The sequence below is a fragment of the Gossypium raimondii genome, chromosome 6 (genome assembly GCF_025698545.1).
Source record: "Gossypium raimondii isolate GPD5lz chromosome 6, ASM2569854v1, whole genome shotgun sequence".
In the NCBI taxonomy this organism is placed as follows: domain Eukaryota; kingdom Viridiplantae; phylum Streptophyta; class Magnoliopsida; order Malvales; family Malvaceae; genus Gossypium; species Gossypium raimondii.
This window is the reverse complement of record NC_068570.1, coordinates 11630004-11699749: the sequence shown is the minus strand read 5'-3', so window position 1 is coordinate 11699749 and position 69746 is coordinate 11630004. Positions and strand designations below refer to the sequence as shown.

At 33.8% G+C, this 69746-nt stretch overlaps 9 protein-coding genes and 2 non-coding genes across 12 annotated transcripts; 8 read left to right on the top strand and 3 right to left on the bottom strand.

The window, feature by feature from the left end:
* Positions 1-13460: 13460 nt before the first annotated feature.
* On the top strand, positions 13461-15839 carry LOC105773966 (uncharacterized). Its single transcript, XM_012596216.2, has 3 exons — positions 13461-13629; positions 13938-14125; positions 15404-15839. Exons 2-3 carry the CDS (start codon positions 13944-13946, stop codon positions 15588-15590), a joined length of 369 nt encoding a protein of 122 aa, XP_012451670.1. The 5' UTR covers positions 13461-13629; positions 13938-13943; the 3' UTR covers positions 15591-15839.
* Positions 15840-17314: 1475 nt separating this feature from the next.
* LOC105771521 (uncharacterized) lies at positions 17315-22426 on the top strand. The gene is made up of 7 exons (XM_052631974.1): positions 17315-17349; positions 17452-17584; positions 17683-17786; positions 18296-18467; positions 18563-18703; positions 18877-19132; positions 19422-22426. Exons 1-7 carry the CDS (start codon positions 17318-17320, stop codon positions 22346-22348), a joined length of 3765 nt encoding a protein of 1254 aa, XP_052487934.1. The 5' UTR covers positions 17315-17317; the 3' UTR covers positions 22349-22426.
* Positions 22427-25874: 3448 nt separating this feature from the next.
* On the top strand, positions 25875-28364 carry LOC105774576 (probable caffeoyl-CoA O-methyltransferase At4g26220). The gene is made up of 6 exons (XM_052632732.1): positions 25875-26031; positions 26991-27075; positions 27153-27232; positions 27314-27458; positions 27596-27754; positions 27807-28364. The coding sequence occupies exons 1-6, from the start codon at positions 25916-25918 to the stop codon at positions 28248-28250; spliced, it is 1029 nt and encodes a 342-aa protein (XP_052488692.1). The 5' UTR covers positions 25875-25915; the 3' UTR covers positions 28251-28364.
* A 145-nt stretch (positions 28365-28509) lies between these two features.
* Positions 28510-31121, top strand: LOC105772967 (F-box/LRR-repeat protein At4g29420). Its single transcript, XM_012594505.2, has 2 exons — positions 28510-29242; positions 29723-31121. The coding sequence occupies exons 1-2, from the start codon at positions 28702-28704 to the stop codon at positions 30601-30603; spliced, it is 1422 nt and encodes a 473-aa protein (XP_012449959.2). The 5' UTR covers positions 28510-28701; the 3' UTR covers positions 30604-31121.
* A 226-nt stretch (positions 31122-31347) lies between these two features.
* Positions 31348-31419, bottom strand: TRNAP-UGG (transfer RNA proline (anticodon UGG)). The gene has a single exon. It is a non-coding gene; the product is annotated as a tRNA-Pro (tRNA).
* A 13-nt stretch (positions 31420-31432) lies between these two features.
* Positions 31433-33445, top strand: LOC105772970 (60S ribosomal protein L28-2). Of its 2 annotated transcripts, none has more exons than XM_012594507.2 (4): positions 31433-31578; positions 31729-31884; positions 31979-32142; positions 33039-33445. In XM_012594507.2, the coding sequence occupies exons 2-4, from the start codon at positions 31737-31739 to the stop codon at positions 33177-33179; spliced, it is 453 nt and encodes a 150-aa protein (XP_012449961.1). In that variant the 5' UTR covers positions 31433-31578; positions 31729-31736; the 3' UTR covers positions 33180-33445. The 2 variants fall into 2 exon arrangements, with proteins under 2 accessions (XP_012449961.1, XP_012449962.1); XM_012594508.2 differs by having other exon boundaries at positions 31477-31578; positions 31703-31884.
* LOC128042195 (small nucleolar RNA R24) lies at positions 32526-32618 on the top strand. Its single transcript, XR_008197400.1, has one exon. It is a non-coding gene; the product is annotated as a small nucleolar RNA R24 (small nucleolar RNA).
* Positions 33446-33977: 532 nt separating the features above from the next.
* Positions 33978-37702, top strand: LOC105772968 (histone acetyltransferase type B catalytic subunit). The gene is made up of 10 exons (XM_012594506.2): positions 33978-34141; positions 34327-34368; positions 34904-35013; positions 35108-35176; positions 35308-35346; positions 35426-35502; positions 35625-35724; positions 36348-36429; positions 36514-36674; positions 36833-37702. Exons 1-10 carry the CDS (start codon positions 34060-34062, stop codon positions 37475-37477), a joined length of 1407 nt encoding a protein of 468 aa, XP_012449960.1. The 5' UTR covers positions 33978-34059; the 3' UTR covers positions 37478-37702.
* A 7281-nt stretch (positions 37703-44983) lies between these two features.
* On the bottom strand, positions 44984-45450 carry LOC105772280 (basic blue protein). The gene is made up of 2 exons (XM_012593581.2): positions 45306-45450; positions 44984-45234 (listed from the first exon to the last, which is right to left on the bottom strand). Exons 1-2 carry the CDS (start codon positions 45448-45450, stop codon positions 45017-45019), a joined length of 363 nt encoding a protein of 120 aa, XP_012449035.2. The 3' UTR covers positions 44984-45016.
* Positions 45451-59246: 13796 nt separating this feature from the next.
* Positions 59247-60774, top strand: LOC105772908 (60S ribosomal protein L31). Its single transcript, XM_012594397.2, has 3 exons — positions 59247-59414; positions 59527-59637; positions 60308-60774. Exons 2-3 carry the CDS (start codon positions 59555-59557, stop codon positions 60588-60590), a joined length of 366 nt encoding a protein of 121 aa, XP_012449851.1. The 5' UTR covers positions 59247-59414; positions 59527-59554; the 3' UTR covers positions 60591-60774.
* Positions 60775-63170: 2396 nt separating this feature from the next.
* LOC105772907 (asparagine--tRNA ligase, cytoplasmic 1) lies at positions 63171-65879 on the bottom strand. The gene is made up of 6 exons (XM_012594395.2): positions 65332-65879; positions 64473-65063; positions 64140-64396; positions 63877-64006; positions 63720-63778; positions 63171-63586 (listed from the first exon to the last, which is right to left on the bottom strand). Exons 1-6 carry the CDS (start codon positions 65818-65820, stop codon positions 63403-63405), a joined length of 1710 nt encoding a protein of 569 aa, XP_012449849.1. The 5' UTR covers positions 65821-65879; the 3' UTR covers positions 63171-63402.
* Positions 65880-69746: the final 3867 nt, after the last annotated feature.

The window sequence follows — 69746 nt, the reverse complement described above, 5'->3', positions numbered from 1 at the left end:
GTGGCCAGAGAAGGGAACAAGTAGGCGTACTTATTCACATAGAAGATGAAGTACTTTGAACAGAATAGGTAAACATAATGAATATAGAATAAGCATCTTTTAGCAAGTAGCATCTATAACAATGCTTAACAATTGATAAACCATGAATTCTTAACAATGCTTAGGAAATCAGGATGCTGACCAAAAGTTGAAGAATCGAATAGGCTTAGTCGAAAAAGTGCAATCTTTCATCGTTGAAATTGGGATTCATGATTCAATTCAACTAGTTTAAGTCCTGGTTTTCAGAAACCTTAGATGCCACTTTTTAATGATAGTTACATGATTCAACTAATTTGATGAATCAAGTCTTAAACTTTCTAAAACCTCATGTTAAAGGTGAATGCATGATTCAATTTCTAGAAATGTTGAATCTTTCGTCATAAAAAAAACATAAAAGGGAAAACATGTTGAAAGAATGTTAGGGCAGACAGTGTTTACCTTGATTGAATTGGAAAGGTTTTCTTGAGGGTTTATTTGGAGATACTTGGGATTGATCTCTAATAATGTCAAGAGACTTCCCTACTCACTGCATTTGAAGAACACAAGTCTGGTTTTGGTCGACAAAACAGTGCTCTGAGAGTTCTAAAAATGTGCAAGAAATGAAACAGGAAGAGGCTGAAAGTGAAACAGGAATAGAAATCGGGTCTGTTTGATGTTGGGAGGGAGAGGCTGGAGATGGCTCTTGTATTGAGAGGGTAAAACAGGGCAAATCACAATCGGGAGGGTTAAACGGAGCTAAACTGACCTTTTGGAAGGGAATAGAAATGGGTCATTAAGCAGGAATACACACGTAATGTAATAACCCCGTAATAGGGCATTACACCCAACCAAATAGATGCATAGGTGGGGCTCACAGAATAGGGGTGTAATGGCTATGCCATTACACCTAACCAAACATGTTGTAAGTCTTAAAACCTTTTTTACCAACACTAAAAATATTTTATTCGCCACTTAAAATTTTAAATTATAAATATTAGTTCAACTAGTTCTCAAAAATAAATATTTGTTTATTACAAACCATATATGAAAATATTACAAAAGAGGCTCTTGAATGCATATTACGTATTGGATTTGATAAAAGAATATAACAATAGATCTATCAAATATTTATGTGTTTGTGACAATAGAATGTATAATTATTATCCATGTCTATACCAATAAATAGAAGTTGTCTTATTGCTCGATTTTGAGTTCACAAGGCTTGATTTTAAGATTACCATACAAAAAATAATTTTAATGTCACGAAGCTAAATTAAAAGAGGTTGTTGTCTAATTATTTGAAATGAAGTAAAATTAATTAAATAAAGTTACACATGTATTTTAATATGTAGAAATCGTCATGATTTTAACAAAATTAAAATAAGACTTGTGTAAATATTTAATTGGACAATTAATTTTGGTTCAAAATTAGTTAAGAGTCCAAAATACATATGTGAACCTTAAAGTGGCCCAACAAGGGTTAATAGGTGGTTGGCCATACATGGAAAGAAAAATTGTTGTCCAAGCAAGTAAGAATGTGACATTAGAAGTCCTCTTGGGACTCAGTTTGCGACCCAGTGTTGTTATACTCAACCTAGGACTCTTTATTCTATTAGTAATTCTAAATAATTAGAACTTTAATCAGCTCTCTATAAATGTCTCAAATTGACTGAAGAGAGAAGATTGATGAGAATCCTCGAGTTTATGAGAACTAAAATTCCTTAGTTGTTAATTCACTCATTAGGCTAAAAGAGAGAGTTTGCTTGGGAATCATTTTTCTTTAAAGAGTTACAATTCAATAGTTATGTTTATGTTTAGAACGATTCCCACACATCGTGTGATATGTGAGTTAGAGAATAGTAGAGAAGATCCGATTGGTTGAAAGCAAAGATTGAAGTTACGTGAGAATTTGAAAACGATCTCGTAAGATTTTCTAAGGTCAATTTTGACTAAACTTTTTTAGATCCTTTGACTAGCTTTTCTGGTGATTATTGTCTTGAATTGTAGATATTTGAGCCCTCTTTGAAACAATTTTTAAATCACCTAATTTCGAGGTTTGTAGCTCGATATATGGTCATTTTCATAAAGCAGTATAATTCATAATGGAAAGGTCAAAATTAATCATTGGGTTTTACAAAGATAGCTTATACTTGACTTTTTAAGACCTTCTAACCATCTTTTAGGGCAATTATTGTTCTCAAATCATATATCTTCGAGTTCTCCTCAAAACAATTTTTAAATCACTTGATTTTGAGCTTTGTAGCTTGAAATATAATCATTTCCGTAAAAGAGTGCAATTCCTTACAAGTAGTTTGAGTTAAATTGCAAATGAAACTTCTCTAACTTGTTAAAGCGGATCATAACACAACTAAGTATTAAGTTATTGATGTTCTATTATTCTTAACTATCTGAGTTGATACTCACAGGACAAGCCTCACTATAGATACTCACAAGACAAGCCTATATCAATCTTACAAAGGGGATAATTTTATAAGTCAGGCCTATATCAAGCTCAATGCAAGGCTCATCCATGAAAAGACCCAATGGGCCACTGAGCTTCCCTTAATTACCTAAATCCAAAAATAATTCCAAAATTGTGGCATATGAAAAAGGAAGAACTATTTTACCTGTTACATAAAATTTTTACATCGAACAAGTGACCAATGAAAACCAATGACTTTTCAGCTCTCAACAACCCTATCAAATTGTTGAAAATTTTTTATTAAGAAAATGATTTTATGTTACAACAGAAGCCCAAAAATTTTGAAAACCGAACTGATTTATGATATTTATATTAATAAGTCTATTCTCAAAAAGTACTTGTGTTTTGTGTTAGATGGATCTATATTGTTCTTGGCTTTCAACCGAACAACTTTCTCCGCTATCCTCGTATCCCGAATCGAGTCAAGTGTGGGCTCGAGCAACATGAACCAAACATAGAACAAAAAATGACTTAATCACTTTTAGTAGGAAAGTAATTCTCTCAATAGAAAGTGATAGAAATTGGAATTCCCATAAAATAAAGTTTATTCTTAGAAAATAAGTTCTCACCAGTGTTAATAGATTTACCAGTGCCATCTATTTAGAGTGAAAGATAAGAGAATCCTAGTTGAATAAGTATAACACAAATAATATTTATTTAATAGAAAAGCACTCTTCCGGTCTAACTAGAAGAGGGGGAGGAGGGCGACACACCATAGATAAAAACACTAGTGTTGCCGCCCCTCACATGTAAAATGAAGGGAAATAAGTCTCTCATGTATTAGGCGCAATGATATGTGTTTCTTTGGACATTTAACCTAACATTTTATAATTTAATCTAACCCAAATTGATTTATATTCTCAAAATAAATATTATTTATTTAATTTAATTAACTAAATTAATTTCTCAATTAAATAATTTTCTTAACTCAATTTTAATTTCATTAAAGTTTTGACGACTTTACTGTAAAAAAATCTATAATAAAATATGTTTAATTTACATATTCAATTGATTTATAATGATTAATTAAATTAATTCCATTTTGAACTATAGTTAATTAAATAATAATTTGAAAGTTTTAAATTAATTCTTAAGTCATTTCTATACTCGATGAGAAAACGCATTCATTTGTGAATGCGACCCATTTATCTAACTTCATCATTTCTATTTATTTAAGCTCATTTGGTGGGCAAAATACCAATAAAAGCCTATTTTTTTTAAGAAATTACTGAAATGGACTGGTAAAAAATTAATTACCGGAATGGTCCAATTTCCCGAAAATACGTTCACATCAACGCATTGTCAGGTGATGAGGCAGGAAAACGCTTCCTCAAGGAAGCGTTTTGTCCACGAGGACAGAAAACGTTTCCTTGACGGCGCGCTTTCTGTCCACATGGACAAAGCGCTTCCTTGAGGAAGCGATTTGCCCGCCCGTGAACAGTAGCAACGGCTACTTTTTTGACCGTTGGTGACCCCCCAACAGTAAAAAAAATTATAAAAACCCCCTTTTCATTTTTTCACACCTAAATCCTTTCTCTCAATTTCTCTCCAATATTCTCTCAAATTTCTCTCAATTTCCTCTCAAATTCTTCTTAAAAAAAACTTTAATTTTTTTAATTATTTTTAAAAAATCTTTAATTTTATTTTTTTGATTTTTTTAAATCATAAAAAATTTTGATCGTGTTAACAATGGCCGGAGAATTAATTCGTCTCGATAACAAGCACATATCCGTTGAATAAATGAAAATGGTAAGTGTTAAATTTAATTTTTAAATATTATTTAAGATTTTCTTATTTATACAATTTTAAATAATTTTTATTTTATTATTTCTTATAAATGTCTGTAGATCGAATATTGCAATGCTATATCCGTAATATGCATGGTCCTCCATCACCGTTGGTAGAGAATTACCTGCGGGAAGCGGGTTTTTGGTACGTGGCGACAGTAGGCCGGGGATGCAAGTTGGACCCAAAGCTCATCAATGCGTTGATTGAGAGGTGGAGACCCAAGATACACACATTCCATCTTCCATGTGGAGAGTGTACTATCACTTTGGAAGACGTAAATTTGCAATTGGGATTGCCGTGGACGGGTACGCAGTCACCGGGTTTGTTCAATCTAGTGATTGGGGAGCGGTATGCTACGAGCTTTTGGGCGTTATTCCGGATAATATTAACGGAGGTCGGATCAAGATGGGCTAGTTACGAGACACATTCCCAGAGTCGAATGATGATTCTATCGAACTAGAAAAAATCTGATATGCTCGGACATATATTCTTCAGATAATTGGAGGTTATCTGATGCCGGACTTGTCACGGAACCTTGTACATCTGAGATGGCTGTTGAAACTCGGTGATATTAGAGCAGCTGGTGAATTTAGTTGGGGTCTGTCGTGTTGGCAACATTGTATCGAGAGATGTGCGGGGTGACGCGACCGAAGAAAGCAAAAATTGGAGGTTTTCTATCACTACTGCAGTCATGGGCACAGTTTTGCTTTCCATTTTTACGTTCTCGAGTGGACCACCCATATACATTCCCATTCATAACGAGGTAAATTTTATATTAGATTTTACAATTATTACGTAGATTTAAAGTATAATCGTATGCTAAAAATTTATTTAATTCGGTGGAAGCATTCGGCAAGTTATGCTCGATTACCTACCTCTCTTGAAGATATACGGCTTCTATTAGACCAACTGTCGGAAGCACAAGTAAGTATTAAATAAAATAGATATTTCCATCATGAGATAGTCGATTAGTATTTAGTATTTAGTATTTAGTATTTAGTATTTAGTATTTAGTATTTAGTATTATGTATTATGTATTATGTATATAACTAATATTTCCATTATGTTCATATAGTTTTAATAGACACCATACGAGGATCTGGCAATTCGGGCAGTAATTCTGGATGAGTACTTCTAAAATCCAAACGCTTGGCATGTGAAAGTCTCATTTGTCAACTTTGCAACCGTAGAGATGCACCAGTCAGACAGAGTATTACGATAATTTGGATTCGACAACCGATTCCCATGGCACCTGAAGTGTTGGATGATCATCACAAAATCGACCTACGATAATTGCATACGGATTGGCCAAGGTTCTGTCACACTATATCCAAATGTGGGAAGATCGGTATGATTATATACCTACTCGGGAACCGATCATCGTTCCAGAGTTAGCGTACGTGCCGAAATACATGCCATGGTTTAGGATCCATGGTAAGCCGTATTTACTGTCGGCAGAGGAGAGGCAACGGCAATTACGTGTTCAAAGGGAATGGCGTGGCCCTTTAAATCCAATAAGAAGAGACGACGATGTAGGCCCATCACAATCACCCGGCCTATCCCCAGGCCCAACAACAACACCCACACAGTCACCGGGCCCAACACTTCAACCGACGACACCTATAGCATAGCCTTTTCAGATGATGCCAGGTGCGTATCCTAGCCATTTTATGTATCCTAACCCTTTATATGTTTCCTTTTTCTAGTCCTATGGTAGGTTAGAGTCCATGACCCGGTTTATTTCCATTTTCAATTACGCCGAGTGGATCGTCGATGTATAGGCCACCTCGCATGAGGGATCGCATGAGGGGCCGTCGGGGAGCTCTTCTTTTTACCAATCCCCATCATCGTATGGGTTTCAGACAGCTTCACCGTTGGTGATGAAAACACCTCCACAGTCACTATTCTATCAAGGTGGCTCATTGTCCCAACACCGACAACCAGATTCCCTACCGGAGGAACTAGAATCCCTGCCGGAGCAACCACAACCCCCGCCAGAAGCTGGACAAAAGAGGAATCCAGTGCGTAACCGTCGACGACCACCATGTGGCACTGAATCCGGCGAGCACGAAGATTGATTTTTCTTTTAATATATTTGTACTAACATTTTGAATATTTTGATATTATTTGATGTAATAAAATAGAAATTCTTCTATATTATTTCATGTAATAAATAGAAATTTACTTTTACATTTTTATTATAATAGAAATTCTTTTAAATAACACAATATTTTGAATATTTTTATATTATTTCATTTAATAAAATAAAACATTGTTTTGAATAAAGTAATTGTAATTTACTTTAATATTTTTAATAAAGTAGATTTTCTTTTAAATAAGTCAATATTCTGAATATTTCTATATTATTTGATTTAAAAAATATAAATAATACAAAGTTTTTTACAATAACGTTCAACTATTGCGATTTAGGCATGATCGGCTTGTATGGCCTAGCTTCCTACACCATCCGCACAACTTCTGTTGACTGGCTATTTCTCGGATATCCATATTGTTACGTATTCTAGTCGAGCAAGGTCAACCTTTTGGTTTGCGACACAAAGGGAGCAAGCGATACAGACGGTCACTTACGTTTATCTGGACGTGTCTCCAGACGTTGTACATGTTTTCTAATTTGTACACTTCGTTGACATAGCTCATCAGATCCAGACGGAGATTCTGACAAGCTATAATTACATGAACACATGGATAATGAAGTGCGTCAAACATCCCACAGTTGCAAGTCCTATTTCGCAAGTGTACACGATATTACCTGCCAATAACACCTTGGTGCGGTCTGTCAAACTTTATCACGCAAAACCTTAAGTTGTCTCGATCGTGACACACTGTGTGCATGGTTTTCGTCCGCACCTTGGGCCTTGTTAATTTATTGCACTACCTTACTACACCATACATGGCCTCCCTCCATACATGGCATTGTTAATTTATTGCACTACCTTACTGCACCATACTCGCTACTCTCTTTGGAAATGACCCATCTAAATGAAAATATGTCTCTTGCACAACCGATGTTATCGGTAGATGATGAGTTCCTTTTAGAACAGAATTTATGCATTCAGCCAGGTTTGAGGTCATATGACCATATCGTAAGCCACCGTCGTATGCTTGTTCCCACTGTTCGAAAGGTATGTTACAAAGGTAGTCCACGCCTTCGCCGTTAATTGAACGCAAAACTGCCAAATATCATGAAAACGATATTTATTTATTTCATACCCTGGTAATATAAGTTCGTAGCGAATATTACATACCACTCTTTCATTTAGAATAAATTCAAAATGACAAACGAAATTATATTAATAGAGAGTAAATACCCATGTTGGTCACTTGTCGTCGTTCACTCTTAGATAGATATTGCCTGTAATAGTTGGAAGCAACGTGTCTTAGGCAATACCAATGGTGTGTACGCTGCCATAAGCTTCCCTGTCGATCAATTGCAACTAGTATTTCGATGCCCCGATCCGAAATAAAACAGATATCAAGTTGGGGGCATACATGCCTCCTTAGCCTAGATAGAAAAAAATCTCAGTCATCAGTTGACTCCCCCGGTGTTATTGCAAACGCAATTAGAAAAATTCTCCCACTACTATCTTGTGCCACTGCTAGCAATAGCCGATGGGTGTGTCTACCAAACATAAAGGTACCGTCAATTTGTACAAATGGCTTGCAGTATGAAAATGCATCTCGGCATTGCTTAAAGGTCCAAAATAGGCGTTTGAACACTTGGCATCCATGTAGCAATCGACCGTTGTAGTACGCATGTTCCGTTTCAAGGTCTGTTATGCAACCTAGGACGTATCTCTTTACCACTTGACACCACTGTCATATTTCATTATATGAAGCATCCCACCTGCTATGCAACTTCTCCAACGCCTTTTGCTTAGCTATCCAAGCCTTGCGGTAAGAGGGCGTGTACCCCATTTGGCTACGAATATTGGCAATTAAGACCGGCACTGAAGTCTTAGGATCTGCCTTCACCGTGGGCAGTATCAAGCTAGCTAACATAGCTGAATCAATCTTGGGATGATCTTGTGAAATACCTATCAACGGAGTACATTAAATAGTGCAACATTACATAATAACAGTATTATTCAGAAACCCTAAATACTGTACCTGCAGCACATGTATGTGGACCTTTATATTTTTTATCTCCCACAACCCTGTCCTTTTCCTCAACGAGGCCTAGATTTTCATGAACATGTACCGTCTTGTACTACACACTTCGCCTCAAACTTATCAGCTTTGAATTTAACCACGTGGTAGTTAACACCGTTATTAATGCTATTTTGTTTCAATGCACCAATAAAACTATCATTGTTGGAAAACTCATTACCAACTTCAAATTCACTTGAATCCAGTAGCGAACTTGTACGATCACGCAACCTGTGTGGTAGAACTGAAAACTCTAACGCATCATCTGCAGACAGATCGACATTATGCATGTGGGCTGGAGGTGAGTATGCCCTGAATCGTGGATCTTCTTATTTATCTGAACCCCCTTCAACATCTTCAGGTTCGGTTAGAATAGGCTCCGATTTAGAAAATAATGCAACTTCTGCACCATCGGGCCTAGGCTCTCGAGGTGGATCCATATCGGAGTCATCTTCTAACCCACCATCATCTGCAACGTACGAGGTCCCCTCACCGGTGGACGTCGTAGGGAGTATATCATCCCTTCTTCTGGGCATTTCATAACGTCTCCAATTGAATGTAGATTGTCAACCACTAGAAGTTGATACTGTTCCCCAGTACGTATTTCCAGCATCAAACATCGACCCACTGATGTGCATGTCTCATCCACTGACAGAGTGTTGTGCAGGGGTTGTGTATTCCATACTTCTACCAAACATGGGGTGTTACGTGTTTTGTAACCCACTAACCGAGTGTCGGGTAGGGTTCGTGTATACCTCTCGAACAGCAGTCGCAAGTGCATCATTTGGTGATTTAAATTGTACATATAACTCAATATAGGGTGCTCTACTAGCGAGATGAGTCTACACCGTTGCCTCCAAGCTACGAGCACATTTTATGTCGAACGAGTCATATGTCACTGGATCAACAGAAGAACAAAATCGATACGTCATAGACAGAACTTTCATTGGCGTCGTTCTGAATATTTTACGCCTAATTCTTTTACGAAGTTCTGTCAAATATATGTTCTGGTTAAAAACCAGTCGCACTACATTCTTCGATAAAAAAACAACACCATTCTTGGTGTGACGAACCTCACCATCATAGTAAATAATAGAACTAATACGTTCACTCATCTTCAATTTCTATCCTTCTGAGCCTCTCTAATTTTTTTTTTTGCTGTAACTTATGCAATCTGAGAAAAAAATTTGCCTCATTTATAGCCTTAGGCCAAATAGGAGCTACTGTAGCAAAAGCGCGTCCACGTGGGAGCTTCTTTCAATACTTTTGCTGACAAAGCATCCTGCTTAAAGCGTTTTTGGCACTATTTGCTCAGAAACGTCTACTTGAAATTATTTTTTCAAGAGCTACTGTAACAAAAGCGCGTTCATGTGGGAGCTTCTTTTAGTACTATTGTTGACAATGCATCCTGCTTAAAGCGTTTTTGACACTATTTGCTCAGAAACGTCTTCTCGAAATTATTTTTCAGGAGCTACAATAGCAAAAGAGCGTCCACGTGGGAGCTTTTTTAAATTAACAAATAATTTAATTAAGTAACCCTAAACCTCAAACCCTAATTTATTTGAGTTTTCCTTAAAAATTCTAAACACTAAACCCTAATCTAATTTTTTTTAAAAATTTATAATTAATTTACTCAAGTAACCCTAGACCCTAATTTATTTGATTTTTCTTTAAAACCATTAACACTAAACCCTAATCGATTTTTTAAAATTTTTAATTAATTTACTCAAGTAACTCTAAACCCTAATTTAATTATTTTTCTTTAAAAACTATAAACATGAAACCCTAATCTAATTTTGAAAAATTTATAATTAATTTAATTAAGAAATCCTAAACCCTAATCTCTTATTTATTTAATTTTTTCTTTAAAAACCTAAACCTAAAAACCCCAAAACCCCAAAACCCTAACCCTGACCCTTAAACCAAAAACCCTAACCCTAGCAGGAGACACGGGCAAAACGCTTTCTCAAGGAAGCGTTTTCCTGCTTCGTCACTTGACAATGCATTGACGTGGACGCGTTTTCGGGGAAATAGGGTCATTCCGGTAATTAATTTTTTACCTGGCCCATTTCAGTAAATTTTTTAAAAATGGGCTTTTATTTGTATTTTGCCCTCATTTGGTTCTACATGCAATTTATTTCTGGTTTTAACAAGCTAGCGGATGGGCCAATTGGATATATGTAATTAAGGCGTAAATAATTTATATTTAAGTTTCAACTTTTTCCCTATTAATTATAAACTTATTTAGTCACGAAGTCATTCCACTATAGTATCATGATTGAGCTCTCCCTAATTACATACCATTACGAAAACTACTTAATCAATATGCATCCAATGACCTTACCATCAATGTGTTACCCTCATAGGATATCTTTAATCTCTTAGGGATAAATTCTTTCTAATATAATTTTATTTTATCTCATGGTAACTAGTATATCTTCCTTTATGAAAAGTCAATTACTGTAAAATAGTAATTAAGTCATTACCCCAAAGATAAATGACCCGTGACCACGTTTATTTTTCATCTATCATGTAATGCTGACGAGAGGATGTCATTTACTCATTAGTTGGGTTATGAATTCTACTATTGTGAATGATGCTACATACTGCAAAAGTCGTACATCCAACGCATCAGCTTTCGTTTCCTTATCTATTTGAACTTGGGCTTTTACTTACATTAAAGTATACGAGTCACACATACATTGTTCATCATCCACTCAAGATTAATGTATGTCACACTATAAATGTCACAAGTGAATAAATCTATAAACGGATATAGAATCTATTATACTTGAGTCATGTCCGATGTTTTATCACTCCAGTTAGTTACATTTATGTCTCTATCTTTTAGGTGTCGTCCGCTCTGATGCTCAAGATAAAACATCTCCCCAATTGGACTTTATAGATGACATATCAGTCTTTCAACCAGTTTGCTCATTTCCGATTAGATTAATGATATGCTTAAGTTCATTTGCTAATACAAGATGTCATTTTGTATTACAATCCAACCACGTAATACCGCTTAGTATTAGTTAAACATTATATAACTAGTGAGCCAATATGTGCTTCTATTCCCATTTTGCTTTACATGCAAGAATATTAAGGACAATATACAAAGAGTATTAATATAATTAATAAATGTTATTATTAAATCAATTTGTTCGAAAAATATAAGTATACAAAATGAATATACTACACTTCAAACATCAGATTCAACACAAATCTATTATCAATTACCATTAAATAGAAAAATAAGATTAGAGGAAAAGTAGAGGGATCAAACAACTTACTCAAGATCAAGCATACCGTCCGTTTCAACGCAAGGAATGGAGGCAAAAGGGTTGATCATATCAGAAGGCTTATTAGAAAGAAAGACAACTTTATTGACCTCTTAAACGAAGTGGCCTTCCTAACCTTTAACGTGTAACTTTATCAGGATCCTCCATTAGTGTTAGAACCCACAATAGGATCTTGTGATGGCTTGAAAGACTCTTTAGTAAGCTCTAACTAAAGGATTGCATATTTTCAAATTGCATGTATCTTTGTTTTTCTCATTTTCCTACCATACACTCACCATACTTCTTTTGAATGATTAACTTGCAATGCAAAGAAGATTTTGATTTGCACCATTGCATGATGCCCTGGCTCATGGCTTAAACCATTAGGTAGCAGTGGCTCAACTCCATATCATCCATAGCAATGTCTTTTGTTTTTTTGGTCCTTCTAGAGGTTCTTCGAGCATGCCATGGAAATGTCTTCATCAGAGGATGCACTTTCTACTTTAATGATGGATTGGGATATTTCATGTTCTTACACGCAACACATATGATATTAAACACATATGCCATGGAAATGTTTTCATAGAGGATGCACTTTCTACTTCAACAATTGATTGGGACATTTCATGTTCTTGCACATAACACATATGACATTAAAAACTAAAATATATAAGTACGAGTTGGAAGAAACTTTTGAATTATCAATACAATCTTTATTGTTCATTATATTATTGAATTTTTCATTTCAAATATTTTTTATTTATAAGAGTTATTACGTTTATAAATAAAAAATCAATTTTACTAAAATAATTTATTAAAACCTATTACTTATAAATTAAAATTTTATTAAATTAATTTATATTTAAATTATTATGTTTCCATTAGCCAAAAGGTAAAAAGAAAAGTAATATATATTACATTTTCGATAGCAAATTTTAATTATTTATACACCAAGTAATTTTATATTTCATATTTAAGATTTTATAAATACTATATTTTTATAAATAATATATTATATTTACATTATTTATATATTATCTACAATTCATTATTGTCAGTTTATTGAACATTAAAAAATTGAATAGTAAACAATTTATCAAAATCTTTTATAATTTTTACAAATGTTTTAATAGTGATTAGAAATTTGTTATTAGCATTATATTTAATTAGTATATATTAATTATGTTTTTAGTTATTATTTTAGATAATATTTCTTTTCATTAATTAGATAAAGTGAAATTATATTGTATATTGAATTAATTTTCTTGGTGAGTATATAAATTATTTAGAATTATGTACGATTTGTAATATTCTAAATACATTACTTGCATAAATATGTACAATAGACTAAATAATTAAAATATGCGCATTTAAAATAATGATAAATAATCTTAAATTTAGAGTGACATATTCATAAATCATAAAGAAAGTTTGAAATTAATTGATATTATTATTATTTTATTAATTAGATGAAGTGAAACGATATTTGAATATTGAATTGATAAAAATGTTTATTATAATAATATTAAATATTGTTTTACACTAATATGATAGTAATTAAAACAATATTTGAAAATGTACAATTTATTTAAACTTTTTGTCTAAAATTATAATATAACTATAGTATTTAATCTCACATAGCTGTTTTTATATTAAACAAAAATTAAAACTAATTCAGTGGAATTGCAAAATGATCCCTATAAATTACATGAAAGAAAAATAGACCCTAAATTAAAACCCTAAAAGGGGTCATTAGCAAACGAGTCCACCGATCCCAGAAGCGTGGGTCTTCTTTCTAAGGTAAAGCGGCGTTAGAAGCCAAGAGCAGTCCTCCACTCACCTATCTATCGTCTTTGCCTTCAATCGATAACGCGCTCTCTTTTTCTCTCATCGAAGGTAAAATTCACTTCCTTCTCTTAGATCTGCAATTTATTTTATTTCAAACTTTCTCCTAGAGTCCAGTATTCTCTCTTTATTATTGTTATTATTATTATCAGATCTATTGATTTTAAAGTTCAATCACAGTCCACAGTTATTTTATTTTTCCATTTTGATTGCTTTTTTTTATGTTATTTTAATTAGCTAATTTCATGTTCTTTTCAATTTCACCATTTATGTTGTTAACTTAGGCTTTGCCTGCTATTTCAGAAAAAAAGAAAAGGAATGTGTATGTTTTTAATTATTTTATTTTTTATACGGTGCAGGTTTTGATGGCGTCAAAATTGCAGCAGTTGCAATCTAAGGCGTGTCAAGCGTCGAAGTTTGTGGCAAAGAACGGAACTGCTTACTACAAGCAATTGTTGGAGCAGAATAAGCAATATATTCAGGAGCCACCAACAGTGGAGAAGTGCAATGAGCTGTCTAAGCAGCTGTTTTATACTCGACTTGCCAGGTAATTGTTACTTGCCTTTGGTTATGAAGACTTTCAATTTTTGAGAAACTGATAGCAATTTGTTGTTTTAGTATCTTTTCCTCTGATGTTGCTATGTGTCCATATATTTTGCTTTCCGAGTTACTGGATCTGCCTGCATAGGAATTACTACTAAATGCTAGTATTTTATTTATGTATTGCACCTACATTATCATATAAACTAGAATTAATGTGTGTCAGCGCTTGACTGTTTATGTTAACCGGACTTGAGGATGAGTATTAGATACAGGTATGCATAAACTTGTGTAATTTTTTTGGGAGGATCATACCCTCGATCTATATGCAAATACTGGTCTCTCACAAATAGAGAGTGCGGAGAGTAAGTTTATGACTTTATGTTTTTCAATTCCAGTGCCAAAAGTTTTGAGCAATGAAGAAAGTGAAAGTGAGACATGACTTATGTTGTGTTGACATGTCAAAGTTCTGTTGTAGAGCTCTAAGATTTGAGGTCTGAAATAACAAAATGATTTTAATTCAGTTATTAAAAACTGCAGTGAAGGAAATATGTTATAACTAGTCCAAATATTGATCAAGTTGAATCTAGCAGTACTTCTTAGGCATAAATCAAGTGTAGAAGTTGTCTTTGATAGAGGTGACAATGTCTCGGGTTATTTTATATGGAATTTCAGCTGTAAAGTGAAATCATGCAGTGGTAGCAACTTTGTCATGTAGTTGTATCTGTCCACGGCTCCACACTATTGCTAAGCTAATGATTATGGTGCTTTTTATCAGCATCTGCTAAAACTATATGTGATTGTTAAAGGAGAATTGAATTTATTGGCTTGTTAGACTAAAATGAAAGACCTTGGATTTTCTTCTACTAGTAGCAGAATTCATTTCTGTGGGGAAGAATGGGGAAACCATTGTTTACAGAATTCCCTGAAAAAATGTCATTTTGTTACTCCTCTCTCCGTTTGTGGCTTGTGGTTTGCAGTTGAAAGCTGCCTTGCAGCTTATTAATAAATATGTCAACTATTGAGTTGACGAGAACCTACTAATGCGATTGTGCATTCTCTTCAACATCATGGGAATTTCTGGGACTTTGCTAGTGACATCCTATGAACTTCTGAACAGAAAAGAATTAAGGAACAAAACAACTTGGCTGGTTTGTTTATGATTGGGCATGTTACAAAGAGTTAATCATACGGCTCCTTGTACCTTTTTGCTGTGTTTATACCATCTAAACATCAGAAACCTGAGGACGTATCAGAATAACTCTTATTGGTGTAAATTTTGCAGTATCCCTGGCCGTAACGAGGCATTCTGGAAGGAGCTTGATTATGTCAAGAATCTGTGGAAGAATAGGCAAGAACTGAAGGTTGAAGATGCTGGTATTGCTGCATTGTTTGGACTGGAATGCTTTGCATGGTTTTGTGCTGGTGAGATAGTGGGAAGGGGTTTTACTTTTACTGGTTACTATCCCTAAGGAAAATCAGCTAGTAGAAGGCAGGGAGTCTGATGGATGTGTATGCCTTTTATCATCGTTTGCATGATTGAATTGCGGCCACTTTAGATGCACATTTTTCTTGTTTCGGTGAAATTTTTGAAGCTGAGAAATCAGTGGTTAACTTGCTAGCCTGAATAATTTTTATAGTCGAAATGGCTTAAGCTTGGTAAGCCTTACTGTTGTGTTTCTGGATATGTCAGCATAATGTACTGCACCCCATTCTTCTTCTTTCTTTGATTATTCCAATTATTTCATGCCACTGATTGGTGGTATAGTAGGGTGTTAGCTGAACTGCCAATTGGTCTATCCGCAGCCATGAAATTTGGATTATGGGTCAAATTTTAAGAAATTAAAATATCTGAAAAATTCATATAAATTAATGCATTAATATTCAATAAATCAATGTATAATATAATTAAATGTAGGATTATTACAAAATTATTAAAAAACTAAAAGAAAAGGTTTCAATAATTGGTATCTTTTTTACAATTGTTAGAAGGTAAAATTGGTGCGGATAGTGACGCGTTTCCCACTCAATAATGCACAACTAAAAGTGAATTCCAAGTCTTCAAGCAGGATGAACAAAGCCAAAGTATTTTTCATCACAGCTTATGGTTTTACTCATCGGTGTTCTTTCAACAGTTTCAGTTAGCTTTGTTGTTTGTATTATCTAAGGAGGAGTTTGCGACTGTTGAACATGCTAGGAGAAGTGGGGGTGTATAAAGTTGTCGTTAATAGAATTTTTGGAGTCTATTTTCTAGTGTACTTTTGATGAAGAAGAAGTGTATATCTTGGAAGCAATGGGTAGGAAGACAGGTGGTTGGAAAATAAGATAAGATGGAGGGATTGGAAAAAGATATATTTTTAGTTAATAATAAATTTATTATTTTATTTTAATTAAAATGTCACGTGCCATAATATAATCGGCAATAGACATTTTTTAATGGAGTTAATGGTTGGACCAAAAGTGTTACCTGAATCAGAGTTTGAGTGTCATTTTTATCAAAAAATTAGTAATTTATAGTTAATTTTTTATTTAAGTCTTTTGAATTTTATTGCTTGAAGAGAAATTAATTTTTTTTGATATAAATTAATTTGTTTTAAAATAATTATGGGTATTATTATTCAAAATTTTCTTGATTCTTCAATTAAATTTTTTTGTAACTCAAAAAATTTTGTGGGTGAATTGGCTCCACCTCTGCCTAAAGTTGACCTATCTATCATTAAGCAATGTACATGGTGGAACCTTTGATGTTACACTCGTGCTGGTCTTGCATGGCGCTGAACCCTGATCTTCCTTTAACGTAATACTAAAATGGCATTTGGAAGAAAAAAGAAGACACACACCGCAATGGGTAAGCAAATGTATGGAAATAATTTCCAACCCCTAAATCGTTTATTTGACGCCACAACTCTACGTCTTCCTTATATTGCGCCATTCCCTAATTTGAGTGAGTGTTGTAATGGAATTCGTTTACAGACTTAACACTCAGGATAAAATTTAAAAATAGAAAAAAATGTTGGGAAAAAAGAATGAAGAAAGAAAAACCTACATTTTCAATTTCCTATTAACATTTTTTTTATTCAGCTCTAACATCTTAATTTCCTTAAATCAAAATCAAAACTCAGTTTGTTTTCATGGTGTCTTCGAAAAAGATTTGAAGACAAAACCATTCTCTCCTTATCACGCTCCCTAAATAATCAAAATGCTTCGCAGGCGCTTCAAGCCAGAAAAATGGTAAATTATTTTCTTAATTCTATTTTAGTAATTGTTTCCTTAAAGTGGTTTTTGGATTGAAGAGGATGTGATCATATGGTTTTTCCCCTTGAATTTATGCAGCAAGATAGCTTTAAAGCTAGCCATACCGCGAATAAAGGTAATGAGGAACAAGAAGGAAGCACAGTTTAAGCAGTTCAAGAGGGAATTGTCTCAATTACTGGAGTCAGGGCAGGATCAAACTGCCCGAATTCGGGTACTGATTTAAAAAAAAAAGTTGATAAACATGATTTTATTATTATTATTTTCTTTTTGTAATCTGGTGGTGGTGGTGGTGTTTATTTTGTTTTTCAGGTGGAGCATGTCGTTAGGGAAGAAAAAACCATGGTAGCATATGATCTTCTTGAGATATATTGTGAACTCATTGTGGCACGTATGCCGAGCATTGAGTCTCAAAAGTGTGTAAAAGTACTTCCTTTAGTATTTCATATTTCGATTTTATTCACTTTTAACTTGAGATTTATATTGAATTATGCCTCTTATTTAAGGGTTGGGAGGGGTACGGGTAGTTCTAGTCATTGTATAAAAAAAACAGATATGATACGAACTTATAAAGAGATTAATGTTAAAAAAAAAACTTTAGCATACTTTTGTCTAGTATTTACTTCAAGCTTGGGTAATATGAAATTAGGAATTTAAATGCGGAGAATAAACCTTTCCCCTTGGTCTTTAAAACTCTTTACCTGACATTTGATTGAGCTGCCAAAAACTAGTTTGATTTCTATCCTCCTGCAAGAGTTTTGAATGCCTGTTTATTTAACTGGCTGGATATGTGTGCTTAAATGTATAGAAAGCTAATCATGGATAAATGCATTATGGCTAGTTAATAAAGAGGATGATCTTATAAGAGTTTTAGTTTTTCGACCAGATTAAATTATGTCAATCGCTAACAAACTTGATCATTCAGAAACTGCCCAATTGACTTGAAAGAAGCAATTTCAAGTGTCATTTTCGCATCTGCAAGGTGTGAGGAGATACCAGAACTCAAGGATGTCACCAAACATCTTACAACAAAATACGGAAAAGATTTTACTACTTCAGCTCTTGAGCTGCATCCTGATTCTGGTGTTGGTCGAATGGTGGGTTTTCATGAACATAAACGGGTTAACAAACATTGATTGAAATGTAACTTAAGGTTCTATAATACTACTATTGATTGATCCTTTCCTTTTAGTTGGTTGACAAGTTATCTGTCAAAGCACCAGATGGCCCAACCAAACTCAAAATTTTGACTGCAATTGCTGAGGAACACAACATTAAGTGGGACCCTGAATCATTTGGAGCAAAAGATTCAAAGGTTTATGACAACTTGATGGTAAGAGTAGAATAGTGCAAATTAGGTTTTTTCTTTTTTTTGTTTGACGTGCCAACATACAATCAATGCTTAGGATCATTCTTGGAGAAATATGGTCGAATGTTATTTGTTTGTTAGAGATGTAATGGTTTGCTTGAAAACTTATTTCTTTCCATATGAATTTGCTTGTGCAGAATGGACCGAGTACTTTACCAGAGGCCACCAAAATGTCGGCAGGTCCTCATAATACCCAAGCTTCAACAAGTTATTATGTACAGAGACCTCCTAGTGTTCAAGATCCAAAACACATTGCTAAAAGTGATGTGCCCTCAAGCTTCTATAAGCACAAACCAAGATTATCTCCTCATCCTAAAAACTTTGATTATTCAAATACTAGTGCCAATAATTCAATCTCCTCTGGAGCTTATCATCCAAGATCAAAACCTCAACGTATGTTAATTAGATTAGAACTTGCATATGATTCAATTCTTTTGGTATTTTTTTGTTATCATCATCATCACCATTATTTGGGTGCTTTCCTTAGCAGAAACTGAAAAACAAGGGATGGAATTTGAATTCTCAAATACTAGTGCCAATAATTCAATCTCCTCTAGAGCTTATCCTCCAATATCAAAACCTCAACCAATGTTGATTAAATTAAAACTTGCATATCATTCAATTCTTTCAATCTTTTTTTTGTTTGTTTGTTTTGTTTTTGACTTATAATTACACATTTGAGTACTTTTCTTTGCAGAAACTGAAAATCAAGGGATGGAATTCAGGAATTCATCTTATAGGAATGAGAGTGCTTCACCTAGGGAACATGAGAATATGGAACTCAAGGATGCTACTGCTGCTGCTCAGGTAGCTGCAGAATCTGCAGAGCGAGCAAGTATGGCTGCTCGAGCTACTGCTGAACTTTCAAGTCATGGAAATATCGCCCCTCAGTACTCAATGGAATCTAACATATCAGGTCACGGTATGAGAGACGAGGAACCAAGAAAATATATTGGCTCGGCCTCTCAGTATGAATATTTTGCCAGACATCCAGTTGATACTTCCTTTCATGAAAGGAATTCTACGAAGTATGAACAAACTGACAGCAACAAACAACATAATCGAACAGGAGAGACTGAAAATGGTTTTACTAACTTTGTGAAGAATGATGGTAAATCTACTCACTGTTCTTCTAAGTCGACTGCGGATTCCTTCAATGAAAAACCATCAGTGAATAATCAAATTCCAGATGCATATTCTCAAATAAACTCATCTGTAGGCAGGGAAATGGAGCATTTTTCTGAAGTGACTATGAAGAGAAACTCAGGCAATGAGATGCAGTTTGAGAACGAATTGCATGGTATTAAGAATCCGCAGAATGTTGACGATCATGAAGTGAGGGACTGCGAACAGTCAAGCTATTCTTCTCGTTCTCGATCAAACACTTCCATCAATGATTGTGATGTCGCCTCTAATTTAGATTGGCAGAAGTCAGAAAATGATAATAGAAACTCAGGTGAAAAGAATCAATTTGTGAATGAACTGCATGATAGGAAGAATTATGATGTTACTGATTATCAGGAAGAAAGGATTGGGAAGCAATCAAGCTTTTCTTCATCTTCTAGTTCAAGTACTTTTAATGATGATGTTGATGTTGTATCAAATTTCAATCATCAAAAGTTGGGAAATTTTTCTGTTGAGAATTCTGTTCTTCTCAATGATAAAGGAAGCCTTCAAAGAAACACAATTGAAACAACATATACTTATGATAATGCCTCAGCAGTTTTTGATGATTATGGATCATATAATGATGAAGGTACTTTTGATTTTGAGGAGGAGCACAAGGTACATGAAGACAATATTAACCTTTCATATCCATTTCAAAGATCACCGGCTCATCCATGTCCATGTACAAATTCTTTGGGCTTTAAGCAGAAGGTTGAATCACAAAAAGAGCCCTATTCACAATCGCATATTTTCTCAGAGCAGCGGTCTACTCCTGTCTTCTTTGAAAGTTCAACAAGCTCGGCAGTTCCTTCACATGGAAATGACTTGCCTCCAACTTTTGATAAGTATGGCCCTAGCTCAGAAAGTGAAGATGAAGTAGACAAGTCTGATAGGAACAACAATCCTAGTATAGGGAGTCAGAAAAGGAATATGGATTCCCACCAAGCTGAAAACAGTGTTTTCAATCAACGGTTGGCTGGGGGCATGGAAGATACTGAACTTTCTAATGATTCTAGTACGGAAAGTAAGGAATTGAACTTTGGGAAGTTGATAGGTGGCCTTCGAAATAAGGGCTATAGGCATCCACCATATTTAAAAATTCCTCAAGGGAGTGCTTTATCCTCTGGAGAGGCAAAGAATGATACATTTGCTAGAATTAAACAAACATCCCCACCACTAGCTGTGGAGGATTCAATTAGTACTAGATTTTACAATCAAGAATGGTGCAGTAGGAAAGGGAGTGGTGAAGCGAGTCAAAAACTCAACAAGAGAATATCAGTTACTCGTGTTGATTCTAGTGATGATGACTTTGAGGAGGAAAGACCAAAACAGACTTTTAGTAGCACTCGAGACCTATACAACATACTGCCAAGCTCTGAAGAAAATAAAAGATCAACCTCAAGGGTCCCCATGGCATATTTTGATTCAGGAAATAGTGATTCCGATGAAGATCTTCCTAAAACAGGTTCAAAGGTTCATACAAGCATTGGTTTTTCTCACAAGACAACTGCCTCCCCGAATTCAGGAAAAGGTTCCACTGTTAAAGCTGCAGTTTCCTCCGAATCGACGCTAGTTTCTAACCCCATACCATATTTTGGTCCAGGAAATAGTGATTCTGATGAAGATCTTCCTAAAACAAGTTCAAAGGCTCGTTCAAGCACAATTTTTTCTCATAGGACAACTGCCTCTCCAAATGCACGAAGAGGTTCCACTCTTAAAACTACAGTTTCCTCTGAATCGAAGCTAGTTTTTGACCCCATGCCGCATTTTGGTCCAGGAAATAGTGATTCTGATGAAGATCTTCCTAAAACAAGTTCAAAGGCTCGTTCACGCATGATTTTTTCTCATAGGACAACTGCCTCTCCAAATGCAAGAAGAGGTTCCACTCTTAAAACTACAGTTTCCTCTGAATCAAAGGTAGTTTCTGACCCCATGCCATATTTAGGTCCAGGAAACAGTGGTTCTGATGAAGATCTTCCGGAAACAAGTTCAAAGACTCATTCAAGCACTGGTTTTTCTCATAAGACAATGGACTCTCCTTCAAATTCACGAAGAGGTTCCACTCTTAAAACTACAGTGTCCTTTGAGCCAGCGGTAGTTTCCGATTATGGTGGGGAGAAGAATTCCTCCTCAAGGAGTTGTAGTGCTGATGAAGCACTACTGGAGCTTCAGTCTCATAAAAGGAACTCAGATAACAGGGAAAGCTTTCAAAACTCCCAATTGGCACCAGAGACCAAAATGAATTCGTCTGATGGATCTTCGAAGTCATCAGAAAATGAACAGCCGTCTACTTCTGTCCCAGTGATTGTATCATCAGGTAGCGCAGAAAGTTCGAAGGCTCAAAATTCAACCGAAGGGAGGCCAAGTTATGTTCACCCCAAGCTTCCTGATTATGATACTTTGGCCGCACACTTAAATTCTCTCAGGCAGAACCACCAATGAATATGTATTGTATTTGCATTCTGATATGCAGTTTACCAATATTACTACTGATTTCGATGTGCATGTTTATACATGTTCTTTTCGAGGTTTATAGGAATCCAACTTTATTTGTTTACTGATTTGATTTCATAAACTTGTTTGATTTGTGACTTGTAGTACTGCAATAAAATGTTCAAGTCTTTTGTGATTCGTCTCGTGCTTTCGGTTTATATTAGCATGCAATATCATCCTTTCTTGTAAATGTAAATATGTTATGAGTCAGTTGATAAGCTACTAATGTAGACAATCCAAAGCTGCCATCAAATCAAATCGGGTTTATTTATGTAATGGCGGAGCGACTAAGAGATTCACGGGCATGGTCCCCTAAGGCCCAAGATTTTTCAATTTTCTCTTTTATATACATACTATGAGCCGACCAAATATAAAAGTAGATTCCCTCAATATTAGAAGTAATATTAAAAACAATTATTTTTGAGAAAAAATAGAGGAAAAATCTCTTGAAGAAGCCAAATTTGGAGAGTTTCTTATAAATAATCTTGTTGTTTATATTAAGAGAGAGATTGCTGAAACTTTTGATTCAGAGTCTATATTTAGTGATTTTATTTCTTTAAAAGAATGCCGTGCACAATTTTAAGTAATGATATGCTATTTCTTCCTAATTGTTCTTTTTAAATATGTTTTCATACTATTTTTTAACTTATATATATATTTGAAAATATAATGTGGAACAAAATTTTTATTTAATTTTTGTAGTATAATTTACATATATAATATATGTTATAGGAATTCCTTTTATGTAGCACGTTTAATTTTAAGTTAGCACTCGTAAAGTTAATATTGTGGTTCACCACTGTATTTATGTTTTTTGGTTCGGATGATATGTTTAATACCGTTAGAATTTATGTTTTGAATACAATGATAAATTTTAAATTGGATATTATTTCATATTCACATTCGGTGTCATTTACATATTTGTCCAAATATATAAGAAATAATAATAATAAATAGGGTTAAATAAGGAAATCAGGCAATTCAAACTGTAGTATTTAGTTCAATTTTGGTTTGTTTACTCTTTTTTTAATTTAATTCGGTTTTGGTTCAATTATTATTTAAATACATTTGGTTTAGTTTGTTTTTCTTCACAAAATTTTAAAAATCTACAATTATTTGAATTGAATTAAATTTTATTTAAATTATAATTATTTTATAATATAAAATAAATATTTTATATATTAAATTAGTGAAAATGAATGTAAATGCTATAGAATTTTTTTTGAAAAAATTAAAATTGATAAACCAAACCAAACCAATCCAATTCAATTTAATTTGGTTCGATTATGTTTGGTATTCAATTTGGTTTAATTTGAATTTAAAAAATTTAAAATTTCTCCAAAACACATTTCAACCTATACTTTTGAAAGTAATTAGTCTATTTGTGAAAGTTGTGAATTTAGTTCTTATATTTTAATTTGATTATTTTTAGTTTCGTACTTTTTAATTTTTAAAATTTCAGTCCTTACTAAATGATAACGGTTAAATTCATTAATTAAGTTTTAATATTTTCAAATTTTGACGTGAAAACATATTATCACACGTGTAATGTCATATCAAGTATCAACTTGCCATTTCCACATATTACTCACTAAAATTTAATTAATGGATTAATGACTAACTTCACGTCAAGATTGAAATTCCAAAGTTTGAAAAACATAAGGATTTAGAATGATCCAATTAGATAATATGGAACAAATCTACAATTATATGTGTAGTATAGGACTAGGAATTGAATTTAACCAAATGGATTTAATTGCTATTGTTTGGGACAGATTAAAATTTCAAAATTCGAAAAGTATAAGGACTAAAATCAGCAATTCAAAAATAAAAAGACTAAAAGTGATCAAATTAAAGTTTATAGACTAAATCCACACCTTTCATGAAATATAGAGACTAATAATATAATTTAACCTTAGAAAGTTGGGGGATAGAGAGTTAGAGGTAGGGGCAAGTGAGTGTTCGACCGAATTGAGTAAAAAAATTTTGAGTTAATCAAGTTGGCGAGTCTTATTTTATCATCCTAACTCAATTCGAAATTTTTTCAAATCGAGTTGAGTGAAATGAAATTCAAGTTGAGTTGAAATGAATGAAATTGTTCGAGTTAAATTAAAAAAATTAAACATATCAAATTAAAATCTTGTTGCAAGATAACTAATTTCATGTTAGAGCACAAAATTTTGAAACCATAAATATTTGAAAAAATTTCAAAGCAAAATAAGAAAAAAAAGATACTTTGGTACGATAAACTTGAACCATTAATTAACTTATTTAAATCTCCAAAATTATTATTTTAACTTTTTTATATACTCTTTAGAATTTTGTTTTAAATTTTTAAAATATATATCAAAATTTTAAATATTTTGAAGTTTTGTTGTGAGAGACCAATTTACTCATTTTCAAAATTAACAGGATCAAAGCAAGAATTACACTAATTTATTATTTGAATTATTCGAGTTGTTCCAATTATTTGAATCATAAAATTCAACTCAACTTGAACTCGAAATTCGAATTATTTATTCGAGTTGACTAAAAAACTGAATAACTCAAATAATTGAATTTAATTAATTTGAAATTCAAAAAGAATTATTATTTTTAAATCCAACCAAGTTTTGCGGAAGCAGTGAGTTATCAATCCCTTTTCTTTAACAGGAATTAGGGTAAAAGGTACTAATTCAAACTTCGGCATATTAGTAATCCTTGTCCTAATTTTCGGTACAAAAACTAGTATTGTTTCAGTAATATACATGATAAATAGATTGAGTGCATTAAAATAAACTAATTTAGAATTTAGTGGACTAAAAGTGAAAATAAACCGTTAAAAGAAAATGTGGAGTCACAAATAAATAAAAATTTTAAAATATATATTGATGCCCGGAATTGGAAGTAAATTATATAAAGTAGAAAAGTTTAAGTGTAACATCCTTGACAGCTCGAAGATGAAAAGTGTTAGAATTTTCGAATTAGATAAAATATAATTTTTTAATATTAGTGAAAATGCTAGTTGGAGATTATAAGAAATCAAAAAGGCTTTTGGATTTAGAGATCAAACTGTAAAAGTGTGAGAGTTGTAACGGTCTGAAAGATAATAGTGTTAGAAATGGTGGTTTCAGAATCCCGTTCTCCAGTGATCGAGTTCGTAAATTTTATTAATTAATACTTACGAGTCAATTATAATATTATATTGAACTTTGGTCTGACGAATTTGTTAATTTAATAGTTGGTTAAGGTACAAGTGGATTGACTCTAAAGTCAGTGATATTAGAAAATGAGGTATCGGGACATCGTTTTCATAAATCGAACTCATAAATACTTTTATAAAATATTTATAGAGTTGAATTAAATTTTAGATATTTGATAAATTAGTAATTAATTAAGGTATAGAGAAACAATTGCTTGTGAATTTTTAATTAGAATGTAGGATCAATGTTTTAATATGCGTAGTGGGCGGTTAGGCTGAAGGAATATTAGATTTATTAAGAAAAAGATTATTGATTTTATAACTTAAATATTTTAATGTATATTATATGTTGGCGGAGGAAAAAGACATTATTCGTCATCTTTTTCCTCCCAAGGCCGAAACAAAGAAAAAGAAAAACCCAAGGGTGCGCTGGAAGCTTAAACCTTAATTGGTATGTTCAACTATAGTCTATTTTCTTGTAATTTTTATGTTTTAGAAATTTTGAGGGTTTGTTTTAGTTGACCCATGTGTTAATTTTGAAGTTTATAAATAGTGCCATTGTTGAATCTTGAATCTTGTGATATTAAATGGTTGTAAAATGAGAGTGGTTAGTTTTGAACGTAGGGACTAAAGTGTAAATATCTCAAAATTTGTATAAAATATTTCAATTAAGGCTCGAATTTAATATCTAGGTATGATTGAATATTTGAATGGTCAGAAATTTTAAAAATGTTACAAAAAAAAATCCCTATTTGATTCGTTTGAGTAAGACCTGGAAATGAATGTTGGTGATATTGAATAAGACCTGGAATTTTAAAAATATAAACGAATATTTGAAGATATTTGTGTAGAGCATCATCATTTCATTCTCTCTCCCACTTTTCTCATAGGCAATTTTAGCTAAACTTTCCTTTTCTTTCATTTAGGTTATTCTCTACCATTTTTCAACCCTTTCAAGCTCAAGTTTCTAAATTCTTCCATAGATTTTTAGTGAAAACAGGAGAATAACTCCATGGCAAGATAAGTTTCTTATGAAACAAGGTAAGGGGTGTTACACTAACAGGACCACCGGATTTAATCATCCTTTGAATTATCAACTTTCCGTTATTTTATTCAGACTGTTCATTGGTTAAATGCTTAGGATCGATCTTCCATCCATGACTCAACTTTTCAATTTCTCTTTTTTTGGGTTGCCATTCTGCCAATTAAGCTCTTCACTGTCGGTTTTAGTTGCTCTATTGATCTTTTGGATCATGAAATGTTAATGGTGGACATGGCTCCAGATTTTGAAACCATCCCTTTTTTTTTCCATGTCTATATTTTCAAGTCACAATTAGTTTCCATTATGAACTACAGAACCAGTTTTTGTAGTAATTGTTTTTACTTTATATAATGTGAAGTTATTGTTAGGAACAATTTGAGAGGTATGGATAATGAAAAGAAAAGATCAGCAAGTTTCAGCAAGGGGTTATTGCAAAGTGGAGAACTGTATCAGGTATTGCTCTCTCTTAAATCATTTCATTTCTTTTTATCTTGTTTAGTTTCTTAAGACATTTTTCAATAATGTGACAGTATGTACTAGAGACTAATGTGTATCCACGTGAACCGGAGCTGTTGAAAGAGCTAAGGGATATGACTGCTACCCACCCAAGGTAGTAGATTACCTTGCAAAATTACTGTGTTAGCTTATGAAATGAAATGAATTGATTTGTACTTAAGTTGTTATTTTACAGGGCTATAATGGCTACTGCACCTGATGCAGGGCAGCTAATTGCCATGCTCTTGAAGCTTACAAATGCGAAAAGGACAATTGAAGTCGGAGTTTTCACTGGATACTCCCTTCTCCTTACTGCTTTTACAATCCCAGAGGATGGCAAGGTATATAATACATCTCTTCCACCAAGACTAATACCTTAGCCCGCAAGTAAGCAATCTGTAGAATTGACCGTGGAGGTTTGAAGGCCATTTACTCGATCTCGTCTATATACTCTTTTTTACCATTTGTTTTTGTGTAGATTGTAGCCATAGATATGAATCGAGAGGCATATGAGATAGGGTTACCAGTTATCAGAAAAGCCGGTGTCGAGAACAAAATCGAATTCATAGAGTCGGAAGCTTTGCCGGTCCTTGACCAGCTCCTTGAAGATATAAGGATGAAGTATTTTAAAATCCTTGTTCTTGGTTTTCATTCATTGTCCTTGCATTTATCATTATTTCCTGTTTCAGCCTGGAAATGAAAATGGCTTCGACTTTGCTTTTATCGATGCCGACAAGATCAATTACTGGAAGTACCACGAGAGGTTGATGAAATTGGTGAAGGTTGGTGGGATTGTTGTGTATGATAACACACTGTGGGCGGGATCAGTTGCAATGCCGGAAGAGTGCACTCCAGAGATACTGAGGGAGGGCAGAGAAAGAACACTGGAATTTAACAAGTTGCTGGCAGCGGATCCTCTTGTCGAAATTTCGCTTGCTCCATTAGGTGATGGGATCACAATCGTATGCACTGAACTTTTTATCCAAAGCTTAAACCATTTTAAACATGTTTGTGGTGGTTCCCTGTTCAATTACTGTATCAGTCAAGGAATAATGAAGTTAAACAAAGAGTCACAAAGGCCACCATTTTCATTCAAATGTTTGGTCTTGGGCTTTCGGCTGCTTCTAGTTTAGGATGGTAATGGTTTGGTTAGATTTGTCCTCCAATTTTCTTCTATTTAAATTTCCTAACACTTAAATTTAAAATTGTTTGTTAAATTACTCAAAAACAAAATTAATGCCTATTAATTTTGCAGGTATGATATTTAGGTGGATGTCGTATCAATAAATAAATAATTTTTTAATATTTAAAATTTCAAAAAATTATTAAAAAATATAAAAGGTATAAAAAGTATTTTTAATTTTTAAAAATTAATTAATTGTGGAGTGACAAGTAAAACATGCCTAAAAACAAATAACTAGCATAGCAATAGCATTCAGTTGTCGTTTTAATCGCTTGTATGGCTTTTTAGACATTTCCAACAATCATTGGAGGTGTTATCGTAATTTTGGATACAAAATGAAAATGGCATTTTAGATATTAAAATGAAAAACATGACCATTATGTAAGTTGGTCAGATTCTGAATGGTAGTAATACCGTTTGAAACAATTCCAACACCTTCCATTCAGCTGTCTTGTCTTATTTTCCCTTTTCCTCTTCAATTTTTCTCAATGGATGATCTTCCCCCATCTCTTGTCGTTGATATCCTCAGTCGACTCACTGATTCTGCCGACGTTGCTCGGTGCCGAGTCGCCTCCAAAACACTGAACTCTCTCACTCGCGAGGTCCGTTCCCTTAACCTCCTCTGCACCTTGTCTCGCTACCTCAAATCCCGCTCGCCGGAGACCAAGGACCACGTCACTCCTTTCAAGGCAATCTTTAATAACCTTGTCGGCCAGGCTCCCTGTCTAAACTCAATCTCAATTGGAGTCGATAAATCGCTCAGGAATATCTCGTATGACGACGTGGATGACGAGTCGGATGATTTGTATTTGACTGATGTGGGGTTCGTCAAGGAGTGGTTGCCCAAGGTTTGCGGCGACCTAGGGAAGCTGTCGATTTCGGATTTTTGGATACAATCTTGCTGGAGGAAATCTCAGATTTTGAGCTTGATTTCTTCTTGTTGTGAGTTTCTTGGCACTTGCAATTTCATTTTATTTCTTATTTGGTATTTGGATACACTATAATTAGTTTGAAATTGACCTTAATGGAGTCGTTTTAAGGTAAATTGTACTTGTGAAGCTTAAATTGTGTTAAAATTTTGAGAGATAGGATAGTGAATGATGGTTAAGCATACCTTTAGAAATGAACTCTGTTACTACTATCTCCCGGTCATTTTGAATCGCTTGTGTTCCAATTCAGTAAGAGCAATTATCCCGTTAACATATATACATAAACACAAAAATTATATATACAAAAATGGTAAACAATCTAATGTAGTGAGTTGGGTTACTCGTACTGACCCGGTCCGGTCTGCATTCTTGGTAACATGAATTCAGTGTCAGTTTTGTTTTGGTTGCATAAAAGATTAAAGCTTTCTCTTATTCTTTAAGTTATATTGTTGCTTATGCAAAAGCCATTGCCTTTGTTTTTTTGTGTATGTAGGCAATGGTCTTATGGAGCTAGAGGTGAAGAATGCTTGGCTCTCGGTTGATGGATTAAATCCAATGACAAGGCTAACAAGTTTGACACTTGAATTTATTAGACTTGAAGATGAGGACCTAAACAAAGTTAATGAATGTTTTCCTTCTCTTCAAGTTCTAAATTTGGTTGGCGTTGGAGGACTTAAAGATCCCAAGATTCATCTCTTGCATCTTAAATCATGCTTGTGGACGGTGTCAAATGCTCCTCTGTCTCTGACTATCTTTGCTCCCAACCTCGTGAAGCTCAGGCTAAAATGTATCAAGCCGAAATCTCTTGTTCTCGACACCCCATTGTTGTCAGATTTCCATCTTTCGGTCGAGGAAGCATCTGATTTTAGAGTGAAAGAGTTCCATAATTTGGGAAACCTTCACCTTGAATCTTCGAGTCTTTGCTGCCTCCTTGGCATGTTTCCATCTGGTAAATCAGTTAGGAAGCTGACAGTGAATTCTCTCAAATGGACTGCAACAATTAAATTTCGCTTGGAAGCAGTGTTTGATGTGTTTCCGAATGCAACATATCTTAATATAGGCCCTGGGGCTTGGTGTGAAGCTGAGAATTGCTTTCGGAAAGGAGGTTTGGAAGATAGGAATGCATTGAAGGAGTTGAGAGAGATAGTGGCAAATTTAGTTGTGTATGATATTGAAGTTACCCTTTCGTTTATATTCTCTATCTTGGATAAATGCACCAAGTTATCAGACATGGCATTACTCTTCCACCCTAAAGGAGATTATAAACTTGCTAGAAGTCTCATCCCTAGGTGTACAGCTTATTGTCCAAGAGTAAAATGGAGATGGGGAATGCGGGAAGGGCCAAAAGACACCTGGGTCTCTGTTGGAATGTAATTTGGTTCTCTTTCCTCAAAATGAAATAGGAATGCTTAATCTTTTATGTTCTGTGTGTTGTTTCTCTGGTTTAAATTAACCTTCCTGCGTGAAGATGGTGAAGGTTTTTTAGTAAATCTCAAAAGCTTAGAATAAAGATTTTTCTTCTTTTTCTTGTAAATACATATAGGATTATAGGTGACTGGTATGGTATAAAGGCATCAGTAACTACATGACCTGTACAAATGAATATTGTTGCTTGGAAGGTGAAAGCATAACAAATTATAGATGAAGAACAAGGGAGTTCACCCACCAAGCACCACAACATCCCGCCTTCCAGTAGAAGGAAAGGAGAAGAGAATACAAAGCATTAGCAAGAAGTTGATGTCTGGTTGTTTATGGTGTATTTTTATGTTTTCTTTCAGGAGTATTTCTTAGGTGTATTTTTTTTCCTGATAAGCACAAAAAAGTACAGAATATAGTGCTCATGTTAACATTGGCAAAGCTTGTGTTTTAGTTGTTCCAATGAGGTTAATTCCTAGCCTGATGTATGTGGTCTGGCATTGAATGGTTAAATTTGTACGGATCTAGATGGAAAACAGAACTGCCGAAATCAAGACCACTTTTCACATAGAAAATGTGTAAAGCATTCATAAATTCGGGGCATTCCGAGAATCGAACTCGGGACCTCTCGCACATGGAAAACAGAACTGCCGAAATCAAGACCATTATCACATAGAAAATGTGTAAAGCATTCATAAATTCGGGGCGTTCCGAGAATCGAACTCGGGACCTCTCGCACCCAAAGCGAGAATCATACCACTAGACCAAACGCCCTCCTGATTGTTTGGCAACTTAAAATATCTATTCCAATCTTTCAAATTAATTAGGGTTTTTGGCTATAAGGGCACACAACTTAAGTTACATATAGTGTATCCATAATCAATTAGGCGACACTAAACCCTCTCTGCCGCCCTCCTCCCGTACTCCATTGTGGTAACTTCTTCTCCTTGTCATTCAAATAATTCCATTGCTTGTTTCCCAAACTTTGATATCGGCTGAAATTTACTTTTCTACGATCTTGAATTCGTTTCCCCAATTCCCCATTTTTGTTTCGCAGCGATCTGATATATCCATTGTTCTCAGGTAAGTAAATGGCGACGGTTCCAGGACAGTTGATTTGGGAGATCGTGAAGAGAAACAACTGTTTCTTGGTGAAGGAGTTCGGTCGAGGCACCGCCGGCATTCAGTTCAGTAAGGAGAGCAACAATCTCTACAATCTTAACTCTTACAAGCACTCTGGTAATCTCATCCTCCATTTTTGGTTTGCATTTGTTTCCCTAGTCCTAAAATGAAAAAAAAAACCCCAAAGATGTTAATTTTTATGTTGTTATAGGTCTTGCTAACAAGAAGACTGTAACTATTCAGCCTGGTGGGAAGGATCGATCAGTGTTGCTTGCCACCTCAAAGACTAAGAAGCAGAACAAACCTGCAAGTGTGCTTCATAAATCTGTTATGAGAAAAGAGTTTCCTAGGATGGCTAAGGCTGTTGTCAATCAGGTATTCCACGAATTTGTTTTACTATTAAATGCTCTAATGTGTAGTTTTAGCTTCTATTCAATCTATGTGCTTGACAAGGATTAGTCGGAAGTCTTTAAGTTCTTATGTTTAGCTGTAATGATAATATTCAGTAATGTCTATCTAGAAGAACCCATGCCAACCTAAGCCAGCGTTTAAATATCTGTTGAATCTTCTGTTTTGATGATCGTTGTTGGTAAAGCTACTTTTATCTTGGAACTACTCCTGTGGGCTCCATGATAACAAAAGCTGGCATTCAAATATCTGTGTAATCTTCTGTTTGGTGATCATTGTTTGGGTTTTTAAGTTACTTTTAGGTTTGAATAATTGCCTGCAACCATCCTTTTAAATTTGGTTTTATCATAGTTGCAGTGATGAGAAGCTAACATGTAAGAAGATCCCATCTTATTGAGGGGTTTTCAATGAAATATACCTGTTACGCTTGGCTTCTGAGCTTGCACCCTCAACCATTGATTGGCTTTTTTCGTAATTCTCTGTAGTCTGTTCTATCTTTGTTGTTTTGCTTGACATTCTATACTTTGTTTGTCAGATATTGGCCACTTGCTAACAATAATTACTGCTATTAACTATCAAGCGCTGTATTCCTTGTTGAATGTCTTGAATTAATCTTTTTCTTTCTTTATTGTGTTGGTTGCAAATGCTACTCGTTTCACAATTAGGGAAATTTTCTATTAGCATTCTAGTCCTAATGTCATCAATAGACTTTGAGGTTGAATCAACTCCCCCCCCCCCCCCCCCCCCCAAAAAAAAAAAAAACACGCGCACAAATTTTATGGCTAATATACCCATATCCATGGATGAAGAGTTGAGGAATATGAGCCTTTTACTGACTGCTGCTTGTTTGATGATGGTTTCAGGTTGTATATAATCACTACCGACCGGACTTGAAGAAGGCAGCCCTTGCAAGACTTAGTGCTGTCAACAGGAGCCTTAAGGTAGCCAAATCTGGGGTCAAGAAGAGGAACAGACAGGCAGTTAGGATCCGTGGCAGGAAGTGAAACATAGATAGTTGGGGAAACTGTCATGCCTGAATTGGTGATGGTTTTCTTTGGTTACAAAAGTTGCAGACAGTAGATTAATTTGTCATTTCGTGTTAATGTATTGGAAAATTTGTCACCTCTGCTAGAGATGGTTTAGCCTTGGATTTGATAATTGCATTTTTAGTTTTAAGTTATGCGCTAATGGGAATTTCAATTACATTTGTACGAGACTATTGTATGTTTATTTTGTTTTGGATTGTTGGTTGAAAAAATTATTTCAGTAACTGGATTAGCAACTTCCTTAAAGTAGCCTATTTTCATGTACAAAAGAATAAGGTTGTGATTGGCATCTTGCTATCTTTGCTAATTGCCGGATTATGGGTGGATATCTTCTGGCTAGATAAATTAGGAAAAAAAAATCCTGTCATTTTTATTAGAGGACTTGGTCTAATAAAAATAATTAAATCCTTCTAAAAAAATTATAAATAAAATTATTAAAAAATAACAATAGTGGCTTTTTGAAGTCTTAGATTGGGTCGGTATTGCTATTAATTTTTATATCACAGCTATTTTTTAAAAATACGAATATAAATAGATATATATTTTATATTTCAAAAAAAGAAAAAGAAAAAGAATGGAAGAATGAGGTCATGGTGGCCTTTAGTTTTCTACTAAGCCCATCATTTATGGGCTAAGAATAGGGTAGTAGAAGGCTCAAATAAAAATTTAAATAACCTTCGTTTCTGTCTACGTCACGTGGTGAGTACCCTTCTCTCTCTTTTCGACTTCACTTTGATTTATTATAAATAACCTAAATAATCCCCCCAATTTGTACAACATAATTTCCCGCCTCACCGTTCTTCATTTCCCGCTCTGCAAAACCCTAACTCTCCGCCAAATGGGGCAGAAGCAACAACATCCCAACGCCGATCCACTCCCCGAACCCAAGAAAAAGCGACGTGTCGGTTTTTCCAACATTGGTCAGTCCCCTCTTCTCCGATTTCATCATTTTACGTTTTTAGCTTTTCCATCCAAATTACATTTTCCTTTTTTTCCCAACTTCACTTCCCCTCACTTCGCTGTAAATTCCATTTTATTTACTTTTCAAAGAGTTGGTTTCTGATTTCGCTCATGGTTGTTTCTTATTTGTTTGGCCTTGGAGCAGATGCTGGAGTTGAGCCCAATGACTGCATTAAGATTTACTTGGGTGAGTTTCTTTTTTTTTTTTTAAATATTTTTATAACTTGTTTTAGTTTTTGTTAATTCTACTGTTATAATCTAAACTCTTTTTGGTTTTGCTATATGCTGATGGAGAAAAAAGGTTTAAAACAGAGTTGAATTTCCTGACTTCGTCAATTGAAAGCTCTAATTAACTGTGTTAATTGACGACAAAGACAATATTTTGATTTAGTCTCGACATCAATGGTATTTATGAGACTTAACTTTTCTCTTGCGTGAGTAGAGGCAGGCATAATATACAATAATTCGCTTATAACATTTTGAAAGTAGCTTTGCTGCATGACCTGTCAATATTCAAGTTGGCTTCTCAATTGATTTAAAAGAATTTGTTATATATGGCATGGGAGTAGAGGTGCTTCTTGATTGCTGTCAAATGGTTGGTTCCTGATAATATAACAAGAAGCTGTATTTGGTGAATTTTTAGTTTTGCATTTAAATTCTGCTACTTTTTGTGTGAGAACATTCTTCTGCATTACTTATTTGCTTAATTGATATTGATTTAGTTTCTAAGAAAGAGGAAGTCGGAACTTCAGATGGTTACCGTATCAGCCCTGTTGATTTGAACAGCTTTTTTGAAGAAGATGAGAAGATATACGGTTACCAAGGGTTAAAGGTAATATGCCTTCATAATTTCAACATAATGGCCTTCAAATAGTATTTTGATCTTGTGGATGATTTATGTTGATGTATTATTTCATTTTTGCCAGATAACCATCTGGATAAGCAGCATTTCTTTTCATGCGTATGCTGATATTACCTTCCAAAGTACATCTGATGTAAGTTGAAATCGGCAGCCCTGAACTACTATAAATGGTTTTAGTCTTCTTTTTATCATATATTGAGTCAGTGAAGCATTTTTTTTTGTCTTTTCATGGTATTTTAATGATTTTCACTGTTGTTTATTCAGGGGGGAAAAGGGATCACAGACCTGAAATCTGCTCTTGAGGTATACATTAGTTACCATGTTTATCCTTAACTTAAATCTCTTATATCTTGAGGCTTTTCTGATTGTCCTTTTTGTACAGAAAATTTTTGGTGAGACTCTTTTGGAGAACAAAGATGACTTCCTGCAAACCTTTTCAACTGAGAATAATTTCATTAGGTATTATGCCATGAAAATCTTGTACGCATGTAAAGATGTATTGCTCTTTTACCTTTGCAATGTTCGCATTCTATTTTCTTTTTCTTATGGTTTTGCAAATTCAATATGTATACCTTTTTCAGTTCTGTTGTTTCCAATGAAGAGAAGTTGCAAACCAAAGCCTCCAATGGCCATACAACTCATTTTAATGGCAGTTCAGAAGCAGCGTTTTCTGATCTGGAGGTAATTTTACTATCTATGCATGAAAGTAAGTGTTTGTTTTGTTGCTTAAATGTCACTGTTATAACTATCTATTCTAAGTTCCATCTCCCAACCTGAAACCTCTGGCCAAACACTTTCATTTGGTTTCTAAATTTTGCACTGGGCCTGGCAGCATTCTCTGACTCCCTGGTCTTTTGCTAGTATCTTGTTGTTAGATTCTTCTTTGTTGTTTCCCGTCTTCTTACAAGTTTCAGTCGTTTTGGCCTCATCTTTGTGAGATGCCACCTTTTGTGGGATTTTTTTACATTTCATGAAATTTTCAAGTATCCACAATAGAAAGGATTTTTTACCATTCCTTTCCAACAATCATTTCCATTTTTTATGTAGGCCCCTTTGGACAGTAAAGGGATTGTCTGTTTATGATAATTTACATGCTTAGGAGGTTAGTTGTGATGACACTGCTCCTTAACAGTTCAAACCACCATGGAAAGTCCAATGGAGTATATTGTAGGGAAAATATTTTAATAGATTTAAGGTACCTTGATGTTAGCTTGCTGGTAGTTTACATTATTTTGTAAGCAATGGTGTTGAGTTGTATATATTCAAATGTTAGCTATGATTGATTTGTTTTCTTTCTGTATTAGGTTGTTCGCCTGATGATGAGCAATTTGGCTGCTGGTCATCTTTATAGTCGCTTGGTACCTCTTGTTCTTCTTCTTGTTGATGGTAGCTGTCACTCTTCACCAAATATTAATGACAATTTGTATCTCATTTTTAATGTAGTCTAAATAATTATGTTTTCTTGATTAGGTAGCAATCCTATTGATGTAACTGATCCAAGCTGGGAGTTATATCTCTTGACTCGGAAGAAAACTGATCAGCCCGAGAACACTCAGCATATATTGCTTGGTTTTGCAGCGCTCTATCGTTTTTATCGTTACCCTGATGGTTCACGCTTGCGTCTCAGCCAGGTTAATCTCTTTCATTGTCATTATTCATGTTAGTATCTAAGGTAGACTGAATGGAACCCAAAGTATTGCCAGCGCCACTCTTCAACAACTGTTACACGTTGCTAATATTTTGTTAATTACAAATAGCATTTTAATGAAATTATTCTCCCTGTTGGCAGATTTTGGTATTGCCTCCTTACCAGCACAAGGGTTATGGCAGCTACCTTGTGGAGGTGCTGAGCAATGTTGCAATATCTGAAAATGTCTATGACTTGACAGTTGAAGAGCCTCAAGAGTACTTCCAACATGTGCGCACCAGTTTTGATGTAAAACGACTGCTAGCTTTTGAACCAGCCCAGAGTGCTGTTAAATCAGCTGTCTTGCATCTTAAGCAAGGGAAATTGTCAAAAAAAACCCAGGTTCCTAGATTCTTGCCATCCACTGATGTCGTTGACGAAGTCAGGAAAACTTTGAAAATTAACAAGAAACAGTTTCTTCAGTGCTGGGAGATTTTGATATATCTTGGCCTTGATCCTATAGAGAAGCATATGGAAGACTATGTAACAATAATTTGCAATAGGGTGAAGGCTGATATACTAGGTAAAGATTCTGAGACAGCAGGAAAGGAAGTAATTGAGGTCCCAAGTGTTCATGACGAGGAGACGTCATTTGCCATGTTCAGGTTGCAGAACAGCAAGGCTGGGGGTATTCAAATGGATGAAGATCAGACAAAAACCCAAGAACAGCAGCTGCAGCAGTTGGTCGATGAGAGAATCAAGGAGGTGAAGTTAATTGCACAAAAGGTGTCTCACAAACATGTATGAAGGGTACCACTTTCTTGGCATGATGCATTGACCTGGTTATAAGCATATTACTGATAATTTCTAGTGAAGCTAGCACTGTTGTAGGATTAGTAAATTTGAGGCTTGTTCTGTAAAATTTTTGAGCACTACTTTAATTGGAGCTTATCTTAGAATATTAGCAGACGATATAGCCAATGTGATAACTTTTTAACACATGTTAATTCCAGTATTCCCTTGAATGTTGAATGCTTGCTAGCTGATTTTTTTTTCCCCATTTTGCATTATGAATATTGACGGCTTGTCTGGTTGTTGATATATTATAGCAGCTGATAAACCCCCACCCCCAAAAAAAAAAAAACAAGAGTTTACCCTAACCATTTATTCTTATTGAATAAGAGAAAATAAAAAGCTATATTCTGTGCGGTGCTATTAGTATGCACTTGGCTATAGTTTTAAACACAATGGTGGAGAAGGAAACTCCAGCAGGATTCAAAATGTGCAATGATTGATAGCCAGTGGTGCGAGAAAAGGGTGGCCCTTGGTATGGAAATGGCACATTTAACAAATTTTACGTTCTTTGGTACGTAATTTGTGACCTTTTTGCATCACTACTGACCTGTGGTAAGGAAGGTGAATATATTTTATTATTATATTTTAAATAACCACTTTCTTAATTTTTATTTAAATCTATATTTGCAAACATCAAAATAATATTGAATATAAAATTTATTTTAATAATTTCTTTTAAGAGAAAAATGAACTAAAACACATACTAAGGGTGTGTTTAGTTTACAAAAAAAGTTTTAATTTAATTTTTAAATTGTGTTTGATAACTCTAATCAATTTACTTAATTCAAAATTTTTAACAAAATAATTTGAATAGAATAAGTAGATAAATAGCTACTTATTATTTAAATTTTAAAAAAAATTAATTTTATTTTTAAAACATATATTCACAATAAATTATCTCTTTACATTTGTTAAAAACATGAAATGTTCAAATTATTCCATTTAATTTTATTCAAAATTATGTAAAATAATATAAAATATTATATTAATAAGATTAAAATCATGAAATAATTAGTTTTCAATAATTAATATTTATTATTATCTCTTTTAAAATATATTATTATCAAACGATATAATTATATTTAACACTAATTTTACAAACAAATCAACTAACTTTATAATATGAATTTAGCACTTATAAAATTATATGCTATACTTCAATTTTCAATACTTAATTTTTTAATTTACTAAACGACACTTAACTTATATTTCTTGATTGAATTTGGGTTCTTAGCTTATCTTACACCAACTCAATTACAAGAAAGCATAATAATTTATTTAACCCTTCAACTTTACAAAAAAAAAGAAGTTATTTTAGCTCTTCATTAAAATTTCATATTTTTAGCTCTTAAACTTGTGTTTTTTTGTCAAATCACTCTAAAATGGATGAAAAATTAACATTTTTAATTTTGTAGACATGGGTGACACGTCAACATTTAATTAATTTTAAAATTTAAAATTTAAAATATATAAAAATTATTTTTAAAATCATTAAAATTATTTAAAAGTACAAAAATATTTTTAAAATTATAAAATTAATTAAATGTTGACATGTCATCCATGTGACAATCCAAGTGTATGTAATGTCGGTAAAAATTAATTAAAAAATTAAATAATTATTAAAAACAAAGAATCATTCCATTTTTTCTCATATATATACCTATATATAATGTAACTAGTTTTTCTACCATGATGCACAAATTTATTATGTATATAAATTATTTAAAATATAATATATTTGTAATATTTTGAATATATTTAATACATAAATATTGTGGAAAATTTTACTAAGATATAAATAGTATTAAAATATATTTTTAAAAATATTATATTTATGTATTAAAATATATTAAACTATTTCTTTAAAAAATATTATAAAAATTATACCGTTTGAAAAATAGCATGTTTAGAAATTAAATCATAAAATTAAATAATAATCATTGTAGAATTAATTTATGTTAATGTTGTTCCACTTTTTTATAATTTAATATAAATGAATCATTATATCATAGTCTTTAGGATATATATTGTCACACCCGGTTTTTCACTACGTCCGGTAATTAAGAAATAATTGAGGGGTTGAATTGAAATAAACTATAAGTTGACGGTCTCTACTGGAAAGCCAAGATGAGATAGTAATTGAAATTGGACAAGGTTGAAATCTGGTTCTGGTTCGGTTGGATTAGAACTAGCAGTTTCTTTAGTAAGAGACAAAATGATTATGGATGAATGGTTATCATAAGGTGAAAGACCAAGCTTGAAGGGCTATAAATAGTTGTTAAATGACTTCTCGGGGAGGATTCAACTCCATTCTGTTTCATTTTCCTCTCTTCTTCATCTTCTTCCTTGGTTGTTTCGAAGAATAGATGGTTATAGGAAGCTCTGCATCGAGTGGTGATCATGAGGTTTGAATCGAAAAAGTAGAAAATCCAGTAAGTTGGTAAGATTTTTAGTCCCTCTGTAACAATTAAATTGAGAAAACCAAGATAAGGATTTCTAGAAAACCTTTCAAGGGGTTTTGCATGATTCTAGAAAATCAAGTTTTAAGTTGTGAATACTGAGTTTAATTTGTGATTTTTGGTTATCATGCTTAGCTGCTAGGAGAATGAAAGTTCTGGCGTTTGGAAAAGCTAAGTCGATATGGCAAAAAAGAATTAGGTGAGTTTTATACCCCATTTTTGGGATATTGTTTGAATAGCATGAATTTGAGTAGAATGGTTGAGGTGATGCATGTATAAGTTGGCATGTTCCATGTTACTATGCTTATGTGATCTCATACCTGTGTGTGTCTATTCCAAATTGTGAAACATTGTGGGAAACATTGACAGGTTAGACGAAGTTAGGATTGAGAAATGGGTGGTTCTGTTAGATATCGCCATATGGTGTTGCTGGGTGTACCCGTTATGTGCGAAGCTCCGGCCTTGTCTTTATCATGATTTGTTAAGGCTCCACTAATGTTTTCAACTTTGCACAAAAATATACATATTACTAAGTATTCAAAAATAATATAGCTTACTCCTTTTATGTTCATACAACGGCTCTCAACTCACACATACTTATTCGACTTATTTTGTACAATTTATTTCGCTTAATTTCTTTTTTTAACTTAATTAAATCCTTAATTTCTACCTCCTAACCCCCTAACTTGTGCCTAATTATAGATCTAGATCTCTAACTTTGCTCAATTTCTTTAATTAATATTTTTTTCGAAAAAACATTGTCCATCCTCATTCTCAAAAGACAACCATTTAATTCATGCAATTACTTAAAGATTTTGATAAATTGAATTTGTAAACCTCTTAATCTCGTCAAATATGCTACAAATCATTTTAAAAACATCTTTTAGCTCTTTATTATGAGATTCACCATTTTTATGCAAAAGATAGCTTTATAACCATAGATCTTTAACTTTCTTGCTTTAAAAGACTTGTACATGCTAGTGACAAGACCTGTATAGAAAAATTTAGGATGAATAAAGTTACATTTTTAAACTATGTGAGATGTTACAAACTTTAGGAGGATTGAAGTCGTCAAGGAACATGCTTGTTGATGAGCAAGTGACAATGTTATTACATATTATTGCTTATCATCTAAAAAATTGAGTTATCAAACATCACTTTAATACTGAGTTTAATTTGTGATTTTTGGTTATCATGCTTAGTTCCCAGGAGAATGAAAGTTCAAGCGTTTGGAAAAGCTAAGTCGATATGGTGAAAAAGAATTAGGTGAGTTTTATACCCCATTTTTGGGATATTGTTTGAATAGGATGCATTTGAGTAGAATGGTTGAGGTGATGCACGTATAAGTTGGCGTGTTCCATGTTACTATGCTTATGTGATCTCATACTTGTGTATGTCTATTCCAAATTATGAAACATGGTGGGAAATATCGACAGGTTAGACGAAGTTAGGATTTCGAAATGGGTGATTCTATTAGATATCGCCATATGGTGTTGTTGAGTGCACTTGTTATGTGCGAAGCTTTGGCCTTGTGGAAGGGACACTACGGTGTTCGAGCATCAAGGTATCGGACGAAAAATGGAGGAATGGGCAGAGGAATAGGGAAAAAGGAAAATTGGAATTCCATTTTGATTTCTCCATCCAGGATTGTTGGGAGTAAACTGAGATGTGCGAAGCTTCGGGCCTTGCAGAGGGGACACTTTGGTGTTTGAACATCTAGGTGGATACCTGATAAGACGATATTGATAGCTATTAGGTTATTTAGAGCAACACCGTGATGGCGGTCGATAGGCTCTATGGGGCAGCATCGCGACGACGATAAGGTGTAAGACCATGACTCGGTTATAACAACCAATATAGTTCGTCAGGACACTAAACACGAGTAGTCCACCAAGACACTAAATACAGGGTAGTCCACTGGGACAATCAACACGGGTGGTCAACTAGAATGGAAATCGTGGGAGAAACTTTACGAATAAGAAAAAAATAGATTTAAAAGGAAAGTGGAAGTATGAGGCAAAATAGTTGGGCAGCGGGTAGAAGGAATCAGCCAATGAATGGGTAACAAACTGAAAAAGCCTGTTAGATTAGTAGTTGTGAAAGCTAGTAGGGCATATGTGTGGTAACCCAACAAGAAATAGTCACGGGAGTTGAAGCACTAGTGGTGCCTGGTAACAGGCTAATGAAAGAAGGTTTGAATGAGGATTGTAGTTAAGGATCTGCCGTTTAGAACCGCTAGAGTGTGCCCAAGGAAACCCTATAAGCTAGATGTGACACAAAATACTCGAGTTGGTCTACAAAAAAAAAAGGGGTTGGTTAAAACCCATTGACAAAGAATGATACACCGGGTGAAAAATATGTCTGTCAAGAATATTCCTCTTCAAAGGGAAAACCATTAAGAAAGTACCAGCCAGAAGGATAGTTTCATAGGGAACCAACATACAAGAAAAATCGTGAACACAGATGATCACTCCGACGATAGTCTGTTGGGTACTGAATGACAAACTGGTCCACAGCAAACGGACATAACACACTCATGAGCATGGTATCTTTAGTTTTCCAGAGTGAAACTTAGTGGAACTTAGTTTGTCAGAGTGACGGGAACCTCATTAGTTATCCCAACGGAGGGAATGTCAACAAGGCCTTCAAAATTATGGTAAGGAGGGGGAAATCCACCATTGACTAAACAAATTGGGAAATTTCGTCAATGGGCATGGTCCTTTCTCATAGGCCTTATGAATAGGTAGGCCTTATGAGTAGGATAACTGTGTATCCGCTAGGACTATGGCACTTACGATCCAGAACAAAACATAAAGGAGTATTCCTAACAAGGTGTGCAGGGTAAAGTGAAAACCGGCCAAAATAACAAGGCATTTAAAAACTACCAGAACTCTGTCGTCGGGACATAGGTTCGACCAGGAACTTAAGGTATTAGTGGTCAAATCGCCATTAAAGTGGAGGAAAGTGTATGAGAGTTTGCCAGTCTAGATTGGGCGCTAAAGTCTGGGTAAAAATAGGGAGTTAAAGTATTTTATTTTCCTTTAAAATTTTACCCCATTAAAGAAGGGGTGAGATATGAAATTTGGTAGCGAAGAATCTCACTAAGTTCATTGAACTTACCAAGATGTTGGCCTGTGTTTTGCAGGATTTGCGAAATAAAGGATTTGGGGAGGAACCAAGCCAGACCGTATTGGATCGTGGAAGTCCATAGTAAGGTGTAACGCACATAGGAAATGGGGATACCTTTAGAAACTTCGCCATGGGGGCGATTATATTGTATCTTTGTAGTTCTCTTAGAGTCTGAAATTTGGACAATGAACTTTTATTTAAAACATTTATCTCTGTTGTAAGTTAATTTTTATAAATAGGTAATACAATCTAACTTTAAAATAATGAATTCCAATCATGTACAAGAATCCAGTTCGGTTGCGACGCTCCATGCCCGGATTCAGCCAACAGGTTGGGTAAGGGTGTTACATATGTTGTACGTGAATAGTTTTTTAAAAAATAAACATGTAAAATATTAATAAATAACAATTATATTACAAACAAATTTGTGTGTTAAAAAATAAATTAAAGTAAAGAAGTTATAGAAATTAAAACCAAAATGGTAAGGATTAAAAAATAGAATTGAACTTTATTAAATAAAATAAATTAAGAGCTTAAATTAAAATTAAAAGAAAAGAATAATTGATATGAGTTAAAATTTAAATAAATCAAGTAGTATTTTAAAATAAATTTAAAAAATACTTAAATATAAGTCTAAAAGTGGTAATAATAGAAATTATATGGTTAATGTTTTTTCATGAAAAACACCCAAATTATTAATCAACAGATTATAAATTTATAATATGATAGGAAAAACTAAAGTCTCGGTGTTAAAAAGTTTCCTAAAATGTATTTGTAGTTTTCTTATTCATGTATGTATGTTGTTTTTCTGTAATACTATTTTTAAAATTTTCTCCTAATTTTTATAAATAATTTTATTTATATATATAAAAAGAATTTGAAATATAACAATCATAATTTTAAAATATATAACAAAATGATCAGATTTTAATTTTAGTCCCTAGGTTATACTCAAATTTAAAATATATAATAATAGTCAAATTTCAAATTTGATCCTTGTGCTAACATTTTGATATAATTTGGTACCTCAATTTTTAAAGTACCATCGATTAGTCCAAATACTTTATTTTGATTAAAATATTGATACAACTTTCAAGAGTTGTTAACATTAATAAAATTATTTGTTAAATTCAAGTCCACTGTAATGACATCTTTTGTGACCTCAATATTTTTGACTCAAAAATAATTAATAATTAATCTAATGCAAAACCTGAAAACATCCATACTAGTGCAGCTTTTCTTATAGGAAACAATTTTCTTTTTGTTGGATGGTCCACAATGTTTTAGGAAAAATCACATACTTATTTGCTAAATTAATCTAAAATAAATAAACAATTATATCCTTGTTATTAACTTATTTTATTTTAACTACAAAATAAAAAAATATAATTATTTTAAAATCATACTCAAGTATTATAAAAATAAAGGTTATTAATTTGGTACATTAGCAAAGAAAAATTTTAACTTCACAAGACATGAGTCTTTAAGTTAAATTCACAACCCCGCTGGTAGAGTTAAAATTTTTCAGTGTATATGTACAAAATAATAATCCTAAAAATAATTATAACTAAATTATATTTAATTTAATTATATATTAGATTATTATTTTAAATTAACAACCATTATTTAGAATATTTTAATGAAAATTAAAATAAAATATAAAAGCATATAAATAAAGAAAAAAACATCTGAATGTTAATCTTTAATTAAATTTAAAATATTTAACATGTATGCATATAAAAATATATATTAAAAAGAAAAAAAATATTATCATTCATAGCATTTTAGATTTTGGATATCATTATATTAAAAACTGTAGATAAGCAAATGATTTAGTATAAAAAATAGGATTTTATTACGTATCCAACGACCTAAACTCTACATATTCATAGTCATAAACAGATTAAACAGATGGGGGAGGTGCGGTGGCGTTGATGGCCATTTTCATTCCGGCGGCACAAAGATCGGCAACGGTGTCGATGAAATAATTAGCTCCGAAGGCAAGTTGAATTTTATCGTTCCCGGAGTGAAACACTTTGGCTCCGTCATTAAGGCTGCATGAATCATGCCCGGTTTGATTTACCACCGCTACATCGAACTGCTGACCATCATATGTGAAAACTGTTTCAAAAAAACAATGTAAATCAAATAATATGAAGAAACATAACTCATAGAGAAAACTGTATGCGTACCCAGAAAATCACCGGCATGGAAGGTTTTTCCTTTAGTCCAACCTTCCATGTCAAGGCCCGAGTCCCAGCCATCTTCGTCTCCAACCATATAAGTAGTTGGCTTTGAATGAATGGCCCCAAATTGTAACACCATCAAAATTACCATTATTATTGCTCTTCTCCTCATTTTCCTTTTGCTCTCTTTTCTTGAAAGGACCGATGATTTTCTACAGCACCCTGTGGTATATGTTATATATATTCATAATGTGCAGCACAATATGGAAATAAATAAATTAACTTTAAAATTGTACCAAAATTATGCCACACATTTTTACCACTTAAAATTAAGAATTTATTGTCGATTGAGTCTTAGCTGGATAGGCCAATGCAAGAGGAGGTTGATTCGAGTGTACTAAAATGCATTATCCTTCTGTTTAAAGGTTGGAGGGAAACTATGAATAATTTTAGGCTAAAAAAAATTAAAAATTTATTCATGCATATTTAGAGTTAATTATCCTATATATGATATCTCAAGTTAATTTGTTTATTTATGGTGTGGATTTCCTTTGATTTTATATGCAATAAATAGATAATTTGTCTTTAATAATTAAATGTTAATAAAATTTGTTGTATAATTTTTATTTTTTTAAGATTTTACAAATAACGTTTACTAATTTATGTTTTATTTGATGCTGAGGTTTTTTTTAATGCTACGTCGTTTAGTCCATGTTTTTAGTTTAATTTATTTTTGCTATTGTATTTAGATTATTTTTTACTAAAAATTCTATTACAATCACGTAATTACAATATAAACTTGTATTAAAAATTCTATTAGATTATGTTCGAACTTTGAAGACGACATTGTTGGGAGGGGCAGCCACGAACCCCGAATATGGATCGTAAAATAGACATGAAGAATACAATAAATAATGAAATGTAAAGTTTGAAACTAATTAATAATAATACATTGTCAAAACCATTTTTAAACAAAATGAAAATTTTTAATTTTAAAATACCGGGTTTTTAGTTAAGAACATAGAAATCGCCACCGATCTTTCTGGCTAGGTGTGATCGGTCACCTATAACTTCCCTTTTAAAAAGATAATTTTTGGTCTATATTGAAATCGGGAGTCAATGCCCGAAGATTGATATGAAATTAAATTTAGACCCTGAAAAAAGGAGGATATCATTTATTATTTGAGCGAATTTAAAGCAAAAATTACATTGTGTCACATATATTTCAAACATTCCAAGTTTAATAAAGAAAATTGCATCAACAGCACTAATAAACACCTCACTAACTATCCACAATATAAGGGCAATTTACTTTAGGACAATAAATATATCATTATTACTAATATATTGCTTGATAGCACAACAATCACCCCATGTCATAGTCTATAATAATAATTTTATTCCCATCACAAAATAGCAAGTAGGGACTAAAGTGAAAGTAAATCAAACATATAGCAACTCCCATCACAAATATACAGTCCACGTGTAGGTTTTCAACTAAATGCACCAATAAATTCTTATACATACACATATATACATATAGATATAATATTATCATATAAGTATAAAGTTTTAGTCCAATATATAAGTATAAAGTTGTTGATTTTTTTCTTTTAATTGTATTGTTAAATACTAACTATAATTATAATAAAACAATAAACTAAATAATAATATTTAGAAAATATATAATTTGATCTCAATCCGAGCTTGACCCGATTGTGACCCAGACGAATATAGTTACTGCAAATATGAAATATGTATAATATTAAAATAAAAATTGATTAAATAATGAGTAAAATTAAAATGTCTAAAAATCAAAATAAAACTTTGGTTGCAATAAATTTAAGATTTATTAATGTAATTAGTATGGGTTCAAATTTTGCTAGATCCGTTTTATTATTTTTTCTAATTAAAAAGACTAAACACTCGAATAATATAACTTATTTTAAATATGAAAAATATTTTAATAATTTTATTGATGCTCGATTGACTCATGATACTAACTCAATCGAGTTTAAATAATAGTATATATATTATTTTGATTATTTATTAATGTCATTGCATGAAGACCTGATTTATTGTATAATTGAGTTAATTTGATCATATTTTGCATGATAAATTTTAATTTTGTTTTGGGTAAAATTCTAAATGGTTTGTTTTTAGTCCAATATTAGTTTATTTGATTAAAATATTTTACAATTTCTTTATTTGAAACAATTTTAAATTTTAGAAATATTTTTGAGTTTTGAACAAATAGTATATAAATTTAAAATATATTATTTTATTATTGTATCTGAATTTAGGTTTTAAATAAATTATTTAAGATACTACTTTAAAAAGGTAAATGTTGAAGATTTAAATAAAAATAAAATAAAATATATATTTTTTAAAAATATTTATTTTATATTATAAATATAATATTTAATAGAACATCAAATAGTTTTTATTACCAAGCCGTGCTCACCTGTTCCATGGTTTTTTTTTTTTAAATTAAACATTGTTTAATTAAAAAGATATTTTATTTTTTTGACCTCAATATTTTTATCACCAAGTGTTGGGTGTAATGGTAAAGCACATTACATTTTTAAAGGGAGACAAAACTTTGAACCTTCGAAATGACATTGTTGGAAGAGGAAGCCTCGAATATGGACCGTAAAAATGGACATGAAGAATACAATAAAAAAAAAGATAATGATAATTTTACACATTACTAGTTTCTAATGTCACATGCATTGCATTTAATTTTACACATTTAATTTTTAACGTATTTTTAATTATTGTTACCTATCATAATAATGATAATTTCTCTTAATTTTCAAATTATATACAAATTTTGAACTATACAAGAAAGTAAAGTATAATGTTACTTTCAAAAAATTTAAAAAAAATATGTGGATAAAAAATCACGAGTAAAGATAATTTCACTATAATGGCAAAAACGAATAGCACAAAGATGGAGATAAAACTAAACCCCAAAACCCGAAAATAAGAACCCTCAAAACGTAAAAATAGAATTCTTTGAAAACTTGAAAAAACTAATACCTAAATGTGTAATAGGAAGAGCTTGATGAGAAAGTCCTATCTGTAATTCAGTTGTGCCTCACGAAAAATGTATTGAAGGAGTTGTTGATGGAGAAAACGACATACACCTTGTGGAAAATGTTAGAAACCCTTTACGCGACAAATTTTATGGTTAACCAATTGGTGTTGAAACAACGGTTGTACACGTTCTACATGAACGAATGTGAGCACCTTAAAGGTCACATCAGTCAATTTATTATTCTTTTGAATGATTTAAAGAATGTTGAGGTTTAGATAGACGATGAAGATCAGACAATGCTATTATTTTTCTCTTTACCCCATTCATACAAGTCTTTCAAGGAGACCTTGATTTATGGTAGAGATAATATCTTGTTTGAGGATGTGAAAGGTCATCTGTTGAGAACAAAAAAACTCGACAATGAGTTTGGTTCGGATAACAAGTCAGATAGACAAGCCACGATTTTGGTAGCATCAAGGAAGCAAGATAAGAGATGTTGCCATTGTAAGAAGTTAGGTTATGTCAAGGTAGATTGTTACAAACTATGAAATAAAAGGGCTGCTGAGAGTAACGAGGAAGATTTAGTTGGTGCTAATTTGGTCGATGACATGGGTGATGATTTCTTGTTGTTGTCAACAAGTGAAAGCTCTGAGCTTACGTCCGAGTGGATCTTGGATTTGAGGTGTTCTTTCCACATGTGTCCCAACAGGGACTGGTTCTCCACATACAGTTTAGTTGAAGGTAGACTTGTGTATGGGCAATGATTCACCCAGTAAGGTAATCAGTATTGGTACTGTTCAGATCAGGATGCACGACGAGACAATCGAGACACTATCAAACGTCAAGTATGTACTTGATTCAAAGAGAAGTCTCATCTCCTTGGGAAATTTAGACTCGAAGGGTTGTAGAATTAACATCGAGTCAAACGATATTAAGGTATCCTGTGGGGCTCTCATTTTGATGAAAGGTAAAAAGATTGACAATCTTTATGTTATGGAAGGATCAATGGTGACCGGTGAAATAGAACGTCCTTCGTCTATTAAGGAGTCGAAGTCGAGTCGTTTGAAGTGGAGACAACTTAGCCATATGAGGGAAAAATGTATGACCATTTTGTATAAGAGATGTTCTCTTTTGGATGCATGTTTTGAAAAGATAGGGCACTGCATTCGTGAAAACCAGACTCGGGTCAGTTTTGATTTAGCAGTGCACGAGTCGAAGGCTAGAAGAATTCCAGCTTCAAAGCACAGTTTCGACTCAATTAATATCCTACAAAATTCGAGATAGGCCTGTGGCGGGCTTTAGTAAAGAAGGCACTATGAAAATATGAGTGAAGGTGGAGATTTGTGGAGTATGCCTCGCATTTCGGTCTAATTAGGACACAATGACTTCGCAATGAGGAGGAGCTCTTCATCCTGGCGAGTTGCCGACGTCACAACGAGGAGAAGACCGTCGTCCTGATGACATGACGTCACTTCGTCCTAGTGACGTGAATTCCATGTCATAACGTGGAGACGTGCCATGCAATTTTCTCAGTTTTCTTCTCCTAGTTAAACTTTGATTATTTGTTTCAATTGAACTTTGATTAGTGTATATTTTAATATTATTTGACTTATGAATTTAACCTATAAATAGGCCTTTTACAAACTTAGAAAGATCAACCCATTGCACATTTAGGTATTAGTTTTTTCAAGCTTTCAGAGAATTTTGTGTTTACGTTTTAAGGGTTCTTATTTTTGGGTTTCGGGGTTTAATTTTATCTCTATCTTTGTACTCTTATTTTTTACTATTATAATGAAATTATCTTTGCCCATGATTTTTTATCCTTTTCGGAGGGATTTTTCCACCTAAAATATTTGTGTTCGATCTTTTCAATTCCTTTTTTATTTTACTTGTTCGTTACTTAATCAGGTTTATCCTTTACAAATTGGTATCAAAGTTACGGTTCAGCTTTCGCAGATTGACTCGTTCGGTGACACAACAATGATTTTGGATATCGAGAAGTTTGACGGATCACAAATTTTAGTTTCTGGCCATTTCGAATAATTTCGGAGGTAGCTGATGTGGCTGAGGACAAGGGTGATGATTCATTGCTCTCTACATAGTCCAGTTGAAGGTGGAGTCGTGTCAAATGTCAGGCTCGTGGAAGCCAATGTTATGTAAAAAGGGTTGAGTTTTAGAACTTTAAGTGGACTGTTTAGTAAATAGGGGTTAGTTAGAACCCAATGACTGAAAGAGGTATTAAAAAGGATAGACCGAGTGACAAATTTATCTTTCAAGACTATTCCTCTTTAAAAGGGAAATCTATAGTAAAGTAACCGTCAAAAGGCCAGTTCTGCATATAATCCTTGCATGAGAGAATTAGTGAACTCGAGTAGTTTCTCGGATGACAGACTGGTGAATACTATAGACCCAAGGGGGTCCATAATAGACGAACATGCACCTTAAGGGCATAGTATTATTGTTAGGGCGGTTCCCAAGGGAATAACCCAAACAAATTGCAACACAAACGTAGGGTGGAATGAGATTTGAATTGCTAGGGTGGCATAGATCCTTATTAGCTAAACCTACATGTGGAGGGTCAGTAAGTTCTGTAGGACTGAAGCAAGAATATAGAGTCCTCCATGGACGATTCGAATTTGCTATGCCTGCCAAGCAAGACAAGCGAAAGGGGAGAAAAAGATCTTATACTAGCAGCTGACCTCCCAACCATATGGTTAAGGATTAAAAACTATGGGTACAAGTGTGTCCGTTAAGGAAGACAATCAAAGGAAAGAGGGATGAAAGGAATAAATAGAGTTCACCATTGGGGCAGGATACCTGAGAAGCTGTCGAGACTTGACGAATGGCTATAGGTTCAACTAGGGAAAGATCGATTAGCGGTCTATTCACCTATAGATAAGCTTGGGGAATGAACCAAATACCGCCAACCCAGATTGAATGAAAATTTTCCAAGACGATTAGGGGTTTAAATATGTCTTTTTACTCTTTTTAAATGCCTCAGCAAGGTTGGAGATAATTTGCATAATATAGTAACGAAACTCACAAAGTTCTTTTGAACTTACAGAATTTCAACTTATGTATGTAGGACTCGTCGGACGAGAAAAGACCTTGAGGAGGGACCAAGCTAGACAGTTGAAAATCGAGGAACGATCATTAATCGGTGTGATGAACATAGGATGGGAAACCATTAGAGGCTCCGCTTCGTGGTCGAATGAGTTGTAACTAAATAATTCCCTTAGAATTCAGAGTTGAGACAATAAACACTTATCCTAAATTATTGTCTCTGTTGTAAAGGTTTTTAAATAAATAGGTAATACAGTCTGTTTTCAAAATAATGTGTTCAAATTTGTACATGAACTGTGATGCCCCAAACCCGAGTGGGACGGTCTGACCTGAATTTCAAACATCATATTATCCACTGAAGTGACTCTTCATTTAAAACTTTACGAACCACACTAACCAACCTTACACACCACACATTTGTAGAATATTTCATACAGGAAATTAAACCTAAGTGCATGCTTTTCTAAATTAATGATTTCATTTACACAATCAGAAGGTATAAGGTGTACCTTATTACTCGGCGGTCTCCCTTAGTTGCAAAATTTTTTTAGTTCATTTAATTATCATCACATGGAAGAAGTAATAAAACCATCTAAATAAGCAATCAATCAAGGAATTATAACGTTCAAAACTCCAAAAAAAAAGTCCGTAATGTTAGTTTACAACCCGTTGAAAATTTTATTTAAAAATTCTAAGTCTAATTTTAGTACTAAACCCTTGGAACAACCCACATTGCCTTCACATCAGAGTTTAAAATCTCAACACACATACTCTAGAAAAATGCCTTGCGATGGATCACCGATTTACCACCTTCCCTGCTAACCTGCGAACTATTTATTTGCAAGGTAAACTAAGGAGTGTGAGCTTGGAGAAATTCAGTGAGTACACATGCATACAACACAAGTAAACACACTAACACATGTTACGATTTAAACATACCTTAACAATACACATATAACACAATTTTCATACTCAACACAGTGATATATATTGGCAATTCATGAATATGAAACATAGTCAAATTAATGCTCATTGGATAAACGGATCTCCAAAATGCGCCACATGACTCATAAAGTCGTACGCTATCTCTATGTAATTTAGCATGTATGCTCACACTCTCCAAACACACCACACTATCTACAATGACTGGAGCTATGCTCGACATTCCCCTATCTCTCCAATGTTATCTCTGGGTCACAATGCCCAACACATAATAAAATGGGGTGGGCACTCACAATCCTATGGCATGCCAATGATATCCAACTGTTTCAAGTGTTTACATTGCCAACATATCTATTTAATCACATTTTATTACACAATATAACTGGCTCGCATTACTGTTGAGCTCACACTTAGCATTTCAAAATAATATAATTTTGTACTAATCAAAACTCACAATATCATAAATCTCATCATTCACTTATTGGTTCGTGCATAGGGGTGAGCAAAACTCGATTTGACTCGAAAAAATCGAAAAAAATTTGAATTTCGAGTTAAACGAATCGAGTTATTTGAATTAATCGAGTTATTCAAATCAACTCAAATTTTTTTTCAAATTTCAAGTTTGAATCGAGTTGAGTTTTCGAATTCGAATAACTCGAATAATTCGAATAATTCGAATATCAAACTATAATATTTTACATTTTTACCCCCAATTTCCAAATTTTTTTACTTTTACCACAAAACTTTTACTCCTTCCCACTTTTCCCCCAAAACTTTTACTTCCCTCCCCTCCCAACCCCCCAATCTACCCAAAATCCATTTCCCACCAAAATTTTACTCCCAAAAACCCTCAAAACCTTTTATTTTCCCCCAAAATTTTTACTCCCTCCTACTTTTCCCCTAAAACTTTTATTCCCTTCCCATCTCACCTCCCATCTACCCCAAGCCCTCCCCCCTCCAAATTTTTTTTTAATATTTTCCCTCCAAAATTTTACTCCCCCTATTTACTTTCCCTCAAACTTTTATTCCTCAAAACTTTTTATTTTCCCCCTAAACTTTTACTTTTCACCTGTACTCTCAAATAAAAATCAAAATTATCCAAAAAATCACTAAACATAAATAGTAATAGTTTTATTTATATCTACTATTTATATTATTAAATTAAATGTCACATTTTATATTATTTATGTTATTGAATTATTTAGTCATATTGAATATTTATATTAAAATTGAATTATTAATTATGTCTTAAAATATTCGTGTTAAAATTTTATATTGGTATCAATTTCACATTTTATTTTTAAAATTACTTTTATTAAAAAACCATATTTTTACATTTAATATATTTTTTAATTCCAAAATACATAGTGAAAAGAATCTGAAGATAATTGAAACAACTAAGCAAGCAAGCTAACCAATATACAAAAAATTAATAAATAAATTATGAGGCGATGAAAGTTAATAAAAATTTTGATTAAGGCGGACAAATTTTATTACGATGGGTGACAGTGGTTACAAGGACCCAAAATTATTTTTTAAAATTTAACTCGAACAAATATATTCGATTCGATTCGACTCGAATTCCATCTCACTCGACTCGATTCGATTCGAGAAAACTTCAAATAAAGTTAGGATGATAAAATGAGATTCGAAAACTCGATTAACTCAAAAATTTTCGATTCGATTCGATTCGATTCGATCGAATGCTCACCCCTATTCGTGCATGCATAAATGTGCATTATCAATAAATTTTACATGTTGTAAAAATCTATATTTTATTATTTATTTTTATATTTGTTCACAAGCATTACATAACTATATATGAATATATATTACATATATATACATACCTATTTAGTGACCTTTGTCACGTCAAATTTTAACATATATTAAAAGTCTCATAAATGTATATATACTAAATAAAACAAAACCTATAAACATATATATATATATATTATATAATAAAACTCACACATAATATATATACAACCACACTCATATATATATATTATATATATAACACGCATATATATATATATATATATATATATATATATACTAACTCCCCATTTATATATTATAAATGCAACACGCATATATATATGTATATTGCCAACTCCCCCATTTATATATTATATATATAACACACACTAATATATATTGTATACAAAATAAAGGCCAAGCATATATATTATAAGTTCATGTATTTTAACTATTAAAATCACATAGTGTATATACGTAAATATTCAACCAAAATTGCAAGGATTTGTACAGGGAAGAAGTCAAGGTTTGCATACCATAAATGGGGATTTGCAAGTGTCACTTCGACTCTCTAGATCTTGTAATTCATGCTAAAATACAACGTACAAATGCACTCACCTATAACTAATATTTTATGCTTGCCTTTATCCTGATTTGTTAAGGCTCCACTAACGTTTTCAACTTCGCACAAAAATATACATATTACTAAGTATTCAAAAACAATCTAGCTTACTCTCTTTATGTTCATACAATGACTCTCAACTCACACATACTTATTCGACTTATTTTGTACAATTTATTTTGCTTAATTTCTTCTTTTTAACTTAATTAAATCCTTAATTTCTTCCTCCTAACCCCCTAACTTGTGCCTAATTATAGATCTAGATCTCTAACTTTGCTCAATTTCTTTAATTAATATTTTCTTCGGAAAAACATTGTCCATCCTCATTCTCAAAAGAAAACCATTTAATTTATGCAATTACTTAAAGATTTTGATAAATTGAATTTGTAAACCTGTTAATCTCGCCAAATATGCTACAAATCATTTTAAAAACATCTCTTAGCCCTTTATTATGAGATTCACCATTTTTATGCAAAAGATAGCTTTAAAACCATAGATCTTTAATTTTCTTGCTTTAAAAGACTTGTACATGCTAGTGACGAGACCTATATAGAAAAAATTAGGATGAATAAAGTTACTTTTTTTAAACTATGTGAGATGTTACAAACTTTAGGAGGATTAAAGTTGTCAAGGAACATGCTTGTTGATGAACAAGTGACAATGTTATTACATATTATTGCTCATCATCTTAAAAACTGAGTTATCAAACATCACTTTAATAGGTCCGGGGAAACCGCTAGTAGATTATTTCACAATATTTTAAATGCTATCATACTCTTACAAGATGTGTTATTTAAAAAGGCAGAGTCAATTACAACTAATTCTACAGACCCAATGTGGAAATGGTTCAAGGTATTGGAGTAAGTTTCATATATAACTTGTACATGATTTAGTTGATTTAGATTTAAATATAATGTCCTAACTCTAAGTTTTATACATGTGATGTAGAATTTCTTAGGTGCTTTAGATGGAACTCGCATTAAGATTAGGGTTCCAACAGTTGATAAGCCTAGATATCAAACGCGAAAAGGTGACATAGCAACAAATATGTTAGGTGTTTGTACACCTGATATGCATTTTGTTTATGTTCTTCCTGGTTGAGAAGGTTCTATTGCTAATGGACGGGTTCTTCGAGATGCCATTAGTAGGAGACATGGACTAAAAGCTCATCATGGTAAAGTGCAGAATTGGAGGAATTTGAATTAATTTTTAAGATAATACTTTTTTGGGGAAATTAACCATGATAAATAGTTTTTTCATAGGTTGTTATTATCTAGTTGATGCTGGATGCACAAACTGTGAGTGATTTCTTACGCCTTTTAGAGGACAAAGATATCATTTGAATGAGTGGCGTCAGGGTTACCAGCCAAGTACTCCAGAAGAATTTTTTTTAATATGAAACATGCTTCAGAGTGTAATGTTACTGAAAGATGCTTTGGGTTATTAAAACTTAGACGGGGAATACTTGGGAGTCCATCATTTTATTATGTGATGGTGCATAATAGAATCATTATTGTATGTTGTTTACTCCATAATTTTATTCGAACCTATATGAGTCTTGATCCTATTGAAGTGAAGTTCTGAGAAAGATTACCTAGTAATGTGATTGATGATGATGAACCAAATATCGTAAATATTCATCCATCGGATGCATGAGCCACTTGGAGGATGAAACTAGCCAATCAAATGTTCGATGAATGACAAGCATCTAGAAATTAGTTAGGTTTAGGGTAAAAATAGTAAATATTAATTTGTTTATGTTATTTGATGTATCTAGTTTATGAAACTTTGGTGGTGTTTGAATTGTTTTTCTAGACTGTACTAGACTTGTTGAATTATAATTTATTTTCTTTTGATTCATCATGTGTTATAATTTTATAAAGTGTCGACCTTTTGGTTCATAATATTGAACTTAAATTTAATTTGCATTTTTTCTTAAGATAATTATGTCAGGTTTGTCACGATCAAGTGTTTCTTCCTAAAATTCTCGAGGAACCAAAAGAAAATAGGTTCTAGAAGAAAATGCTGCATTGGTTGCCTGTATGGTCGACTTGCACAATGTTGGAACCTTTAATGTAGATACGGGATTCAAAGCCGGTTATTTAAATGAGTTGGAAAAAAATGTTAGAAAAAGTTTTACCCCATGCTATGTTAAAGGCTAAACCTAATCTTGAATCGAGGATTAGGATATTGAAAAGAGATTGGACAATCATTTATAACATGCTTAGTGGAAAAAAATAGTGACTTTGGTTAGGACTAGCATAAGAAACTTGTTGTTGCTAAAGATGCTGTGTGAAACTCATATATAAATGTAAGAATTATTTCAAGTCTTTATTATCTTGTTTTGACCAAACTTATATCTAATATGAATTTCTCATTTTTTATAGAGTTATAAAGAAGCTGGTCAATTCAAACATCGTAGTTTCCCTTATTATGACCAACTTATTGCCATCTAGCAAAAGATCGAGCTATTGGGAAAGATGCTCAAACAACCATTGATATTATTGAAGAAATAGATGTTGAGGATGTAACTACTACAAATATTCATGAAGAAATAAATGATTTACATGCATGCGAAGCTGATGTTTCTTTAGATGACATAAATCTTTCAGCTACACAACTGCAACCACCTAGAAACCAATGTGATTCCACATTTTCAAAGAAGAAAAAAAGATTTCTGATGCAAGTGATCATATTTCTTCTACTTCATTTGTTGATGCTGCCACTTTATTGGCGAAAAACATAAGGACCGTTGGCTTTGAAATCAGTAGGAGTATTGCCTCCGAAGTGCTAATTCAACAAAAGTCAGAAATGATCATTCAAGAAAGTGCTCTAAAATTATATCCAACCTTATGTGAAGTAGAAGGTTTAATTGAGGATGAGCCGTATCGCTCGTTGAGTAAAATTCCAGACTATCCAACGCAAATGTTCATTTTCTTTAGTATACCTTCTTCTGTGCGATTGGAATGGGTAAGAAGATTTCTTGCTGACCATTAAAAATCATGGTTGTGTTGGTGATATTTTGGTAACTTTTTGTGTTTGTAATATTTGGATGGTATAATGACATGATAGAATGTCATTGCAATGTTGTAACTTTTCGATGTTGTAAAATTTAACATATAGATTATGACATATAAGCTAATGAAATCATGCAATTTTTTGTTAATATATGAATATTATGTTTGGATATGAAATATAGTTCTCAAGCTATTTATTACTTCTAATTTTTTATTTTAGAATAATTAAATTATTTGTTTCACTAATGATATTTTAGCATATTAAATATGTATTGCGTTTAAAAATAATAAAGTAGATTATATATTATTTTATAATATTATATATTATAAATTTTAATTCATATTATAATAATTATATTAAAATATAATAATTATGTTAAAAATGATTAAATTATTTTTATTATTTTATTAAAATATATTTAATAATAATTTTCTTAAAATTTAATAATAATAACAATAATCATCTCATTTAAGCATTTTTCCTTATACTATTACAACATCTATTTTATTCAACCAAACACAAGAATGCTATTATAGTTCTATTCCATTCCATTCAACCAAACAATTGAATTACTGATTACAACTCTATTCCATTACAACTTTATTTCATTACAACTCTATTCAATTACAGCCCTATTCTATTACAGTGAACCAAATGTACCCTTATATTCTTTACAAAATTTAATAATTTTTTAATATATTATTTATATTCCTTACCAAAATTATCAACTTTCCTCAAATAGACCTCGAGCTAGAATTATTTAAGTTTGAATTTTCTCGAGCTCTAATTTCTTTTCGGGCACTAATAGTTAAGAAATTAGATTTTTTTTATATTCGAAAACTATTACCGACTTGGATCGACATGAACAAGCTTTCGAGTTTAGGCCTAGCTTTACTGTTAGATTATATGTTTGGTATGTAAATGAATGAAACAAATTGAATTCGAAGTTGGATTTTATTTATTTTGGGTAAACTACAACACCCATGATCACTGTAAAATAGAGTTTGTTTTATTTTGGTTAGTTCAAATTTTTTTCTCAATTTAGTCATTTTAAATAGAATAATTGTGTGAATTAGTCACTGTAGTTAAAATTTATGTTTTGTTTTAACGGATTTCTAATGTGGCACATCAGCACATTGAATGACTAACATGTGACATTTTTTGTTCACTTTTGACTAAAGTTTAGAGATCTTTCTATAAAGTTTAGGAGGAAAAGGTTTTGGACTAATTACAGGGAGGCCCCTAATCTTTAGTCAAAAGTAAAAAAAAATACCACGTGTTAGTCACTAAATGTGCTGATATGCCACATTAGAAATTCGTTAAAAGAAAACATAAATTTTAACTGCAGTGATTCGCACACTTATCTTATTTAGGATTGCTAAATTGAAAAAAAAAACAAAATAGAATAGACCCTATTTTAGAGTCACCATGAGTGTAGTTTACCCATTTATTTTTAGGCCGCGAGGCCATGGATTTAAGTGTCACAATGAAGGGCCAATAACATGGTCCATTAATATTCGGAGAAACGGCACCGGTTTGTAGAGCCGTATGCAAACTAGGGTTTTCTTATTTGTGTCTATTTTAACTTGAGCTCTTCCATTCTGTATCCTCTCTTCGGCGCGCTTCTGCTTTCCTTCAATCCAATCCAATCCAATCCAATCCAATCCAGGTCTCTCTCTCTCTCTCGACGTTTCCCTCCATCAGGTTTCCTAGAAAATCCAACGAGGTACTCTGAACTTAAGAAAGATCTCTAATACTTTTTGATTTTGAACTGAATGCAGGTAAGGGCTAAGGCGAGAGGGAGTGAAAATGGTTGAGAAAACAAGAGGAAGAAAGGAAGAGGTGGTGACCAGGGAGTACACCATCAACCTTCACAAGCGCCTCCATGGCTGGTAACTGGTCTTTCCCTCACTAGCAAAAATGAATTTCTTTTCTTTGTTTCTTTTCCCCCCTTCTATTCTTACTATTGTGATCTTTGCTTGACGGGTATTTTTTATTTTTGTTGTAAATTTTGCCTCTTGCTTTGAAAGTTATTTGCTTTACTTATTACTCTTTATATTTCCTTATGTTAATTTGACTTCAATTGTTTGCTTTATTCACATTGTTAGTGAAAAGTAGTTTAAGCTATTATACCAATGGATTTGGTTGGCTAAATAATGATTTTCATGGGTATAAGAAATGGGGCTATAGGGTTGAGCTTGTAAATGATAGTGAGGTTCATGATTCTCATTGTTTTTCCAATGTTTGGTAAATGCCTTCAAGTGAAAACGGATAGCTAAAGGTGGCACCACTTCGATTAAGTTAATTGTGCTTGGAAGTTGTATGAATGGATTTTAGTTATAGGAAAATAATGCTAGATTGAATGCCAAATATTACATATTTTAGTATATGGCTTCTTGTTCTTTTGGCAGCCATAGCTTTATGGATAATCTAACTATGATTCTGCCTTTGGATTGGGTGGAATCTTAAGTTATTTCTGCAGCTGTGTATCACTTTTTTCTGGGAATATGTTTAACCTTATGGTAGTTTTTTTTTTAACTTCATGGTTATCTTGTAAAACAGCACATTCAAGAAGAAGGCTCCCAAGGCTATAAAGGAGATTAGGAAGTTTGCAGAAAAAGCAATGGGGACAAAGGATGTGAGAGTTGATGTCAAGCTGAACAAACACATCTGGAGCCGAGGGATCCGAAGTGTTCCTAGAAGGATTAGGGTCCGCATTGCTCGAAAGAGAAATGATGATGAAGATGCGAAGGAAGAGCTCTACTCTCTAGTAACCGTTGCTGAAATCCCAGCTGAAGGACTGAAGGGTTTGGGCACTAAGCCCATCGATGATGATGATGAGTAATTTATTGATGTTTAGTTTTATGAAAACTTGCATTTGTTCACCAAGAAATTTACCCGAGTTTTGGTTAGTGTTACATTTGTGACCTGTGAGAGACATCATTCTACTCATATATTTGGTTTATTGTTGTCAAGACTATTTAAGCTTGTTCCTTGTGCAATTGAAATTTCCAGCAGATTTTAGAGTATTGTGGTATTGAAGCTTAAGCTACTATTATATTGTTATGAAGTAGGCCCGGCAAACCCTGTTTTCATTTGGCCATTACAGGATACTGTTGGGTTCCCAGCTTTTTGATGATAAGAACAAAATTACCTAGTCTAGGTCTTGGCATGAATATTGTCAAAGCCTTGTCACCATCTCAATTGCATATACAACGGTAGATTAAATAAAAACAAACCTGGCATGTTAAGTCTTAAATTTGGAGCTTCTGTTCTTAGATTGCATATGTAGGTTTAGAATTTGATTTCTTGTATGCATAAACCCCTTTTTTATCTCTAAATCATGATGTTATCTACGACCCTTGTCTTTATCCCTAGACTGTACCCTTGTCTTTAAATCATGATCAGAACATATTCCTTACACTCGGGCTTTTCGATTAACTGGCATTTTAGGTGTAACCATGACGGAAAGACCTCACAAATACCTGGGATGTCAGATGGGACACATCCTTAACGAGAAACAGTTCTTTCAATCCACCCTTGGAACGCATTCAAATCAAACTCGCAGGATGGAAAGCCAAACTACCATCGCTGGGAGGTACCCCGTAAGTTGGTACTGATAAAAGCTACTTTGACGTCCATACCAATTTATTCTTCATGTATCAAGGCCCCACAAAATATTATAGACAAAATACACCGAGTTATCAAAAATTTTTGTTGGGGTCACAATTCCAATACAAAAAAACCTACAACTACGTAGCTGGAAACTTCTATGTCGTCCGAAAAGAGAAAGTGGACTAGCTAGCTATACCCCAAACAGAGCTTTTGAACGAAGCGCTTCTATGTATGGCGTATTCTCACATAACCACACTCCTTCGGCCAGGCACTACTGTCAAAATACTGCACCAACATCAACTTCCTTGAGGTTGGACTGAAACCAGTGGATTCTTGGACATGGAAGAGTATCCTAAAAGGCCGTGACATATGTTTACTAGGACTTAATATCTAAATCTGGTCTAGCCGCAATGTCTCTATCTGCGGAAACGGTCTAGCACTCCGGCAATACCAATCACAGCAATTACCGAGAATTCCATTAACAGACATGCAAGATACAGTAAACAAACAGTGGCGTTCCCAGTTTATACAAGATCGACTGAGAGACAACTGGACAAATGAACTACATTAGAGAAGTTTCTCTTTAACCGAAAATGAGGACAGGTATGTATGGAAACATAGCTTCTCGGGTGAGTTCTCAGTAAAAGCTGCCTACAACATGCTAATCGAGGAAAACAACCCTGAACCAAATAACAGCCAGTTTCATATAAAATGGGAGGCTCTATGGCGCATTAATGTCCCACACAAGATACAACGAAACCCTATGGAAGTAATTTACCGTGTAATACCTAATTATAGTGAATACAATGGGGCCTTGCAAACAAAGGGCAACTTACAACCTGTCTGGACAGCAGAAACAAGGGTTGAAACAACAAATATTTGGAACGCCAATACATCAATTCAAGAGAGGTCTACTTCTGCCTATCACCTAACATTATCGTTCACCTACAATCACCAATACTCAATATAGGGCACAACAGCAGCCCTCACCGTTGAAAGCCCTCCTCCACTAATCTTTGCTATCTCCCTACAACATCTCGACCAAACCCACAGCAAATTAACATTCATCGGTCAAATTCTATGCCCGCTCCAACGGCTCCGAATTTCAGAATTTCAACACGTGTTATTTATCTCCCCAACAGGAAACGGCGCAAGTATTTCCTTGGCCAATGTCAAGTCCATTGGAAGACTCCCCAACAGATATAATACACTTGCAAAAAGGGATCCAAACACACGTACATGAGGAACGTCATCCACTCCAGGCACTGGTTAACAGGTTGGCGTATCGAGCAGCACACTCCGGGTTCTCAAAGCAATGGTCAACGTAACTTAGAACTACTATGTTTCATTTGTAGATTACCAAAAAAAAAAAAAAAAACTGAAAAAAGGGCTGAGAAGAGAAATGAAGAGTTAGAAGAGGTGTCAAGTAGTGATTTTCGTTCCACTGAGAATTACTGGTTAACAGGTCTTTGAAGTGCAGAGCTAAAGTTGCTTCTAATTCTAATCATGCTAAACAAGATAAATTCTGCTAAAAAATGAGCCTAGATGAGCTGAAATGCTGCTTAAATTGAGCTTATATAAGATGTGTAAATATCTCCATTAGTAAGAAAGCAAGTATTGCTTCTATTTAATTCCTGCTTTTCGAGCTCAGTTTTTTTTTCTGATCTTTGTAGGAAATTACAAAAGAAAACATACTACTTCCCATGGAAATCAGACATTGTCTTGTTTCCCTCTCAGGCTTCAAATATTACTCAAGACGGTAGTTTTATCATTTAATTTGTTACTAAGATAAAACTGTAGGTTTCAGACATGAGGTAAAGAAGACATATTATTGCATTAGATGATAACACTAACATCCATATATAACAAACATGTGCTGTTAAGGATGAACAGAGAAAGAACAAAAATGAAGAAACAGTTTTACTTTTACAATTCTTTTCAAGGTACGTAATATGATTGCCAATGCGCAAAAATTACTAAAACCCAGGAGTATTAAACTGAAAATCAAGACCACTTTCTCAGGTCATCTTAGAAAAATCCAATCACAGATCAGCTCTTCCTGGATATCTTGGGAAGGGAATAACATCTCTAATGTTCTCGATGCCAGTGGCAAAGAGAATCATTCGTTCAAAGCCTAGCCCGAATCCACAATGTTTAACAGTTCCGTATCGCCGCAGGTCAAGATACCACTCATATGGCTCAAGAGGCAACCCCACCTCCAAAATTCTGCGAGGAATAGCAACAAACTCATGTTCATTATTATTTTCAATATCCAATGCCAATGATAAAACCATGACAGGTCAGCAGTACAAAACAAAAATACCATCATGGCATGAACGAGGGAAACACTCCCACATACCTTTCCCGAATGACCTCATAACGTTCTTCCCTTTGGCTTCCCCCGATTAGTTCTCCAACCTGAAATATTTGAAAAATATTAACTCAAAAACGTGACAAAGCAAAAAGGTAAGATTGTAAATGAATATGTAACGACAGAATAGGAAGTAAATGCCGACCTTGGGCACAAGGACATCCATAGCAGCAACAGTCTTCAAGTCATCATTGAGCCTCATGTAGAATGCTTTTATTCCCTTTGGGTAGTTATAAACAATAACGGGCTTCTGAAATTTAACTTCAGTCAAGTATCTGCAAGGCCAACGCAAAATAGGATTTAAGCATCCACATAAAGCAGGTAGAAGAAACAATTAGAAAGACTTGCATACCTTTCATGCTCAACATTTAAAGCAGGTAGAAAAACTAATAAAAAAGACTTGCATACCTTTCATGCTCAGAAGCCAAATCAATCCCCCACTTCACTTCATTCTCAAATTTCTTACCACCTTTCACAGCTTCCTCTAAAAGCTCCACTGCTTCTGTGTATGATATCCGTACAAAGGGAATTGAAGCAACCATTCTCAACCGATCAATGCAACCTTTATCATAACTTTTAGCCATGAATTGCATATCGTCAAGGCATTTATCAAGCAACCAATTGCACATATACTTCACATAAGCCTCGGCACAGTTCATGTCATCCTGTAAAAGCATCCAATCTTTTGACTTAATTTTCAACATAGATGAAAGTAAAGGAGTACTATGACGCCAGCCATACCTGAAGATCTGCAAATGCTATTTCAGGCTCTACCATCCAAAATTCTGCCAAATGCCTTGAAGTGTGAGAGTGTTCAGCCCGAAAAGTTGGCCCAAATGTATATACGTTACTAACAGCACAAGCATATGTTTCAACCTGCAGTTGCCCAGAAACTGTCAAAAAAGCTTGGCGGGCAAAGAAGTCTTGAGTGTAGTCGATCTTCCCGTCCTTCTTGGGAATCCCAGATTTCAATTTAGATCTCTCCTCCAGCTTAGAGAGATTCTCCTTTGCTTTGTTAAGTTCAGCCACAGAAGCAGTGATTTCCGATTTGCTTGCTTTGGCAGCTTTAAGCTGTTTAACAGCCTCTCCTCTCTCGCTCACAACTTGCCTAGCTGCTTCTATGTCAACCTCCGATGGAGGAGGGTTTTTAATCAGTTCCTTCTCCAGCTTTTCAGATTCACTAATCAAAGTTGTGACTTGAAACATCTCACCAGCACCCTCACAATCACTAGTAGTTAAAATTGGAGTGTGCACATAAAGGAAATTATGCTCTTGGAAGAATGAATGCGTAGCAAAGGCAAGTGCGTTCCTAATTCGAGCTATGGCTGCAATCTGAATCCACATATAATTACCAAGAATTACAAAATAACAAAACAAGTAGCAAAATACCTATTGCACAGCATTAAAAGGTTCCTAAATTTACCAAATTTGGTTTCCAATTGAACTCAGCACTGTTCACTTGTCAGGAATATTAATAACTATACCTTCAATGTTGTTTAGTAGTAGTAAAATTTTAAGCTTTTTTTCAGGGAAATAGTGTTATTTTTCAACGTTCCATAAAAAGAAGGGATGAGCATTCAATTTGAGTAATGATTCATACCGTGTTGGTCCTAGCTCGAAGATGAAGATGATCTCTCAAAAATTCAAGCGTGAGCTTCGTTTTTGGAATCGGGTACTTAGCAGGATCCACCTCGCCTACAGAAACCACTTTTTCGACCCGAAGCTCAATCTTCTGCCTCGTGCCTTCAGGTGGCACCTTCAATATCCCATCCACCACCACGCAGGTGCCGGTCGCCACCAGCTTGCTCAGAACAGCCAGTCCGGCGTCCACAATCACCTGCAAGTTCGCCGGGCACGACCCATCATTCAATTCCAAGAAGGCGAAAGTTCCTTTCCCTTGCTCTCTCCCTGTCTTTACCCAACCACCGGCCCGGACTCGTTGCCCAGCAAGGCCAGCCCCGCCATCTGGCCGGCCCACGATGGAACGGATCAGGACACGGTCAGAAAATGCGTGTTTCTCAACGGTGTCGGTCAAGTTCATCGCGGCGAGTTGGTCCGACGGCGGCAGCGCCTGATCTGTTTCCGCCATTGGATTTTTTGAGCGTGACAGAAATGAACGGGGAAAATGAAGGCCTTAGAGAAACTTAAGTGATATAAACCCTAGAACTAGACTTTATATGTAATTAGGAGCGATCTGTTGCAGCCAAGACTACATTAATTTCGATGTACTCCAATGGGGGCAGGGTCACAATGTCTTGTTTCGTACACGTGTGCCTTTTTAATTGGTGCATAATGAGTCCCACGGAATCTTTGATTTCTTTTGCGTCTGAAACTGACGAAAAAACTACCAAGGATTCAGAGAGCGCGTTATTTTAAGGTGGAATCTTGTTTTCATGCTGGCGCTGCTACAATCATACTTTGTCCAAAAACTTCTTTATAGTAAAATGTAAATATGGCAACTAAACAATTTGCTTGTCTAATAAATTGTTTTTTCATTAGTTTATTGATCTGCGCATATTATATATAAAATTTGATATGTTAGTTTATTCAATTATGTTAAATTCTAAGTTTAGTGACAATGTAATGATCCATTAGAGGGAATGCTTTCTTGAGCAATCATAAACTATTAGAAATCTTATTACATACATATACATGTATATAAACCAACAATTGTAAGCTTATTTGAGTTAGCAATGACTAATCTTTTTTACATTCCAATTTGTTAATATCACTATTTTCATCTTTTATTGTTCTCATGTCTTGTTACCTCTCTCTCGTCGACAACGTCAACATGATATCAGAGCCACCTTTCGTGGAGGTTACTGGTCAATCATTTCTCCTGCTTTGTGGTTTTCCCTCTGCTTCTGTTTACTTTGCTATTTGCTTCAATTGTTTTTTTGGCTACTTGTTTTTCTGTACGATTTTTGGGTTTCTCTATTACAATAACCATTATAGATTTCAATAAAAGAGGTGGAGAGCCTGTCACCATGGTCTACAATAATCCAATGTATCTGCATCATTCAGATACACCAGACACATAGTTAATTTCTCATAAGTTAATGGGTCATGAAAATTATGCCATTTGGAGCCGATCCATGCGAATTGCATTGCTGGCCAAGAATAAGCTTGATTTTGTTGATAGAGAATTGGTGCAACCAATTTTTCATTCACAATGTGATCGTTGCAATGCGATTGTTCTTTCATGGATCTTGAACAATGTTAATATTGATCTGTGCATTGGAGTCGTGTTTGCAACCAATATTGCCCAAGTATGGAAAGACCTTAAGGAATGTTACGATAAGGCCAATGGGTCACGTATCTTCTTTCTTCACTGGGAGATTGCTCCGCATATTCAAGGTACTACCTCCATCTCTGATTTCTTTACTCGATTAAAGTTGCTTTGGGATGAGTATAATGCCTTGGTGCCAGTTTCTTCATGTAATTGTGAAATGTCCTAAAGATTTTAGAGCATGTTCAACAACAGAGATTGTTTCAATTTCTCATGAGCTTGAATGATCCTTATGCTGCTATATGTAGTCACATTTTTCTTTTGCAACCATTACCTACGGTAAATCTTGCATACCAACATACTTCAGGAGTTTCCTTTAATGACCCAACAGTCTTGTATTCTTCAAACATTCAACAACAATCTCAGAAAAAAAAAAAGGTTTAATGGAATATGTGATCATTGTAAGGTAAATGGGCGTAAGCGAGAATCTTGCTACAAGTTGATTGGATTTCCTCCAGGCTTCAAATTCACTAAACGCAAGTCAAATACTTCAATGGCAAATCAGGTTGGCTCGAACGAATCGTCAACTGAAACTTCTATTACTACAAATTCTCTACCTTCAGCCCCGATATTCACTCAAGAGTAGTACCAGCAAATTTTAAATCTAATGATTCGAAGTCAGTAGATAATTCAATTGGAGGTGCTACACATATGGCAGGTATGGTTTCTTCACCGTCTTCCTTCTAGTGGATTTTGGATATTGGAGCTACAAACCATATGATATCTGATGAACAATACCTGGAATCTCTGATTTCATGTGCTTCAATCTCATTGTTTGCTCAATTGCCTAATAGAAAGTCGGTACCAATTGTTAACAATGGTTCATACACTTTATTTCCCTTTGCCAAGCTTACTAATGTTTTTCGTGTCCTAGATTTCAATTTTAATTTGCTTTATATTTCAAATTTAACCCGATACTTACATTGTTTCGTTTCTTTTTCCCCTCATTTTTGCCTTCTTCAAGACCTCTACAGAAGACAGGTGAAAGCAATTGGTTGAGCAACATGGTCTCTACATTCTCTAATTTCCACCACCTTCTCCAAATTAATTCTCTTCAACAACATAAACCTTCTATGACACCACCGCTTTCATCTTTGGCCACACAAGATTCTTCATTTCTTTGGCATGCTCGTCTTGGACATGCTTCCATTTCCAAAATCAATAAATTAGATAATGTTTCATGTAATGTTTCGAACAAAAAGTGTATTTCTCAATGTCATATTTGTCCTTTAGCTAAACAAACAGGACTTCCATTTACTATAATTCATGCACTAGCTATTGCACCTTTTGATTTGGTATATCTCAATTTATGGGTTCCTTACAAAATTCCAACCCATTTGGGACATCGATTCTTTCTTATTATTGTTGATGATTTTTCGAGAATGACCTAGACTTTTATTCTCAAGCTTAAAAGTGATACTATTGTTATCTTAAAACAGTTTATTGCTCTTGTTAATACTCAATTTTCTTTGTCTATTAATGCTTTTTGCAGTGATAATGGGACAAAATTTTTTAATTCCAAGTGTAAGCCGTTGTTTGTTTAATGAGATTGTCCATCAAAGTTCATGTCTCCAAACACCACAACAAAATGAATTCGTTGAACGTAAACATCGTCACCTTTTGGAAATAGCTCGAGCTCTCAAATTTCAGTCAAATGTACCAACTAAATTCTAGTACGAGTGTGTGTTGGCAGCTTGTTACTTAAATCAATTGTAACTTTTTTTCTTGATTGGAAAACTCTCCTTTTGAAAAACTATATCATAAACCACCTTCTTTATCTCATTAACGGGTGTTTGGTTGTCTTTGCAATGAAAAAAATTTAGTCCCATCGGATAATTTTCCCCTCGGTCATTACCATTGGTTTTCATAAGTTATTCAATGGTTTAGAAGGGTTATATTTTGTATAATTTGGAAACAAATTTTTTTTGTAAGTTGAGATGTACTATTTTATGAGGTTAAATTTGATCTGTCTCATTAATCCTTATTTCCTCCTAACACGTCCCATCCTTGCTTGAACAATGAGTTTCTTACCGTCGCTCCTCTTGATCAAAATATATTAGCTCCACCGACCCCACATGCGTCTTGTCTGACCTCTGCATTGTCACATGACCTTATATTTTCTTCAACCGGTCGTTGTAGGCCTGCTCATCGTACCTTCACTCCTTCCATTACCCACTGTGTTTTTCATTCCATTACGTCATACTCCACGATTATCTAAGCCTCCAACCTGGATACAAGACTATGCGTGCTGCTCTCATTCGGCTTCTTCCTCTCCACTTCAGGCAGGTCAGTATCCTCTTACTTCTTTTATTTCTTATCATCATTTACTTTCTCATAACATTTCCTTTGTTGCTTCCATTTCCCACATACCTGAACCTTGAAATTATGTTGAAGCTATTAATTAAGGACCATCGATGGGTTGAAGCTATGCAGCAAGAGATTCGGGCATTGGAATCAATTACCATTTAGGATGTAGTTCCTTTACCCCTGGTAAAATACCCATTGGTTGCAAATGGGTCTTGAAAGTCAAGTATAATGGTAATGGTTCGATTGAATGGTTCAAAGCTCATCTTGTTGGTCAGGGGTTTACTCAGCAAGAGGGTCTTGATTACCATGACACATTTTTTCCGATTGCCAAACAAGTCACAAGGCGTATTGTCATTGCCCTTCCTGCCCAACACGGATGGTCATTGTTTCAAATGGATATTTAAAATGCTTTTTTACAA

What these genes read in the sequence shown, in the direction of transcription:
- LOC105773966 (XM_012596216.2), top strand. Translation starts at nt 13,944, where the DNA reads ATGGCGTCAAAATTGCAGCAGTTGCAATCTAAGGCGTGTCAAGCGTCG. An exon ending in TTTTATACTCGACTTGCCAG is followed by an intron (nt 14,126 to 15,403) that starts GTAATTGTTACT and finishes TAAATTTTGCAG; the next exon opens with TATCCCTGGCCGTAACGAGG.
- LOC105771521 (XM_052631974.1), top strand. Translation starts at nt 17,318, where the DNA reads ATGCTTCGCAGGCGCTTCAAGCCAGAAAAATG. An exon ending in CCGAGCATTGAGTCTCAAAA is followed by an intron (nt 17,787 to 18,295) that starts GTGTGTAAAAGT and finishes TTGATCATTCAG; the next exon opens with AAACTGCCCAATTGACTTGA. An exon ending in TCCAAGATCAAAACCTCAAC is followed by an intron (nt 19,133 to 19,421) that starts GTATGTTAATTA and finishes TACACATTTGAG; the next exon opens with TACTTTTCTTTGCAGAAACT.
- LOC105774576 (XM_052632732.1), top strand. Translation starts at nt 25,916, where the DNA reads ATGTATATTATATGTTGGCGGAGGAAAAAGACATTATTCGTCATCTTT. An exon ending in AAAGTGGAGAACTGTATCAG is followed by an intron (nt 27,076 to 27,152) that starts GTATTGCTCTCT and finishes ATAATGTGACAG; the next exon opens with TATGTACTAGAGACTAATGT. An exon ending in TGAAGTATTTTAAAATCCTT is followed by an intron (nt 27,755 to 27,806) that starts GTTCTTGGTTTT and finishes TTCCTGTTTCAG; the next exon opens with CCTGGAAATGAAAATGGCTT.
- LOC105772967 (XM_012594505.2), top strand. Translation starts at nt 28,702, where the DNA reads ATGGTAGTAATACCGTTTGAAACAATTCCAACACCTTCCATTCAGCTG. An exon ending in GAGCTTGATTTCTTCTTGTT is followed by an intron (nt 29,243 to 29,722) that starts GTGAGTTTCTTG and finishes TTGTGTATGTAG; the next exon opens with GCAATGGTCTTATGGAGCTA.
- LOC105772970 (XM_012594507.2), top strand. Translation starts at nt 31,737, where the DNA reads ATGGCGACGGTTCCAGGACAGTTGATTTGGGAGATCGTGAAGAGAAAC. An exon ending in TAACTCTTACAAGCACTCTG is followed by an intron (nt 31,885 to 31,978) that starts GTAATCTCATCC and finishes ATGTTGTTATAG; the next exon opens with GTCTTGCTAACAAGAAGACT. An exon ending in CTAAGGCTGTTGTCAATCAG is followed by an intron (nt 32,143 to 33,038) that starts GTATTCCACGAA and finishes TGATGGTTTCAG; the next exon opens with GTTGTATATAATCACTACCG.
- LOC105772968 (XM_012594506.2), top strand. Translation starts at nt 34,060, where the DNA reads ATGGGGCAGAAGCAACAACATCCCAACGCCGATCCACTCCCCGAACCC. An exon ending in CTGCATTAAGATTTACTTGG is followed by an intron (nt 34,369 to 34,903) that starts GTGAGTTTCTTT and finishes ATATTGATTTAG; the next exon opens with TTTCTAAGAAAGAGGAAGTC. An exon ending in CCTTCCAAAGTACATCTGAT is followed by an intron (nt 35,177 to 35,307) that starts GTAAGTTGAAAT and finishes TTGTTTATTCAG; the next exon opens with GGGGGAAAAGGGATCACAGA.
- LOC105772280 (XM_012593581.2), bottom strand. Translation starts at nt 45,450, where the DNA reads ATGGTAATTTTGATGGTGTTACAATTTGGGGCCATTCATTCAAAGCCA. An exon ending in CCATGCCGGTGATTTTCTGG is followed by an intron (nt 45,235 to 45,305) that starts GTACGCATACAG and finishes TTTTTGAAACAG; the next exon opens with TTTTCACATATGATGGTCAG.
- LOC105772908 (XM_012594397.2), top strand. Translation starts at nt 59,555, where the DNA reads ATGGTTGAGAAAACAAGAGGAAGAAAGGAAGAGGTGGTGACCAGGGAG. An exon ending in CACAAGCGCCTCCATGGCTG is followed by an intron (nt 59,638 to 60,307) that starts GTAACTGGTCTT and finishes CTTGTAAAACAG; the next exon opens with CACATTCAAGAAGAAGGCTC.
- LOC105772907 (XM_012594395.2), bottom strand. Translation starts at nt 65,820, where the DNA reads ATGGCGGAAACAGATCAGGCGCTGCCGCCGTCGGACCAACTCGCCGCG. An exon ending in TGGATGTCCTTGTGCCCAAG is followed by an intron (nt 63,779 to 63,876) that starts GTCGGCATTTAC and finishes CAAATATTTCAG; the next exon opens with GTTGGAGAACTAATCGGGGG. An exon ending in TATGAGGTCATTCGGGAAAG is followed by an intron (nt 63,587 to 63,719) that starts GTATGTGGGAGT and finishes TATTCCTCGCAG; the next exon opens with AATTTTGGAGGTGGGGTTGC.